This window comes from Anabrus simplex, chromosome 3, assembly GCF_040414725.1.
Source record: "Anabrus simplex isolate iqAnaSimp1 chromosome 3, ASM4041472v1, whole genome shotgun sequence".
Lineage (NCBI taxonomy): Eukaryota > Metazoa > Arthropoda > Insecta > Orthoptera > Tettigoniidae > Anabrus > Anabrus simplex.
Genome location: NC_090267.1, coordinates 346,670,558 through 346,742,646, shown reverse-complemented (window position 1 = coordinate 346,742,646; position 72,089 = coordinate 346,670,558). Strand labels below are relative to the sequence as shown.

Here is a 72,089-nt window from a genome sequence, read left to right as displayed (position 1 = left end):
CATGTGAGGCGAATGGAGGAGGGTAGGTTATGTAGGAGAATAATGGACTCTGCTATGGAGAGTAAGAGAAGTAGAGGGAGACCAAGACGATGATGGTTAGACTCAGTTTCTAACGATTTAAAGATAAGAGGTATAGAACTAAATGAGGCCACAACACTAGTTGCAAATCGAGGATTGTGGCGACGTTTAGTAAATTCTCAGAGGCTTGCAGACTGAATGCTGAAAGGCATGACAGTCTATAATGATAATGTATGTATGTATGTATGTATGTATTTAGAAATACTGCCTTCCAATGAAAGCAGCCAGTAAGACCCTGTATACAATCATAAGTTTGGAAAAGAATAGTGAAGATTACATGAATGTACAATTTATAGCTACGCTACAGTTGACTTAGACTAAAATGATGATCCAAAATTTGGCACGACTTTTTCAGTAGAGATGGTACAATTAAATCTCATACATTAATGGGTAAGCTTTCTAAATTCCTTAAAGAAGTTTAAAATAGTTTCCCACCATCGCTCATCATCATTCCATGTCCGGTCAGCATTTCCAAAATGTAGCAACTCCGATGGCCTTGTTGTTCGCCTCGATCAGATCCTGTGTAGTGCAGGGATGTTCTAGTAGAGGACAGATGAGCAGGTGGTTCAGATCTTGTGTTACACCACACTCGCAGGATGCATCTCCATCAGCTGGAAGTATGGCCCATTTTTGCATGTTGGTCTTGCAAAGAGGTACGCCCACCCTAAGACGATTAAGTGATCTCCAAATAGGGTAGGGCAGGTCATTTTCTGGAGCTAGCTCTTCCTTTGCAGGAGTATCAGATGGCAGCATGCTCTTCCACCTGGTGATGCGGTTAGACTCCGATGTTCCTACCGGTGGTTGAGTCCTAGTGATGAAGCTCTTTCTCGACTTCAGTTGACAGACTACAGCCTGGTGATCATGCAGTGGGTGGTGAGAATCATTAGTTTGCTTCGTCCACTCTGCATCAGCAGCAACAGCCCTTCTGATGGGGGGGGGGGGGAGCTATTCCAACAATCGAGTAGAGTTTGTCAATTGGAGTTGGCTTCAGACATCCCGACAAGATTCGTACGGTCTCGTTGATTGCAATGTCAACTTGCTTGGTGTGAGTGGATGCACTCCACACGGGTGAAGCGGACTCTGCAGCGGACACACACAAAGCAAGAGCAGAGGTTCTCAGGACGTGAGGGCTTGCTCCCCAGGTGGTGGCTGTGAGCTTTCTCAAAATATTGTTCCGTGAACTAACTTTCAGCCTGGGAACTGGACATTACATGGCAAGGCAAACGACTAGAACATTGTCCAACACCTGTGTATCTAGTGTTCTAGTCGTTTGCCTTGCCATGTAATGTCCAGTTCCCACCGAGCTTCTCTATTCCTTAAGTGAAATGCGCACACATGAGTCTTGTTGGGATTTGGCTTTAGATGATTGCCTTCATAGTAAGAACCAAGAGTATCTAGTGCAGAAGTCAACTTTCCCTCCACCTCTTCAAATGTCTTTCCTTGGGCAGCCACCTGCAGTATCATCGGCATGGGCTGATCTGCATTTAGGGCTGTTGCACAGGTGGCAGATTCCCTATAAATTATTAACCAAGATTTTCTTAAATGACTTCAAAGAACTTAAAAATTTATTAAATATTTCCCTTGATAAACTATTCCATTCCCTATTTCTCTTCCAAAAAATGAACATTGCTTTAAATTTTTCCTCTTGCATTCCAACTTTATTTTCATATTATAATCTTTCCTACCTTTATAAGCTCCACTCAAACTTGCTCATCTACTAATGCTATTTCACATCATCTTTTCCTGGACAGTTTGGAATGTACCATTAACAATTTAACAAATTAACAATTAACAAATTTCATTATATTGGTCTGTATTGATGCAACTTAATTAAGAACATTAGTTTACTAATCCACCTAATCAATACCTTATCAGTTGATTAGGTGGACTAGTAAATTAAATTAATGTTCATAATTACATCCCACTTAGTCAAGCAGCATGCCTCCTTACTTCCAAGTCTTTTAGCCTAAATTTTGCAACATTTTTACAACACTACCCTTTTGTCAGAAATCACAAGAACAAACTGTGCTGCTTCTCTTTGGATCTTTTCCAATACTCATATCAAGTAAACCAAGTGTGGGACGCTTCTTATACTCCACTGACTGTGTGTTCTTTTTTGTTTATTTTTCTCTATTGTGTGTAAAATGGTATTACCGTTAATAAAGTATTATTATTACACTGGAACCATACTTTAATTAGGCTCCTACCAGAGTCTTGCATGCCCTCTCCTTTACAACCTTATTAAACCCTAAATACCCTCATAATCATATGAAGAGATCAATAACTTCTATTTATAACCTTGTTTATATGGCTGTCCAGTGAAGATCTTGTCTTACATTAAAACCTAGGTGCAGTACTTACAGTGATTTCTGTGATATACTTTCATCCTATCAGCACAGTAATTAAAACTGAAGGGATTTTTTCTTTTGGTGAAACTTACAGCATCACTTTTTACCCTGTTTACCATTATACCATTGTTTGCTGTCCATCTCACAGCACTGATAAGGTCTTTTTGCAGAACCTCACAAATCTGCAACATTTATTACTCTATATGTAAAACACCATTTGGAAAAAGCCTTATCTGTGATTCCATTTCTTTACTCATTAATTTATAATATGAGAAAACATGAAAGGTCCAATAACACTGTCTTGCAGGATCCCTCTCTTAATCATAACAAGTTTACATAATGTTCTACCTACTCTAATTCTCTGACTTCTATTTTCTAGAAATTTAGCTACCCATTCAACTAATCTTTTGTCTAGTCCAATAGCCTTATTTTTTGTCAGAAGTCTCTCATGATCTACCCCTATCAATAACCTTGGATAGGTCAATAGCAATACAGACCATTTGAACTCCTGAATCTAAAATATCTGCCATATCTTGCAGGAAACCTACAAGATGAGTCTCACTGGAATAACCTTTCCTAAAGCCAAACTGCCATCTATCAAACCAGACAGTAAATTCACAAATGCATCGAAGATGATCAGAAAGAATGCTTTTCCAAAGCTAACAGGACCAGATCAAGTTAACTGGTCTGTAATCATCAGCTCTATGTTTATCATCTTTTCCTCTGTACACATGGGCTACTACAGCAACTCTCCATTCATTTGATGTAGCTCCTTCATGAAAAAAGTAATCAAATTAGTACTTACTATATGCCAACCCATTGCCTTTGAAATATATCTAGAAATCTTATCAGTCCCAACTGATTTTCTAGCTTTCAATATTTGTATCTTTTTGTAAATGTCTTTATTTTCATAAGTAAATTACAGTACGTCCAACCCTTATCGCGTTTCTCTATTTTAAATAGTTTCTTTAATAGATTTCTCTATGCGGTCGGGTATGAACTGAGATGAATCTTCACATCAAGTTTTTATGACAGAATGCCCTTCCTGGCGTCAATCTCATCAGAGGAGTTAACGAGATGAATTATGTGATATGATAGTAGGAAGGGAGAGATTGAAACCCGGTGCTGGCACATGGCTTATTGTCGAATAGCAATCACTACTGATCTTCATTTAGGGCAGTCGCCCAGGTGGCAGATTCCCTATCTGTTATTTTCATAGCTTTTTCTTAAATGATTGCAAAGAAATTGTAAATTTATTGAACATCTCCCTTGGTAAGTATTCCAATCCCTAACTTCCTTTCCTATAAACAAATATTTGGCCCAATTTGTCCTCTTGAATTCCAGCTCTATCTTCATATTGTGATCTTTCCTACCTTTAAAGAAATCACTCAAACATGTTCATTTACTGATGTCATTCCACGCCATCTCTCCACTGACAGCTCGGAACATACCATTTAAAAAGTTACAAGGGACATGTTTTTCCCATTTTAAGGGCATCATCAGTCTCAAACCTGAAAGGTGAATAATCAGGATCCTGATTGTTCTTACAAATCATAAAAAGAGGATATCAATGTAGGTGTTTGTCTAATGTAAAATTATTAGAATGTCCTTGGTTAAAATTGTAGTATCAAGTTGCATATCACAAGTTCACAAGATTACACTCTCTGGAGCGCTGAGTCAATGTGCCCAAAACCTGTTGAGGGTAGAGCAATAAACAGCTCATTCTTTATAATGAAGTAAAAATGTGTTTCCTCCTATTGGAGGATAAGAAAAAGTAAAGCTGATGGACTGTTAAAGATGTTAATTTCATGTCTTCTTTAAGTAGCTGTTCAGCTGTCTATAGTCGTATTTAACTGGCTTGAAGGAGTGAAAGTCAAATGTGTTAAGATAACAGTCTTCTTTAAGTAGTTGTGGGAGCAAGGAAAGGCATTCCGGCCGGCTGTCTATAGTCGTATTTATCCTGCTTGAAGGAGCGAAAGTCAAAGGTATATTGACGTTGATTAGAGCGAAACACATCCCTTGTAACTTTTTATGATAAGATTTAATTCTTAATTTACTAGATCTCTTTGTATTGAATAAGTGGATATAAAAAAATAATACTTGTGACATACTTTGGTTATATGTACATTTCAATACAGACCTAACATGAGAATTACAACATGTAACATACCACTTAGTCGAGCAGCTCATCTCCTTTCTCCCTAGTCTTCCAAGCCCAAACTTTGCAACATTTTTGTATTGCTACTCTTTTGTCGGAAATCACCTAGAACAAATCGAGCTGATTTTCTTTGGATTTTTTCCAGTTCTTGAATCAAGTAATCCTGGTGAAGGTCCCATACACTGGAACCATACTCTAGTTGGGGTCTTACCAGAAACTTATATGCCCTCTCCTTTACATCCTTACTATAACCCCTATATACCCTAATAACCATGTGCAGAGATGTGTACCGTACCCTTTATTAACAATCACATTCATGTGATCATCCCAATGAAGATCTTTCCTTATATTAACACCTAGGTACTTACAACGATCCCCAAAAGGAACTTTCAACCCATCAATGCAGTAATTAAAACTGAGAGGACTTTCCCTATTTGTGAAACTCACAACCTGACTTTCAACCCCGTTTATCATCATACCATTGCTTATTGTCTATCTCACAACATTATCGAGGTCATTTTGCAGTTGCTCACAATCTTGTAACTTACTTATTACTCTGTATAGAATAACATCATCTACAAACAGCCTACTCTAATTCTCTGAGTTCTATTTTCTAGAAATATAGCCACCCATTCAGTCATACTTTCTTCTAGTCCAATTGCACTCATTCCATGATATACCCTATCAAATGCCTTAGATAGGTCAGTCGCAATACAGTCCATTTGACCTCCTGAATCCATGTTGTCTGCTATATCTTGCTGTAATCCTACAAGTTGAGCTTCAGTGGAATAACTTTTCCTAAACCCAAACTGCCTTATGTCAAACCAGTTATTAATTTTGCAAACATGTCTAACATAATCAGGAAGAATTCTTTCACAAAGCTTACATGCAATGAATGTCAAAATGACTGGCCTGTAATTTTCAGCTTTATGTCTATCACCCTTTCCTTTATACACAGGGGCTACTATAGCAACTCTCCATTCATTTGGTATAGCTCCTTCATGCAAACAATAATCATATAAATACTTCAGATATGGTACTATATCCCAATCCATTGCCTTTAGTATATACCAAGAAATCTTATCAATTTCAGCCGCTTTTCTAGTTTTCAACTTTTGTATCTTACTGTAAATGTCATTGTTATCATAGGTAAATTTTAATACTTCTTTAGTGTTAGTCACCTCCTCTATCTGGACATTATCCTTGTAACCCAGGTCTGTTAAAGCCTTTATGTCCCCATCTGAAGGAGAAATCACCATCAACAGCGTCATGTGTATATGTTTGCAGTAGTTTGTTCTTGGTGATTTCCGACGAAAGAGTAGCGTTACAAAAATGTTGCAAAGTTTGGGCTGGGATGATTTGGGAGAAAGGAGACAAGCTGCTCGATTAAATGGTACAGCGTCATGTGTATATGTTTGGAGTAGTTTGTTCTTGGTGATTTCCGACAAAAGAGTAGCGTTACAAAAATGTTGCAAAGTTTGGGCTGGGAAGATTTGGGAGAAAGGAGACAAGCTGCTCGATTAAATGGTATGTTCCGAGCTGTCAGAGGAGAGATGGCATGGGAGGACATCCGTAGACGAATAACTTTGAGCGGTGTCTTTAAAAGCAGGAAAGATCACAATATGAAGATAAAGTTGGAATATAAGAGGATAAATAGTGGCAAATATTCATTTATAGGAAGGGGTGTTAGGGATTGGAATAACTTACCAAGGGAAATGTTCAATAATTTTCCAATTTCTTTGTGATCATTTAAAAAAAGGCTAGGAAGACAACAGATAGGGAATCTGCCACCTGGGTGACTGCCCTAAATGCAGATCAGGGCGGGCGGGCGGGTCGGTCGTTCGGTCGGTCGGTTGGTTGGTTGGTACACTGAACAGTTGCATTGTCTGTCGAATACTATCCAGGACTTCAAATCTGTCATTCATTTCTGCGTCCGGTCAGCATTTCCAAAAAGCTGCAGCTGTGATGGCCTTGTTGTTTCCTCTGAAAACATCTTGTGAAATGAAGTGAAATGCTAAGTGGGCTCCAGAGAGGCCTGGTGCAGGTTTTTTGATTTGACACTCACAGGCGACCTGCGCGTCGTGATGAGAGTGAAGTGATAATGAAGACGGCACATACACCCAGTCCCCATGTCAGGGGAATTAACCAATTATGGTTAATATTCCCGACCCTGCCGGGAATATAACCCAGGACCCCTGTGACCAAAGGCCAGCACGCTAACCACTTAGCCATGGAGCCGGACAAAACATCTTTTGATGTGCATGGATTGTCCAGGAGGTGACAGATAAGTAGGTGGCTTGGGTCTTATTCAGCACCACATTCATACAAGGTGTCTGCGTTAGTTGGAAGGATCCCCCATTTCTTCAAGTTGGTCTTGCATCGAGGGAGGCACATTCTTAAGCGGTTGAGGGACCTCCATACAGGGTAAGGCAGGTCGGTGCCAGGTGCTAGTTCTTCTTTTGGTGACATGTCTGTTATGAAACTGATTTTGATGGTCATCTAGAAGATAAATATATATCTCCAGTTCAATCAAAGTTCAGAGATTCTAAGGACTCAAAATGGTAGAAATATGCCTTTCTAATTTGGTTCTTCCATAAGGTTAGCTTCAATTAAAACCCTCTATGACAGCATACATATTGGTTATTAGATTGTAATTCCCTTACAACTGTAGATTTAATTTGTTTAGGAGTGTTTAAGTATCTACCAAAACTGCCAAGTCCGAAATCCACTTTGGATCATGAATCTGACGAATCACCTTTGCCTTTTCAACCAAGAAATCAGAGATATTCTGCTGCAACTCAGAACATTTTTGTATGGTTTTCCCCTCTGCTTAACCATCATACTTCAGAATAATATGGTGGTTTGCTGTGCTCGCTGTTGATTAAGTCTGCATAGTCTTTAAATTGGCGATGGATTAATCCGTGAGCCCTAATATAATTCAAAGTTTTCATAACAGTGTTCATTACATGGCTCATTTTGAGCAATTTTGCACAAATGGCCTCCTGGTGAATCAAGCAGTAAATGGCCATAAAGGAACAAGTGTAGACTGACTGAATTTTGACTTTAGTCAACCAATGAATCCAGATTTTGCATCCATCATAGCAGAGGCACCATCTATCACCACAGGTACAAGTTTATGCTAACACAGTCACTTTCTTTCAGCAGACTGAAAAACAGCACATATGTTCAGTCCAGTTGTAGTTGTGTTCAGGGGAATTAAGTCTATGAACTCTTTGGTTACCTTTAGTGAATGGTCTACTCCACGAATAAAAATAACCAGCTGCACAACATCCGCAATATCTGTACTTTCATTGATTGCAAAACTGTAAAATTCTTACAGTTCTCAGTGTGTCTTCTCCAAGCTCATTGATGGTAGCAGTTACTGTTTTTCTCGACAAACTTAATGATTTGTATTTGTTTTAGTAGGAGAAAAAAATTCTTCTTTAATGAGTTCACCATCAGTAAACAGGTGATTACCCAGTTCAATTCTATGCGCAAATTCATAGCCAGCCCTCAGGATATTGTCGTCTCTAGTATTCTTGGAATTCTTGCCCTATGAAATAATGAATTCAGATATCAGCTATATGTGAGTAATTTACACATATTTTAACTTGTAATAACTCCATATACTGAATTTTCCCAGAAAAAAAGAACTGTAACAAATATTATAAATATGCTCGCTGACTGATCACCATTTGATAATTTGACTATTAACGCTTCCCTGTCATCTCCTGTGATGGCCTTGTAGCACAAGAATGATACACTTCACAGTGCCTCCGGACATTAAACTTCTTACATATGATATGTTTCTTACATACAAGGCACTGTACTTCTCTATCATGATCATGGCTTAAGAAGAGGAATAACCATTCCTCATTGTATTTGGAAAACATCTTCCGTTCAACATCTATGCTTCCCCTCAACATGTTTTAGCTATTGTTTGTAGACCAAACCAAGTGACAGGTGCCTGTCATTGGCAGGCATGCACACTCCACAGCGCCAAATCAGAAGAGTGGGGAAGTTCAGGGCGACTGAGGGGAAGAGACTTGCGCCCATGTGCACAGGTATTTCTAGCATGAACAATGCACTGAAATGAAATGTCATATGGCTTTTAGTGCCGGGATATACCAGGATGGGTTCGGCTCGCCAGGTGCAGGTCTTTCTACTTGACGCCTGAAGGCGACCTGCGCGTCGTGATCAGGATGAAATGATGATGAAGACAACACATACACCCAGCCCCCGTGCCATTGGAATTAACCAATTAAGGTTAAAATCCCCGACCCGGCCGGGAATCGAACCCGGGACCCTCTGAACCGAAGGCCAGTACGCTGACCATTCAGCCAACGAGTCGGACTAACAATGCACTTATGGGAGGCAAGGTTTGACACTCACGCTTTAAATCCATCCCATAGGCTGTTTACATTTTTCCACCAATCATAATTACTTTTTCCCAACTCCCCCACATTTCTTATCAACCATACGGTACTGTCTAATAGTCCTACTTTTACAACCTTCCTTTCCATTGCATTTATTTTTAACTATGACAAAAACAGCTTCATAACCACTTCTACCATTTATCACTTCAAATTCTCAATAGAGATCATCTGGTTTTATCAGCACCAATTCTAGAATATGTTTCCCTCTAGTTGATTCCAAACCAGGTGAGTTGGCCATGCGGTTAGGGGCGCGCAGCTGTGAGCTTGCATCTGGGAGAGAGTGGGGTTGAACCCCACTGCCGGCAGCACTGAAGATGATTTTCTGTGGTTTCCCATTTTCACACCAAGCAAATGGTGGGGTTGTACCTTAATTAAGGCCACGGCCGCTTCCTTCCCATTCCTAGCCCTTTCCTATCCCATCGTCGCCATAAGACCTATCTGTGTCAGTTCGACATAAAGCAAGTAGTAAAAAAAAAAAAAGTTCATTCCATCACTTTCTGATCGAATGATCCTCCCCAGATTAACATATTTACCATTTGTTGGTTATGCTTTCTATCATTTGTATTACCTTTACAACTATAAGCCTTTATAAACACTTCACAATATATACTGTTTACAATTAATGACTAAACAGTAGAGGAATTAGCTTGTCTTCAGCACCAAGAAAGTAAAAGGGAAGGCGCTAATTCTTGAAAAAACATCACACATAGAAAATGTGGTGCAGGAAATTACCATCATGGAACAAGCTTTATAGGACTAAAAAAGATCTAATAGAGTTCAGTTATCCTGAAGAGAAATCAGAATCTTTTAAAACTGAAAAATGAGCAGTAAAACTGTTGTCACCAGGATCTGGAACTATGAAGCAACAAATATTGTTCATTTGATTTTTTCCTACCCCAGTAATCAACAAGAACCTGTCACTCATTTTAAGTGCTCTTCCTGATTAACAAAATTTTGCTCTACCTTCTCAAGAAAAGTCTACCTAATTTCTTCTGTAATGAGTTGAATTTCACACTCCAACCTGACAAAGAAATATCAGTACAGCATGAATTCTTAAGATTTCTGTATAAGTGTTCTGGAATTCAGTGGCACGTGTTTCAAATTACCTGATTTCTTTGACTCTTGAGTCCTTGATTCATTCTCAGAGCTTTTTTAAGGCTTTTTATAGAACGATACTCCTTTGAATGAGATACCATAAGGCTAAATGCTATTTGAGTCTCATCAGCAGTTGCCTTCTTTTTATAAGCAGCATCGATTCGTTGTCCAATATTTTGACGAACTTTCTGATGAATCAGGGGATAGTCAATCATCAAACGGAAGAAGTCAGTCTTTTTAATGACCTGAAAACAATAAAATTAATGTATGTGTTTGAAGGCATGAAAAAAATAGTAAATGAACATGTGGTCATCATATATTACAATTCAAACAATTTCATCACAAAATACTACATGTGTTCAGCTACTCAGGAGGAACCCCCACCTACTTCAAAGTCTTGAAAGCACAATGTTGTTGATATCATTGAAAGCTCCGCACAATATCTAGCTCACATGCACAATTTGAGCTGCTAATAGAAAACCATGTCCATAGGAGAACAAAGGATTGTACAAAAAGCATTAGGCATCTGTTCACCAGGTTAGGGGTGCCCTCAATGAAACCTGGTTGTTTAGTACAAAATGTCTTTGGGTGTGGTGAGACTACCATAACAATAGCCTATATGAAGTGTTAAAATATATCAGGACAAGGAAAGTGCAAAATGGAGGTAAATGAACCACCGCCCAACCCAAGACCTCCTTGGCTAAGGTTGACGGTAAAAGAAGGTACAAAAATCATCTGCCTTTGAATTTGAAGGTGGGCTGCCTAGAAAAAGCAGTAAAGTCATGCTCGGTTCACTCAGAAGGATGTGGGTGTGATTTCCCATCAGGAAGTCAAATAATTTAATAAACAAGGCTTTCATTTCTGGAGAGGCACACGGCCCAGATGTTCACTCAAACTACATCAGAAATGAGTATCAGGTATTCCTGTGGGTAAAGGTGACCAGACATAAAGATAACCACTCTATCCCATTTCATGCTGAGGTTACAGATAGTGGAATCCTTTCACTCCTCCAAGGGCCTTCATAGCCTGTAATGGAGATTGCCTTGCTTTGTTTCGCTCTGAACAGGAAGGTGATCAATTTCAAATATTGTAAGCAGTCATCGTAGGAGTTCACAAACTGATCAGAACACACTTAACCTGTAGAATGAGCAGCAAATGAAGCAAGAGTCACTGCATTGATCACAAAAGTTCAAACAAACTAAAACTCTCATGGCTCTAGCCCTGATGGACCTTGTCTATCAGGCAACTGCTGCTCAACCTGGAGGCCTGCAGATTACAAGGTGACATGTGGTCAGTGTGATGAATTCTCTTTCCTAGACTGGGGCCACTATCTCACCGCCAGATAGTTTCCCATTTGTTTATACGTAGGCTGAGTGGACCTTGAACCAGCCCTCAGATCCAAACCTAGGACCTCTGGGGAAGAAGAAGGCACTAGTTTGCAGGGCGGCATCACAAATATCTTTCTTCTTCTTCTTCATCTGTTAAGCCTTTTCTCATTTCTAATTGGGTCGGTTCTTCTAGTGTTCTGTTCCTGGTCATCAGTGGATCTGCATTTGTTGTTTCTAGGACTCGATTTACCAAGGACAAGGGCATTCATCAGGTGTTTGATTTCAGGTTTAATGGATTCATTATTTGAGAATATGCTGCCAAGATATTTAAAAGTATCAATAGATTATCCACCAATGCTGGCAAGACCTAGTCTTTACAGTGCACTATGCCTTCTGGTATGGGCTAGAACAAATTTGTTACTTTCATTGACCTGGATCAGTCTCATCCTTGGCTTCGACAAAATTGAAGTGACTAAGGTATGACTGATGTGAGTAATACAGTTCTTCATGCCGTGGTGTATAAATGTCACTCATAAGGTCTTTTAGTGCATGCATTTCACTGGGCTTGGCAGACTGATGTTTAACAACAAATTCTGACACCAATATAGTTGGTCCGTAACTCTGACTCGGTGAGGAAAACAATGGGAAATATCTCTCTCCTCATTTCCCTAGTATGCCTCTTCAGTGACACCTAGGTCGTCTATGACACCTGCTGGTGGAGCTGTTGAAAATCAAACTAGTCCCTGGGCTGAATAATCAACCTACAACAGATTTAGGCACAGTGTTTTGAAGGTTCATCGTGTACTGCTTGTTGCTGAGGGAAAAATCAAAGTCTTTTGCCTGCTGATTCTCAATCTGGCTGTTTCCAAAGCTGAACTCCATTTCTCCACTGGTGGAGGGTCACTAGGTCATGCCTTATGAGAACTATATAATCTGCATATAAGATATTCCATGTAGCAGGTTGCTGTATATCAGCAGTCAGGTAGTTCATTAGATGGTTAAAGAGTAAAAGGCTTAGGGCTGATGCTTGATGAACTCCAACTTTCACTTTGAATTCGTCACTAATACCTGCTGGACATCGCACTTATTTGTGACCTTGTCGTACATATCCACCACAATTTTGATGTAATATTCAAGCACCTTTTTGGACCACAAAATCTGTCTAAATAAGAGACAAATCCTTTTAGTGCAATAATTCATTCAGGAAGATCAGATGTAGGAATGCTTATTGAGTACTAGAAGGTAAATAACCTTTAGATATGCAGATATTTTAGCCAAGACTACTGCTCATAGAACTCAAGAAGAATTTCAGGAAACATGATAGGAGATTGCACTCAAGGACTTCCGGAAGTGTTTCGAGAAACTTTACAAATGCTGGCAAAAGTGTACTGTATAGTCGCCTAAGGGTGTTGCTATACTTTGAACATGGTTGTGCATCCACATTTTAGAGTACTCATGGTAAGGAACTACATGCCAAGTTCCTGAATGTTACCAGCAATTTTCCTCTTTCACATGGTGATAAGATGTTGTGTGTCTGCGGAGAGATCTGGTGCAAGTCTTTCTAGTTAATGCCTATAGGTGACTGTCACATCTAGATGCATGCTGGTGATGATAATGAGCTAGGGAGGGGGTGAAACCTGGTGTTGGTGCATGGCCAGTCCTGTCAAACAACACCAAGTGGTCTGCTCAAGATTTAACATACCCATCCGATGGATGAATCACCATCAACAGTGTCATAGGTACTCACTCCATATGAACACTGTTGAGAGGTTTGGTACTCAATCTGGTGCTTATAATTTTATACCAGCACCTCTCCTACCCTGCTGGCCAATGTTCTGATGGTGAAAATACCTTAATGATCATGGCCACCAGGCAGATGGTAAGAGATATCTTGTCTACCTTTGCTTTAACTATATGTTCGTGGTTTACCAAATGTGTTCAGTCTAGAAACTTTCATGCTCCACTTCCGACTTCCTTAAAACAAAAGGAAAGAATATGAGGAATAACACTGTATGCTTTTGAGGATATGTTAATCATTTGCTGCTCTGTATATAACCAAGCTCAATAGCTGCAGTTACTTAAGTGTGGCTAGTATCCAGTATTCGGGAGATATTGGGTTCGAACCCCACTGTCGGCAGCCCTGAAGATGGTTTTCCGTGGTTTCCCATTTTTACGCCAGGCAAATGCTGGGGCTGTACCTTAATTAAGGCCATGGACACTTCCTTCCCACTCCTAGCCCTTTCCTGTCTGTCGTCGCCTTAAGATCTATCTGTGTCGGGGCGATGTAAAGCAACTTGCTCTGTATATACAGTGTAACAATAAAGTATGGCTAAACTTTCAGGACACAGTCTTCTGCTTCTTAAGACACCGTCTCCGAGCGGAGGTTGGCGATCCACGTAACTAGCTCTGATCTTGACAGCGCAGAATAGAATGCCATTTCTGAAGTACAGCAGTGCCATCTTCGAAGGTCTTTCTGCCATGAATTTCTTCTTCTCCCAACAGATCTCTTCCCCTGTATCTTCCCTTTGATAATAAGCTGTAATAACTGATACCTCTCACCTCTCATGATATGTCCTAGATATTGCATTTTCCTCTGTTTTATGATGAGCAGTAGTTCTTTTTGCTTTTTCATCCGACGAAGGACCTTGGCATTTGAGATTTTCATTACCCAGGATATCCGCAAGAGACGGCGATACAGGAACATTTCGAAAGCATCAATACGTTTTTCTATGATTGGATCCAGAGTCCAGCTTTCACATCCACATAGGAGAACAGAAAATATATAGCAGCGGATCATACGAATTCGTAGTTGGAGACTGAGATCTGACCTCACAAAGAATTTCTTCATGGTAATGAACTGTTTCCTGGCCTGCTCAATTCTAGATATTATCTCCCGTTTGGAGTTACATTGGTCATCCAAGATGGTACCCAGATATTTGAGAGAAGACACTTGCTCAACTATTTTATCTTTTATTGTGAGATTTGTCCGAATTGTCTTCTTAGAGAACACCATCAGTTTCGTCTTTGAGGGGTTAACATATAATCCAAACTCTTCACTGTGCTGAACTAAGGAGTTTATCATGCACTGAAGGGCAAGCATGTCATCAGCTATGACAACAGTATCATCTGCATATCTGATGTTGTTGATGATTTTCCCGTTAATTTTGATCCCACCATAGTCATCCAATGTTTCTTTAAAGATTGCCTCTGAGTAAATGTTAAACAACAGAGGTGACAGTACACAACCCTGGCGGATGCCCTTTCTGATCGAAGCAGTTTCTGAAGTTCCTTGATCAGTTTTGGCATTTACAAACTGATTCTAGTACAGGTTACTGATTATACGTAAGTCACCAGAGTCAATACCTGTTGATCTCAGAATCTCTATCAGCTTATTGTGCCTGACACAATCAAAGGCTTTTTTATAGTCTATAAAACAGGCATAGACATCAACATTCATATCTCTGCACCTCTGTAACAACACATTTAACAAGAAGAGTGCCTCACGTGTACCAACACCATTTCAGAAACCGAACTGATTCTGATCCATGTGGGATTCACATTTTTTGTATATTCTAGTGTGAATGATTCGCAAGAATATTTTGAGCATGTGAGACATCAAACTTATCATACAATAATCATCGCACTGAGACGAGTTAGGCTTCTTCGGTAGTGGTATGAAGGTTGATTTCAGCCAGTCTGATGGTATTACTCCTGATACATATATTTGATTGAATAATGATGTTAAGATATTGAGGCCGGTAGATTCCTGTTATGTTATTACTTTGAGAACTTCAGCATACACACTGTCAGGTCCAGTTGCTTTACCATTCTTTTGAAGTTTTACGGCATGTACAACTTTACTTTTTGTTATTTTGGGGCTATTTTCATTTATTCTCTCGTCAGGTGAAGGAGGATCATTTATGTCATCTTTGAAGAGATCGGTACCTATTAGTACACATAAAAGAAGAAAATATACTATATGGACATGCTAGAACTCACTTTCTACAACTCTATGCACAGACAGAGGTTTAATTCGTGTATCAATGCAAACACTTGTGGGGGGGGGGGGGGGGGGGAGGAGTGTATTTTGAACACTTCATGTAAAAAAGAGTTTCATGTGGTACGCTGGTACGTTCTGTTCTGTTGTGTTTCCCATTATTGATGTACTACACAGAGTTGTAGGAAAGCCGGGCTGAGTAACTCATGCATTAGAACACTGGCCTTCTGAGCCCAACTTGGCAGGTTCGATCCTGTCTCAGTCCGGTGATATTTGAAGGCACTCAAACACATCAGCCTCGTGTCAGTAGATCAGTTCTAATATGGAAATAAAGCATTTCAGGACCCATGTCCATATTACATATGTTCTTCTACATGTGAGGAGCGTGTCCTGAAAGTTCAGCCTACCTTGTTGTTACACCGTGTATAGAGGAAGATTAAATGTAGTTCACTTTACAATATAGATATTCATCATTTGTGTGACATTAACAATCACAGATCAAAAACACATCACTAGAAAAGGTCAGTAAATATATATCTACCTTGACCAGCTTGTAAATATGAAGGCGCATACAAAACTACAAATCTTTTGATGCATCAAGCTGTCAAGTATGTGGGAGGAACAAAGCAATTTTCAGATTAAACATGCCTGTAGATCTGAAGAAAATCTGACTTATAACTGTTAGACGGGACATTAAATGAATTTACAAAAGAGAAACTGAGAACAGGTGCAAAGAAGTATAGAGAGGTCAATGCTGGGTTTTACACAGAAAGAGGAAGATGGCAGAAGCCATCAGATTGGCCAGACAGGTTAGTGATGTCCTGGAAAGAACAGTAGCCTTGAAGTGACAGGGGAGTGACCATGTTGCTCGCATGGAAGACAAGAGATGAACACAACCGGTATTGGAGTGGAGTCCTAGAAACCAACTGAACCCAAGAGGAAGACAACCAGACTGATGGGATATAGTTAAATGAAATATTGGTGGAGTTCCCTGGCAGAGAACTGCCCAAAATCATTCAACTGGAAAGAACTTAAAAGGAACTTCTTGAACTTAAGACTTAAGGGGCAGATCATTTCAATAGAATTAGCTGATGATGATGAACAAGCACTTTGATCATATAATCAAAATATTTATTTAAAAACTAGCTGTAGTACCCCTTGTTGATGGGATAATCACTTAGCATGTGTGTGATGACATTTTGCCTACTTGTGAAATACTTACTTCCTTGTTCTCTGCGGTCCTTTACAGTTTCATTTTTTTTTGTAATATTGCTAATCTTGATTTGATCTCTTCCTTCTGATATAAAAGAAAGCCAAGTGTTGGGTTAATATTAAAAGGAACAAAATACTGACAGGCGTACACAGCCTTTAAAATGTTTCCAGAACGATCTCCATAGCAACTCTCTTTACAATCTATAGGGCTAGTTATTAGCTCTTGGACTTAAACTTTCACATGACTGCCACTGATATTTCTCTTATTTATCACTATATCAGGAAAAGGTATAGAACAACAATTCACCATGAGCTATTTTCGTGTAAAACCAACTGTATGAGAGATTCATTGAGTTTTATGTCTTAGACCCATTCTGAAGCATCGCCTCCTGGTGAAATTTTTTCAACAATCTATAGTGAAGATCCTACTTGACCTATTCTGAAATACCAAGTTTCATTAAAATCCACTCACCTATTTTCCTGTTGTGATGCTGTAACAGACATGGACAAATATTAAAATGAATTGACATAGGTCATTACAATGACGTCAATATTCTTGTCAATCAATTAGCATATTAACAGACTAGAATGTCATGGTTAAAATCAATGGTATCATTTTAAATGCTTGATCAAATTAAAAATGACACAGTTTCCCACTTTTAACGAGCAGTACTACACTACTGTTCTAACAGTGCCAATTTCTGGAGCTGAAATAACCCGGCAGACAGTGGTGAACATCGCTCTGCCATTTTCCTTCAACTGTGCACACTCCTAAATTATATCAGTACCTCAGAGCAAGGATCGAATAGCTGGAATACTACAGGGTATCCATAAAGTATATCTGGAGATTTGAAGTTAAATATTTTAGTGAAATAAAAAATTAAGGATAATGTGTTGTACATGGTTTGAAAGGTAATATTGTCAAGTTTCTTTTACAGTTTAGTGTAGTTCAATATGCCCCCCATTTGTGGCATGACATACATCCAAACGGTAATCAGCCTCTTGCCTCATCCTGGCCAGCATGTTTGGAATGACGGTTAGTTAACTCAGATTAGATCATAACAATAACAATTACAATTGACGATCATAACAATTAAATCTGTATCTCAAAATATTTTATGCACGATGTGAGCGCTGCGGAATTTTAACAGCACCAGTCATGTATCAACTATTTCATTAAAAATGACCAAGCTCGATAGCTGCAGTCGCTTAAGTGCGGCCAGTATCCAGTATTCGGGAGATAGTAGGTTCGAACCCCACTGTCGGCAGCCCTGAAGATGGTTTTCCCGTGGTTTCCCATTTTCACACCAGGCAAATGCTGGGGCTGTACCTTAATTAAGGCCACGGCCGCTTCCTTCCCACTCCTAGCCCTTTCCTATCCCATCGTCGCCATAAGACCTATCTGTGTCAGTGCAACGTAAAACAACTAGCAAAAAAAAAAAAAAAAATAGCATTAAAAATGTATTCCACTGTTGCTTACCCTGTGACAATATAAACATCTAAAAATAATTCAATATCCTGAATATATGTTAAGAAATATAAAAGGATTAAAACTTCAAAAATTCTTGTCAACTCACCTGTAGTTCTGTGTATGTTGCAGCCCGAACTGTTGCTTTTGCTGGACAGGTAAGAACAGTGGAAATCTCTCCCAAACATGTGCCCGATGTAAATGATACCATTGGACTTTCATCATCTTCATCTGATAAAATTTCTATTACTCCCGACACAATAACTATCATAGTATATTTAGCAACATTCTGATAATATATAACATCACCAGGTAAGTAGAACTCATTTTTCATTTGTAATGAAAGTCTACGCAAGAAGGGTTCACCCAAATTTGCCAACAATATAGAGCAATCAAGTAGACCACAATTGATATCATAGCAAATTTCCATTTTTAAAGGAAGTGGAAGAAGATCAAAATTACTTGCTTCTTTAACACCATTCTTCTTCTTCCAAAATACCTCGTAATATGTTAGAATTCTCTTAGACAGGACTGCATCACATTTGGAACTTAACAGATACTTTTTTATATTATGCAGTTGATTTACATACATAGTTTGACGACGTTCCTTGTTAACTACCTGAGAGGTCAGTGACCCAATGAACATTCCAATTGTTAAGTAGAAACCAAGTAACATTGCTATCATGCTAAGAACTCTTTCTTCAGTGTTAGTAGAGTGAATTTCACCAAATCCAGTGTTTGCAATGGTGCATAATGAATAATAACTGGATATAAGGTACCAGTCCCATACTGAATCAGGTTTCCAAGTATACGTTTCCAGCATAACTGTCCAGGTAAGTTTTCCTTGACATTCCTTTTCAGAAGTACAACCTAAGGTGAACCACAAACAGGCCAAAGAATGAAATAAGAGGGAGAGGTACAACAAATATTTGACTGAGAATAACAACCGTTGATTCTTGCCTGCACTATCCGTGATGTTATCAAAGTAAAGATATACTCTGTAAAACCGAAGAATTTTAACACTTTTAAATACAAAAAGAACATTATTATCAGCTTTTTCTTGATAAATAATGTAATAAATCAGTCCCAGTGGAAGTAATGAGATGGCATCCACTATGAGTGCAAATCTGCTTCTGAATTCAACTTTCATTCTACGTCTTAGAGACCTTCTATACTTGTGAAGTAAAGCTAGAGTAAAATCAACGGCATAAATAACATCAGTAATTGTTAGTTCATGAAATGATGTGATCAGTATTTCCTTATAGAATGAGTAAGCAAAAGTAACAAGAAAAAAATTAACAACAATAGAAATGACGACTATTGCACGCCAGTATGCATTGGTTGGAAGGGTGAGGAATTCATGCAAAAAAACTTCCCAGTCGAAAGCTCCAGAAGAAGCATGCAAGTAAGTCTGGTCACGCTTAATGTACGGTATTTCTTCTTCTCCATCTTCCTCTTCAACAATAATAGATGTCCAGCTATTCACTAATCCAGCTGAAGGACGTACAGCTGCTGGAAACTTGGATGCAACTACAGCTCGTCCAGTTTCACTAATGTTCTTCCTGAACTTACGGGCACCTTCAGCTTTATTCTCTTCCTTAGACATTTCTCATTGATAATACCAGTAACTGCAACAAGAAATTTAAAAAATATGCCTCAGATACATTTTTTTCCATTTTCATGACTTTAGGTTGAACACACATCAAAACGGTTTGTATAACCTTATCTGCCTACAAGGCCTTGGTGAAAGAAATTAAAGGAGCAAACACCTCAGCATTTTTTCAGGGGAACATAAATTTGCATTAACCAATACATTTTTAAAAGTAACTCCAAGACATAGTGGTGGGAACGAAGTGAATAGAACTGTTAACTTGGTTCTAATATTTATGGTAACATCACAGCGGAGCACCTAGCCAACTTGAGTACTCAATATGTGAGCTTCAGTTCACCTTCCACTAGCCTACACAGGAGAATTGTGCAACTGTTTTCACTGCAGAATGAGACAACTGACCTATTTGTCTGTTTTATTACAGTTGTTAAAAGTTGGTGTATTACATTTCTGTTGATGTTTAATAAATAAGAAAGAACTTGTAAATGCACCTCAAGCCTTGAAGGTTGATGAATGGCAAATGATGAAGAAAATGTCATTGATCCAGTGGTGTGCGGTGGACACATTCGTTACCCCAGCTGCAAAAATTAAAGAAAAAAGAAAAACCAACTGCACCCCACCAGTCTTTCTAAAGCCAGCATTATTATTTTATTAACTCACTCAATACCTAAGTGGAAATATAACAAGCAAACAGATCAGACAATAAATAAATAAATAAATACAAAAATGTAGGCATTAAAGAACTTTTGAAATTATTACTATTTTGAATTAGAATACTTTCAACCACATACTCACACATATTTCCTAATTGGTATTCATGGCAGTGATGGCACCATCATAACTTAAGCTACAGCAGATCTTAAACAATGTTCACCCGCTGACGCTTCGTTAGTACAGTCATGGATTTCACAGAAATATTCTTTCTTTCTTCTTTCTTAATCTGTTTGCCCTCCAGGGTCGGTTTTTCCCTCGGACTCGACAAGGGATCTCACCTCTACCGCCTCAAGGCCAGTGTTCTGGAGTGCAAGACTTTGGGTCGGGGGATACAACTGGAGATGAGGGCCAGTACCTCGCCCAAGCAACCTCACCTGCTATGCTGAACAGGGGCCTTGTGGAGGGATGGGAAGATTGGAAGGGACAGACAAGGAAAGGGGAAGGAAGCAGCTGTGGTCTGAAGTTAGGTACCATCCCGGCATTTACCTGGAGGAGAAGTGGGAAACCTTGGAAAACCACTTCGAGGATGGCTGAGGTGGGAATCGAACCCACCTCTTCTCAGTTGACCTCCCAAAGCTGAGTAAACCCTGTTCCAGCGCCCCAGGGGCTCTAAACTATGGAGCGTGGGTTGGCGACCACGGGGCCCTCAGCTGAGTCCTGGCATTGCTTCCACTTACTTGTGCCAGGCTCCTCACTTTTATCTATCCTATCCGACCTCCCTTGGTCAACTCTTGTTCTTTTCCGACCCCGACGCTATTAGGTTTGCGAGGGCTAGGGAGTCTTTCATTTTCACGCCCTTCGTGGCCCTTGTCTTCCTTTGGCCGATGCCTTCATTTTTCGAAGTGTCGGACTCCTTCCATTTTTCTGTCTGATTAGTGTTATATAGAGGATGGTTGCCTAGTTGTACTTCCTCTTAAAACAATAATCACCACCACCACCCTGTTCCAGCTCTCATACTACATTTCAAATTTTGTGGCAGAGCCAGGAATCGAACATGGGCCTCCGGGGGTGGCAACTAATCATACTGACCACTACACTGCAGAGGCAGACTCACAGAAATATACTGGGACTAATTTTTTTTTTGTTAAGTTAGAAAGCCTAACCTAAACTAAATGAGCAAAATTTAGCAGGTATTCTACCGTCGCTGAAGTTTTAAATTTCCACTCGCTTACTAAGAGTAGGTACAACAACGACAAATGAGGGAAAATATTCCTTGTGACATATACTACCGTTATATTCACAAAGAATGCTATATAACTTGCGAAAACTTCACCTATAATCCAAGAGGAATGCTACAAAAATTCACAATATACCACCATTACAGGCAAACCCACTCATACACATGAACCAAATACAAAATTCTTTTATTTCACCCTTGACTCTGTGTTCATGCTGGGCAACCTTAATATTTTTCCACGTGCATAAAAAAATACACTCTACACATGCCATCAATGAATCGCACCCAAACACTTCATACATGCCGAAATCCAAAAATAATATAAATACTTTTATTACAGTTGATTTCATAAAATGGCTATTTTTATTAGCAAGACTATGTGCAAGTGGCTATACTGTTTTTTTTTTCTTGTAGCCTCCGATGTGTGGTGCTGAACACTTCAAGTGTTAACTATTACAAATAACATGTACCCAAACTAGCTTCTCCACCACCACAAGATGCTGTGTATCTTGAGTGAGGCCAATGGCTGTCACCCCACCTCACGAAGAGTAGGAGGCTTAAAGCGCATCCATCAACCAAGCGACTTGAATTTCGCTGGGGTAGCTCTCTTTCACGTCGGCAAAGAAACCCACCTCGCTGGAAAGACCTGGACTGCAGTAGAGCGAACGGGTTATCGAGGCAACTGTAACTTAGCTGTTTGCAGTTTTTTCAAGTTGATAAAGAAATGTTGTAAGGAATTATAAGAAAATGTAAATACAAAATTATTTGCCCCAGCAGCGCTGGGGTAGCTGGGGTTCAGTACACACCACTGCGTTGATCCTGAACACTTGAAGAATGTGACCATTATTCTGGCTGCAAATCAGTATATGACTTCCTTCCAAGTCATTCCATTAGTTCTAGTAGTAAAACTTCAGGTCTCTGAGAAGTTGCACACTGAAACAGCACTGATGTTCTTAAGGCACATTTTCAATGTTATTTCCAAGAGGCCGTTCCCTTATGAAATCTGCTCAGTTACTAACGGTGCTATGCTATAAATAGTTTCATTCAAAATTGCTGAAAAGTTTGAAGAAGCATGTCAACAGGTGATGAATGAGGAGGAGCTAAGAAGTATTTAGAAGCAGGGAGTGACAAAATTGTGAGAATTTGGTCTATATGCCAGTACACTGCCTTTACAATCAAAAAGGACTTTAGGGTTCATGGCAGCAAAGGTGGCACAAGCAAACTTATCCTTGGTTATTTAAGTCTACCTACTACATCTTTGCTTGCAGAGTTGTTTCCTTCTGCCAGATAAATTATACTCTCCCCTCCACTACAACCGGTTTTGTTAAGGATGTTCTAGTTCTTCGCTGCAAACAGTCAAGTTCAGAAGTGTGCCTAAAGTAGAGTCATACAAGGGGGTGTCAAAAAATAACCGCAATGATTTTATTACAGCAAAATACTGGCTACCTTTATTCAAATTCACTTACAGACCTTCAAAGTATTCTCCCTCAGACACAATACAATGATTCCAGCATTCAGTTCACTGTTCAAAACACTACCCAAAGCCCTTTCTTGATAGTCTGTTGAGTATACCCGAAATTGCATTGTTTACTTTTTGATCACTTTGAAAATGACGACCCCGAAGTTCCTTTTTCTCTGCAGGAAATAGGTAGAAGTTGCAGGGTGCTAGATCCAGTGAATAAGGTGGATGTGGCATCACCTCAATGCCCAGTTCAGTTATTGTGTCTTGTGTCTTGATTGCCTGATGTGCAGGTGCGTTGTTCTGGTGCAGGATCCATCCCATTTAGCAAAGTTTGTTCTTTTTCCTGCAATTTTTCTTTTCAGTGGCCCCTTTAATACTTTACAATAGTAATCAGCAGTAACATTACATTGTTTTTTAGCTACGTGTTCATACACAATACCCTGCTTATCAAAAAAGACAAAGTGCATGACTTTCCCTGCACTTGCCTGGACTTAGGATTTTTTGGGTCTTGGACTGGAAGGATGTTTCCGTTGGGCTCTTTGCTGTTTTATCTCTGGGTCATAATGATGGAACCAGGACTTGTCACATGTAATAACATAAAATCTAATTGAAGCGCACTGTTACAACTTAAGATCCATGTTGGCTACAGTGAACATGGCCTCCTTCCTCAGCTGCAACTGAGAAGTCTGAGGCGAGTGACGTGCTTCGCACTGTATCACTCAAAAGCCAGACCTTTCCAGTACTACCACCTGCAAACTCCAGCACAGGATTATTGAAACACAAAAAAATAATTCTGGATATTTTCTGACACCCCTTCATACATCAATATGAACATCACAATTAGCATCATTTGAGGCAGAATTTGGCAGGGAACACTTCAGCACAAATGGCAAAACCATCAGACGTATGTCATAGAGATCAAAGGACATTTAGTATAACATGTTAAACAACACTGTAATTCAATGAAACAAAAGAAACACGTTGCATTATTAGAAAGAAATAACGAGGAAAGTGACCAAACATCCTCATCTCACACAGATGTGTCATACGTTAATAAGAGCCAATATGCCTTTAAAAATGTATAGCACCCTTGCTTTACAGCTTTCATGAACAAATATACTAACAGAAAAATGCCTTAGGATACACAATATTGTGTTACTTATTAGGGGGTTTAAAGACAGATTCTATCTTCATTTCATTTTGCAAATTTTTTTTCAGGACATGAGGGCAAAAGGAAATTAGCTACAACAAAATCTTGTGTAATATACTTCACAATTTACAGTGTATAACATTATTTTTAAATATCGGATGTATTCTGAATATGCCTTTGATTTGATTATTTAATAAATAACTATCCTTACTGGCAAAGTTAGAAAACAATAGACTTTGTAAATTATATAAAGCAACGATAACTTTGTCATCAAATATGGAGTTATTTTAAACACTTTTATGGTTTCATATCATAACCCTGAGTCATAATAAAAGGAATATTCTTTTTTTTTAAATAAATTTAATGCACTAATACTATTACATATTTTATGAATATGACATATTGAATTACATATTTTGTGAATGTTACATATTTAATTATATAGTTCTTTTATATTTACTATTTTGCACTTTGATACTGTATTACATAAAAATCTGGATTCTAGTTATGGCAATATTGGAACAAGTCAAATTTGGCCCAGTAAGAGAACAGGTATGAGTAACCTCAGAGATGTCCAGAGCTGTGTTCAATATCTTGTGCTCGTGTACAGAATTTGCTTCTCTGAATCAAAATGCGACCAACTCGAGGCAAGATACCAGGGTTATTCCCAATATCATCTACTGCTTAAAAATACATTCCCAGTGTTCATCCATATTGTTTACTTCTGTTCGGTATGCTTTCTTCTTCCAAGTCTCTCCAGACATGAATATACACTGGATTAAGGTCTCATGGACACTTTATGGGTCCATGTCTTCTGATGTAATGATCATGTGATGCCTGATTCAAATGCTCTCGCACTAAGTGACATGTATGGGATGGCACACCTTCGTGTAAAAACCACATAGTTCTACACATTTGAAGTAATACATCCTTTTGCCACTCCGGTAACATACTTTTGAGAAACTCTCAGCAAGCCACAATATTCAACCAGTCTGATGTACTGACATCCCATGCTATATTACAAATACTGTCACCTAAATCCTCCTCAACTATTGGCAGCATTTCTTCTTTCATATCTAGGATTGCACATGGCTGTTCAGGCCCTCTAATTTCATTACAAGGGGTTTTACAGCTAGTATCAGAAACACATTACGTTACTGCAGCAGACTGCTGAATTTGGCACATGTTGTATTAGGAAACTTTTCCCATAAATTCTCTGAGCACCGAGCATGGCGCGTATTCTTTTAGGTTTCACAATAAACCAAGAGCATGTTAAGGTAGGTACTCGTGATTTGAATATATTGCCATCATCCAAAATATGTCACTATGCAAATTTCACAAGAAATTGACGTGAATCCTCACTCTACAAGTCACTGAACAGCTGTTATCTTAATTGAGAATGTAACAGGCAACTAATAGGCATGACAATGATATTCTGAAATCAGTCGATGATGCTAGTCTGATCACAGAGAAGCAAATGGAAAGTCTGATTCATTGTCTGCATAGCATTTTGGTGTAATATATAATTGATATTCAGAGTTCTTATTGTTATAGTATATGTATTTATATTACCGTATCAAGAGAGTTGGGAAGTATTCATATTACTTGTAACGAATGCTTTCTTAGTCATTTTTTCTTGTAATCATTATGTTTTACAAAATGTAATGTTTACTTGTATTTTACTTCTTGAAATAGGTTGTAACTGTTACATTCTAGTAATTTATAAACATTGCTTGAAAGCAGAAGCAGGAAAACTAAAAGTGATGAAGATAAATTTTTCAGTTCTACTACAGCAGAACCAGAAACTTCACCAATGCTGGATGATGTACTTGCTTACATCTGCAGTACTTCCAAAGATATCAGATGTATTCTACAATAACTGTCACTGCTGGGAATGTTCTTAAAAGTAATACAAGTATTCCTTCAAGTGCCCCTGCAGAGCATCTTTTAAACAAATCTAAACATGTACTTTGGTTCAGCAATGAAAATTTTAAGAACGAGTTATATTGTAAAATAAATGACAAATAATTATTTTAAATGCTAGAAGTCACTAATTAACATAGAAATGATGGGAAAGAGACATTTTAATAGTTCCTAGGTATCATGTTTAGTCTCACCCAGTGCAACTTAATGTTTCTGTGCTAAAAACAAAAAACAAGAAATAAAGTAATAACTTATATTTTTCTTTGCAGACCTTGATTTCATTCCAGCTCCATGCAAGAAAAATTGTCACTGATTTCCTTAACCCTGGACAGGTGGTGCTCGTTGGTGCAATGTGAGAGATGGCATGGGGTACTTTCTGCCCACTATGATTGATCTTGGTCTAATAACAAAGTTACTATTTTTTATGCATGATATTTTATTGAAAATAATTATATATATATCCGATATTAATTAGCTTCACAGCATATAAAAGTAGAAACTTGTCATGCATAGGAATAATCTTTATTAAACACATTATTGTGCATAATTCAGCTGACAGGCGTAGATACTGCTAACTCATCATCATCATTTCCCATTATCCAACTGTAGCTGGATAGGGGCAAATATGGCTCCTCTCCACTTTCTTTGGTCTCTCCACCACTCCTCCTCCAACACTGTGTCCCAGTCCAGGTTTCTTTCTCTAATACTGCATTGGATTGTGTCCTTCCATCTCAATCGTGGTCATCTGCGGCCTCTCCTTCCTTGCATTTGCATTTCCATCACCTTTTTTGGCATTCTTTCATCACTCATTCGCTTTATGTGCCCAAACCATCTTAATCGCCACTTCTCTATTCTATCACTCATTTTTTCCACTCCAATTTCTTCCCAGATTTTCTCATTCCTTATTTTGTCTCTTCTACTCTTCTGTATCATACTCCTCAAGAACTTCATTTCGGCTGCCTGTATTCGACTCTCTTCCTTCTTTATCATTATCGAGGTTTCTGCTCCATAAGTTGTTATGGGTACGTAATACATCTTATACATAATTTCCTTTGCTTCCATTGGCACATCTTTGTCCCATAACATGTTTCTTGCACTGTGACAGAAGTAATCCAGCTTGAATCCTCTTACTAATTTCAACTTCCAGTCAAGCATTCTCCATTAATTCACTCCCCAGGTATTTGAACGTCTCCACTGCGTCCAGGGGCTTGTCTGCAAGTCTAATCTGACCTTTCCCTTCTTTCTTCCCTCTAGTCATAACAAGAGTTTTACTCTTTTCTACACTTATTTTCTGCTAATTATTTAATGCTATTCCTGCAGTATATCCCTGGGTAGTGGAGAGGGGTCCTTCCAAAATAATTACGCTACTGGAAATAAGTTATCCTCTTCATGACAATCCATATTGTGATAAGAAATTCGCCTCCGGGTGTAACTTCCTCTGACTTTCATTTCCCCGGTTTGTACAGTTTACAAAGAGTTGCAACATATTATCTTTCATGAAAAAATTGCTCCAAGATACTTCAGGCAATGAGGCATTCTTGATACGAGTTTCACTCCCGGTAAATGAGTGACAGTGTTCTGGGTTCGAGTACATGAGTTTTTACGAGGAGGAATTTTTATTCAGTTTGTAACACTATCCTTTTCCTGTTGTGGTCCAAAACCATTGAAAAAGAGATAAATAATAATCACAAATATTTACTACTTCTTCATTACCTTCTATTGTGTAACACTGTTAGGCTCTACTACTTCTAATTCATCCTCACACTCACTAAAACTTCTTTCTCTTCTACAGACTGAAAGGAGATAATACCCTTGCCTCATACTCTTCATAACTCATTTCAGCGATAAGGGATTGACTGAATGAATTGCTATCATGATTACTCGAGTAAGTCACTGGGTACACTCATCACTGCTGTTGTACTTTCAACGAACGGGACTGGTGGCGCGGGGTCTAACAAGACATTTTATTGCACCGCTTGACAATAATCCCTGTTTCTAAGAATGAACACCGCTCGCTACAATGCCACTGATCTCAGACTAAAGGAAAGGAATTTGGGGAGAGGTACATGGCAGTCAAGATCTCTAAGTTTAAAAATAAGCGCAGTCGAACAAAATAAATTTGCGCCAGGTCACAAAGACCCTGTGCCAACACTCCCCGGTTAAGACCGGCATTCTGTGAAGTAATAGTACTTTTATGATTACTTGTTGAAAAAGTCATTGTAATTAAGTAAAATATTTTTCAGGTAACTGTACTTTGCCCCAGTTACTTTTTCCTTTTACTTTACCCATCACTGGTAATCAAGTACCGGTATGAAATAACACATTTTTCAGCATTCGTAACAGTTTTCACAAGAGCAATCAGGGGCGTATTCTCCTTGCATGCAAGGCATTCATTGCATGTGTTATGATAGGGCGAAGAACTGTATTTGAGGTTGTTTCAAGTCAAGTTTTGACAATTTTATTTCTCAGAAGTTTAAAATTTTCGTGCTACTGCACTAGTTCCATTGCTTGACTACGTGGGGTGCTGGTGTAGTCTCGCCATCTAATCCACTGCAGATAGAAAGAGAAAGCATATGGCGAAGTTAAGGACGTAACGCATTCAATCTTTAAATTGCATTCGGTGGCAGACATAGTTCTGAAACCCTCCGAATGATGTTGCTGCAATTGAAATTGGTCACAATCCATGTGCTACCCTCTGCCATCTGTTAACATCTTGGAGAAAGTCGGCATGCCCAAGCTTACAGTGAGCGGGAACCACTGGTTACTCCCTAGCAAGAACCCAACGTGACGAAAGTGACCACTGTCACTGGGGTGATTTACTAATTACTTTTTACAGTTTTCGGAGACACCAAGGTGCCGGAATTTAGTCCAATGGGAGTTATTTTACATGCCAGTAAATCCACCGACATAAGGCTGACATATTTGAACACCTTGAGTAGTGACTGATTAGGGAGTTAATTTATTGTGTGTTTTGTTGATTAGTGAACTCATTCATTGTGTGTTGTTTCTGTGCTATTCCTCGTGTTCGATGTTTTATGCATTAACGATGGATGAGTCTGTCGGTAGTGGTGAGGGTGATTAGCTGCCACCCACAGAGGCACGGGTGGTCTGATTCCCAGCTCTGCCACGAAATTTTAAAAGTGGTACAAGAACTGGAACGGGGTCCACTCAGCCTCGGGAGGTCAACTGAGTTTGATTCCCATCTCAGCCATCCTTGAAGTAGTTTTCCATGTTTTCCCACTTCTCCTCCAGGCAAATGCAGGGATGAAACCTAACTTAAGGCTTGTTTTTTCAATAACCAAATAATAATAATGTTATCGGTTTTTACATCCCACTAATTACTTTTTACAGTTTTCGGAGACACCAAGGTGCCGGAATTTAGTCCAATGGGAGTTATTTTACATGCCAGTAAATCCACCGACATAAGGCTGACATATTTGAACACCTTCAAATACTACTGGACAGAGCCAGGATAGATCCTGCCAACTTGGGGTCAGAAGGCTGGCGCCTCAACCTTCTGAGCCACTCAGCCCAGTGATAACCAAATGACTGAAGGTCAATGAAGATGCGTAATTGACCATTTCATACAAACTTTCTTCTCTAACCTTCTGTGCAGCATCTGCAGTGATAAAAATGCATACATCTATGACCGAAATTGTACCATTCCATCCAAGAAGTTAGTAAAATAACCACCTAATCGATACTTTATTATTACCTCAGGCAAAATTAAATATAAAATTAGCACTTACAGGACATGTTTTGACCACTTAGTGGTCCTCTTCAGCTGTATAAAGAAAGAATTGAGAAGAAAAAACATTAGGACAATAAGCACAAATAATAAAATTTCTTTTGAGATTCTTTTGTTAAAAAATGGAGGTCATCAGAACAGGACATCTTGCCTCTCGTTCTTGTTTGGAAAAGATGTTTATTCTGTGCTGTCTAGAGGGTTTGTCTTTGAGCGCGACCTGGTGAAGTAACGATGTGACACAGTCTGACAGTTCATGCAAAGCTCTGGAGAGAAGGGAAGTAGAGTTTTGTTGTCATCTAAAATATCATGTGAGGGAGGAGGCAGACTAGGTTGTGCTTCTGCGATGTCGTGTTTGATTATATCTCTTGTCCGTCTTGTCTGTTTTATGTCTACCCATTCCATCCAATCGGAAATGTGTCATATTTACTTCAACAATGGATCCATAAATTAGTTAGAGAGAAATATGTGAGATACTGCTTCAGTATCATACTCTTGTCTTGAGGTTCGTAGTGATATGGCGTTATTATAAATAGAACTTTACACTTCAAGGAAAGGTCCCAGAGCTTAGCTAAGATAGCTTCAAACTTATAGCAATGTGAAATACAATGAAACATCACTCACCTTGCAATGTAAAATCGGCAGTTTCTTGCAAATTAATAGAAACAGATGTATTATTTTTCAAATTCATAAAGGAGCTGCTTCACACTTCCACAGCCAGTCACACATAAGCAGCAGCAACATTGAAGAATGAAATAAGAGGGTTTTCTAAATTTGATCGAACTATACTTGCAATGAGATTGTACCCCTCTACCCTATACATATTTTTAATATCTAGAAATTATTCTTCCACCTTTTAGATCATGTAATTCACGAACTATTACACCTAGATTACATTTACAGTGGGACTACAAAGCACAGTGCAGCGCAAGCTTCCATAGTCAAAAGACACATATGCCACTATGAATTTGGGGGACATCTACCAACATACTTGATCCATATTAACAAACACAAAGTTTTTCACCGGACTACCTGTTCATTGATCTAGGTTATAGATTTCCCCCTCAGCCAGCTCAATAAGTTTGTAAAACACCTTATCATTTGCTTGTCAGAGAATCAAACTTGTCATAAACATGCCACATCTTGACATTTGCACCAATCAGCTGTCCAATGATACTACATTCGTATTTACTTATTTGTGTCAGAAGTACAAAATATGAAACATGAAAACATAAAAAAAAAAGAAGCATGAAATGGACACAAGTACACAAATATGTGTTCATCAAGTGACTTCAAAAAGTTTCCACCCAAAACTTGGCCACTTGGAGAGCACTTGAATTAGCTTGAGTCACATCACTCATTGCACATCTGGATGGGCACAATGGACAACATAAGAGATGTTGTGTTGTTTGAAATTCACCACAATCACATAGAACTGTCTTTATCAGAAAATTCCACTTATATAAGTTGTCCCTTGTTCCTGCAACTTCAGCTCACAGTCAGTTCAGGGATTTCCAGACTGGCCAGTTTTCTGTGTGGCCAGGAGGTAGAGATTCCTTCGGTTCCATCCATTCAGACAAATTACTAGTTCTCTCATTCCACATGGCAATTCATGCTTTTGCGACTGTTCTTCGTAACAGTTGAGTAGTTGTTAGGAAGCTCTTTCTTGATTTTAATCTCCTTTCAGCAGGTTGATATCCGTAAAATGGGTGTGAGGTCATAGTAGGTGATTTTCTCCTTTCATTGTTGGCAGCCACTTCTCTTCTGATATCAGATTGAGCAGCCCCAGCCAGATAGTTCACTTTATTGCTGGGAGCTGGCCTCAAACAACCTGAAATAATCCTGTAACTCTTGTTTAAGGCAACATCGGCTAAATGGTTAGCATGCTGGCCTTTTGTCACAGGGATCCCGGGTTTGATTCCCGGCAGGGTCGGGAGTTTCAACCATCATTGGTTAATTTCGCTGGCACGGGGGCCATCATCATTTCATCCTCATCACGATGCACAGGTCGCCTACGGGCGTCAAGTTGAAAGACCTGCACCTGGCAAGTCGAACATGTCCTCGGACACTCCCGGCACTAAAAGCCATACGCCATTTCATTTTCAAGGAAACATCAACCTGTTTTGCATGGGCTTTCTTAAACCACACAGACAGGCATATTCTCCTTGTGAATAGCATAAGGCCAGTGCTGTTGTTCCTAATGTTTAGGGATGGGTGCCCTAGTTAGTCCCTGCCAGTTTATGGAGGAGGCAGAAATAACTCAGAAAGTAATGAATGGATGGAAAATGTTTTACTACTCAGACTTATAATCGACAACAAAAGCTCAAGATTTTAAAGTGTTTTCTCACCATATTTTTATATGTATTGTGCTTCAGTGTTATATTTTACCAATTATGGTTTTAATGTAATGGCTGAGGATGGTCTCACAACCAAGGTCGAAACTCGTCCCAATGAATGGTCTATGAAAAAAAAACCCACAGTGACATAATTTCTATATGTATTGAATAGGTGGACCTACTCCTACCCTACTAATTGTGAACAAGCTGTCAATATGGATCAGCATGAAATTTATTACATATGATAAACTCATTTGAATCTGACCACGAAGCAATATGATTGGCTAACTTCAGCAACTAATAAAATAATGACGGTGTGAGATATCAAATTATTTATCACCATGACCAACGCTTTAGCGCTCATGTACCCGGTTCACATTGTTTCTAACCTCTCTGTATGCGTAATTTATGCCAAATTGGGAGGAGTTTATTGTAATTAGCTATAACCCATTATTAGATGCCAGGATGGTCTGGCATCCAGGAGTTGTCGTGCCCTGACTATGTTGAGACTACAGCGCTGGTTACTAGGTCAAAAGTGTTTCATATAATCCTTTCAAAATCCTTTCTGGCCGAGCCATCAAAAGCTGAATTTCAGTCCTTGTAATGTAAACAACTATTACAGTTTCTGAAGACCCCTATGTGCCTGAATTTTGTTCTGTGAAAGTTCTGTTAAGTATCGGTAACGATGCTATGCAGTAGTATGAGGCTGAGGTATTTCAGCACTTTCAAATACCACTGGACTGAGCCAGGATCGAACCCTACAACTGGACTCAGAGAAATAGTGCCTTACTATCTGAGCCACTTTATGTGACTGTTCCTATCATAACCACAACAGGATCATTCATTTTTATGTAGAATGTGATCTACTGGGACGTGGCTTTTCACTTTAGAAGTCCCACAGATATCGGTGGCGATTCAAGGTTGCCAAGGTGAGAAATTACTGACAATGCCACTAGACCAGGGATACTTAACCTGGGGTCCGTGGAGCCTTTGGGGGTTCATGGATTGGCTTTAGGGTATCCAACAAGTAAAAACTTTGACATTTAGTTTCACTATAAATTTAATATGCTTTTGCTGGTGAGACCTAGTGTTTACAGTGTCTTTTGGTATGGGAAAGAACAAATTTGTTACTTTCATTGACTTGTCCCAGTCTTAGCCTTGGCTTTGATAAAATGAAAATGACTGGGATACGAGTGAATCTCCTTATGTAGCCAGACCCTGTTATAAATGGTATGAGAATGTCACTCATAGGGTCTGTTGATGCATTCCTTTTAGTGTGCTAGGCAGACTGATATGTAATGGCAACTTCTTGTTTGGTGAGGAAAGCAATGGAAAATTACCTCACTCCTCATTTCCCTAGTACTCCTCTTCAGTGGCACCTAGGCCACCTATGGCAGCTGAGGACAGAGCTGTTGAGGATCAAACCAGCCTCCGGGCTGAATACTCATACAACAATATACATAATTTTAACGTGAACACTAGAATGTTATTTGAGAAATTTTAGTAATGCATAGTAATATTATAAATCAGCACAATTAATGGTAAACATTTCCCTGTTTTTATTGTAAATAGTTTTAAATTAATACTAAATTATAATTTGTAATAAGCTCACCGCCCTTTATAAATGCTAGAAATATGAATCTGACACTGCGTGAGTTGACCGCGCAGTTAGGGAAGCATAGCTGTGAGCTTACATTCGGGAGATGGTGGGTTTGAATCCCACCGTCGGCAGCCCTAAAGATGGATTTCCATGGTTTCCCATTTTCCAGGCAAATGTTGAGTCTGTATCTTAATTAAGGCCACAGCCACTTCCTTCCAAATCCTAGGCAGAGTGCAATTTGGATTTTAGAAACATACCACAAATGACAAATGTTTGGTGTCACAGTCCTTCTGTCGAGCTTATGAGTATGTAGACGTCATTGGCAAGATTGTCTGCAAAAAAGCAAGGATTCTATTTATAGTGTATTTTACACAAATTTCGATATGTTGTCTGTAGAAGTCTTTGAATCAATTAGCATTTCCTTGCTCTAAATTTTAACCCATTCATTATCAGTTAACTCAATCTATTATTATTATTATTATTATTATTATTATTATTATTATTATTATTATTATTATTATTATTATTAATCACACATAGTTTGTGATATACCCACACTTTCCTTTTTCATTTTATATTTCGACCAAATCCACTAATAATATGGCCTCAGCTATCGCGTGCGGGCATTTTGAACTGGCGCCATCTAGGCTACCAGCTAGTCAATTTCGTCGTTCCGTTTTACTCTACCAGAGGGCAGAATCAAACAAATCTGTCATGGGCGACCTGTGGCTGACTGAATAATTAATTTTGTCGTCAGGAATATTTTACATGCCCACATCGTACGACAGGGAGTGTCTACCTCTGCCGCGTTTTAGCCCGCGATCTTGGGATTGGGAGGCCAACACTCTACCAAATACAGCTCTACTCTACAAAAGCCCACACATTCTGAAATAAAATTCTGTCTGCCCCATGTGAGTCTTTCTTCTCTTTGTGGTTTCTACAATGTTTGTACCTGTCCTTTGTGCTCCAGGCTTTAGCAGGCTCCAACCCAGCTGCATAAAATACTTTATCTGCACGGTGCACGCCAAGATCGGCACAGATAGTTAGCCAGAGGCCTACAATGCAGAAAAACCGTGGGAGTTAAGAGGCCCGCAGATTTCTCAAGAAAAAGGTAAATGAATGAATAAATAACTTTACCCGAATGCGACTCTGCACGGGAAAGTTGACACCGTGGTGTATTTGTAGAATGGGCCGGAAAAAATAAAAAAATAAAATAAAATAAAATAACAGTGCGTATGTAGGCTAAATGTCGGTTGGTAGAATCTGCTTGCAAATTACTGCCATGTGTTGAGTCCAAGAGAGCATACGAGCTCGAAAGTTGCTTCTCGTATAGCCTAACACAAAAGGCGCGCTCTCTCACAAATATCTGCGCAAAGTTATTATTAAGGAAACAGTGAAAATTGTTATCAAAATATCAATAGACCTAATTATTCTCGTTGCTATTTCTTCCGCAAACCGATCATTTTCGAAATTGAAACTTATAAAAACCTACCTATGAAATGCGACGATCCAATACGGACCCTGTAGCAACCTCATTTTCGTACCGTATTTGTCATCCATGAATATAATTGAAATCGTCAATACCTTTGCATCGCAGGAAGTACGCTGCATGGTTCAGTTTCTTTTTTAACTTTAATGCAAGTATACTTGAGTTTTTAAAATGTAAAGACAAAAGATAGGAACACAGATTCACGATGTATTTCAACCCCTAATAAATATTTAACTTTCAAAACAAAATCCATTACCGTACTATAATAAATGAATTAATTGCATGCTCTTATGTAAGTTCTTTGTATACATTAAATGGATATAGACTGCACCTGCTGTACTTAATGTATTGATATGTTTTGATACAATTTATTTGAGGGGGTTCAATTTTGTTTCCTTCTTTCGTTACGCCTCTGTAGATAGCAGAAAAAACATGAAGTGCAACACTTTCTAGTGAGTGATAATGAAAACATTCTAAAATTCATGAGAAACATATAATATAAATAGCCAAAGTAAGATATTTCGCGGCATGTCACAACATTCAAAAACAATCATTATTTTGTACTCTTCATGATTTCTGCTCCGGCTGACCTATGTGAAACCACACGCCGTGAAGAGTATAAAATACCGAAACGGCGACGGGTCACAGCACATGTTACTCTCAGTACAGATAGAGAGCAGCACAAACATGAAGTGCGACGCTATCTACTGGGTGGTATTAAACAATCTCGAAAATACATATTCAGAAGAAACATGTCTATATTCAAATTGGGAAATTTTCTGGCATACAACAATATCTAGTATCAATTTGTTTGAAGTCATATATTATTTTGTAAACGTCAATGTGATTATTTAAATCATAAACTTTAAAAGATAATTGTTAACGGGAAGAAACACTATTATACTCGCAGATATACGGCAATTAAGAACATTGAAATACCTAGACGAAAAAATTATTGACACTCTGGTCTCCCTTCAAATCGTATAAATCTTTCGAGTGGAGCTTGATTATTGAACTTCATTCCAACACACACCAGCAGGAAAAATGCTTCCTTTGCCATTTTTCTCATTATGTGGCCTAACACGCACCACCACCTTCATGTTGAAATTCATGCCAGTGGGAGCACGGGTCCTCGCTGATGCAACAGAGGGAGCGGCACGATTCCTCATCATGAAACTCATGCCAGTGGGAGCACGGGTTCTCGCTGATGCAACAGAGGGAGCGGCACGATTCCTCATCATGAAACTCATGCGCCCTCTGCTGGGTGTGCATACCCCCTTGGAAACCCGTCTCCGGGCTGCGATCACCATTGTGCTCTGCTGGAGTGTCTTATCGCACTCTAAGGCTGAAATAATGACTTATGGCATTGAAATTATCTGGACACATTTAACAACGAGGAACTTATCAACCTTGGAAAAGGTGAAAGCGAACTATATAAAGAAGGTGATAGGTGTATCAAAAACGACACGATCTAGACTTGTATATCTCCTCGCAAGGGAATCATTTCTCATAGAAGATCTCAGGACAAGTATGCCACTACCGAACACCGGTGCATCAAAGAAACTGCTAGCAAATCTGACTGAGAAGAGAGAAGAAGTCCAACCTGACTTCTATGGCACAGGGGCAATGATAGATCGCTCGTGGACAAAAGCTAATTTTGAATTAAGACATGTCATTACAAGATTAGCAGTTCACGGTTTTCATCACCTACTCTGCAAATCAAAACACTTCCATGACCCAAGTATAGACTGTGAGTGTAAACTATGTGGAAAAACGTGTGAACAGTACCACATTGAATTCTGTACAAGAAGAACAATGTCTATAAGTGATTATGCAAATATGTAACCCATCAATGTAATACTATATTCTCTGTTATGGCTATTTGGCTGCATTAAATATATTAATTAATAAATCTTTCGCCTTTTACTAAAGATTTCCGTGGAGGGGGACATTTGATGAGTCTAAAACTAATTTTTGTGACGGCTTTACCATAGTGTAAAGCCAACAGATGATTACAAACAAAATCTATTTCTGACATTGTCTTTTAGTCAAAAAAAAAAAAAATTATGTGCTTGAGCCCTGCTCGAACAGACGGGGGCAAAGTTCGAGCTTTGTGCGCGTACCGCCTCGTCTGTATTTGCTGTGCACTTCTGTATATTTTGAGCGTATAAACTGTATCTGTAATTTGGAGACTGCCAAAATCTGAGTATGTGCGATGATTCGTTGCAAATGCCTCCCCAGAATATACAAACTGCCTACAGAACTTCATGTGAATGCACGGTATAAAGACGACAGCAATATATAAGAAAATCAGTGAAAATAAGGCAACAAAATCTTACAAATCACTCGTGTTCAAAAAAAAAAAAAATGTCTACCATAGTCCCAGACAGTCTATTCCTTTGTTTGTTTAGTATCAGTCCTGCCTTAGAAAATATATGCGATCAATTTGTACCGTTGCAGGAACTTATTTTTGTTACTGTCCTGACACTATTACATACTGATCAAAAGTCAGAGGCGTATCAGAGATTGTGAGCGGGGAATCTATATTATTATTGTGTACTATTATTAGTACTTACTAGATTATTATTCACAATTTGCTTTTACCTCGCTCCGACACAGATAGGTCTTATGGCGACATTGGGATAGGAGAGCGCTAGACGCGGGAAGAAAGCAGCCGTGGCTTCAATTAAGGTACAGCCCCAGCATTTGCCTGGTGTGAAGATGGGAAACTACGGGAAACCATCTTCAGGGCTGCCAACAGTGGGGTTCGAACCCACGATCTCCCGAATACTCGATTCTGGCCGCAGTTAAGCAACTGGAGCTACTGGGCTCGGTGTTATTATTGTTGTTATTGTCTAAACAATTCTATTTTGTTATTTCATATGATATCTGCTTATCTATATGATCGCACAGCTAGGTGGGTGATAGACCTGATATAGAACACCTTAGCTCTAAGAACTGCCAAAAGAGCGTTAAAGATCTCAATCCTACGCACAGTTCGAGTGTGAGGCTGAGCTTCCAGGATGAAATAAAGAAGTAGAGAAGCAGCTACGGTAACAGCAAGATTAAATATAATATATAAGAAAATAAGGCAACAACATCTTACAAATCAATCGTGTTCAGAAAAAAAAATATCTACCATGGTCCCAGACAATTCCTTTGTTTGTTTAGTATCAGTCCTGCATTAGAAAATATTATTTCTGCATTGAACTGTAGGTAATACTGGAACGCTGACTGTATGGGAGCGAAGTGCGGCTTCAGGGGCGACTAGCTGTACGGCATGGAGGCATGACTGACGTATACATACATGTGACGAGACACAGGTATCTTAGCGAATTTTAAACATTTAGGCGGAATGCCTCTTACAAATTTCACCTCATTTACGGTGGATTTACAGAGGATTAATAGCAATTTGAAACTGAAAATTGGATCAGCATGAAATTTATTACATATGATAAACTCATTTGAATCTGACCACGAAGCAATATGATTGGCTAACTTCAGCAACTAATAAAATAATGACGGTGTGAGATATCAAATTATTTATCACCATGACCAACGCTTTAGCGCTCATGTACCCGGTTCACATTGTTTCTAACCTCTCTGTATGCGTAATTTATGCCAAATTGGGAGGAGTTTATTGTAATTAGCTATAACCCATTAATTTTAGATGCCAGGATGGTCTGGCATCCAGGAGTTGTCGTGCCCTGACTATGTCGAGACTACAGCGCTGGTTACTAGGTCAAAAGTGTTTCATATAATCCTTTCAAAATCCTTTCTGGCCGAGCCATCAAAAGCTGAATTTCAGTCCTTGTAATGTAAACAACTATTACAGTTTCTGAAGACCCCTATGTGCCTGAATTTTGTTCTGTGAAAGTTCTGTTAAGTATCGGTAACGATGCTATGCAGTAGTATGAGGCTGAGGTATTTCAGCACTTTCAAATACCACTGGACTGAGCCAGGATCGAACCCTACAACTGGACTCAGAGAAATAGTGCCTTACTATCTGAGCCACTTTATGTGACTGTTCCTATCATAACCACAACAGGATCATTCATTTTTATGTAGAATGTGATCTACTGGGACGTGGCTTTTCACTTTAGAAGTCCCACAGATATCGGTGGCGATTCAAGGTTGCCAAGGTGAGAAATTACTGACAATGCCACTAGACCAGGGATACTTAACCTGGGGTCCGTGGAGCCTTTGGGGGTTCATGGATTGGCTTTAGGGTATCCAACAAGTAAAAACTTTGACATTTAGTTTCACTATAAATTTAATATGCTTTTGCTGGTGAGACCTAGTGTTTACAGTGTCTTTTGGTATGGGAAAGAACAAATTTGTTACTTTCATTGACTTGTCCCAGTCTTAGCCTTGGCTTTGATAAAATGAAAATGACTGGGATACGAGTGAATCTCCTTATGTAGCCAGATCCTGTTATAAATGGTATGAGAATGTCACTCATAGGGTCTGTTGATGCATTCCTTTTAGTGTGCTAGGCAGACTGATATGTAATGGCAACTTCTTGTTTGGTGAGGAAAGCAATGGAAAATTACCTCACTCCTCATTTCCCTAGTACTCCTCTTCAGTGGCACCTAGGCCACCTATGGCAGCTGAGGACAGAGCTGTTGAGGATCAAACCAGCCTCCGGGCTGAATACTCATACAACAATATACATAATTTTAACGTGAACACTAGAATGTTATTTGAGAAATTTTAGTAATGCATAGTAATATTATAAATCAGCACAATTAATGGTAAACATTTCCCTGTTTTTATTGTAAATAGTTTTAAATTAATACTAAATTATAATTTGTAATAAGCTCACCGCCCTTTATAAATGCTAGAAATATGAATCTGACACTGCGTGAGTTGACCGCGCAGTTAGGGAAGCATAGCTGTGAGCTTACATTCGGGAGATGGTGGGTTTGAATCCCACCGTCGGCAGCCCTAAAGATGGATTTCCATGGTTTCCCATTTTCCAGGCAAATGTTGAGTCTGTATCTTAATTAAGGCCACAGCCACTTCCTTCCAAATCCTAGGCAGAGTGCAATTTGGATTTTAGAAACATACCACAAATGACAAATGTTTGGTGTCACAGTCCTTCTGTCGAGCTTATGAGTATGTAGACGTCATTGGCAAGATTGTCTGCAAAAAAGCAAGGATTCTATTTATAGTGTATTTTACACAAATTTCGATATGTTGTCTGTAGAAGTCTTTGAATCAATTAGCATTTCCTTGCTCTAAATTTTAACCCATTCATTATCAGTTAACTCAATCTATTATTATTATTATTATTATTATTATTATTATTATTAATCACACATAGTTTGTGATATACCCACACTTTCCTTTTTCATTTTATATTTCGACCAAATCCACTAATAATATGGCCTCAGCTATCGCGTGCGGGCATTTTGAACTGGCGCCATCTAGGCTACCAGCTAGTCAATTTCGTCGTTCCGTTTTACTCTACCAGAGGGCAGAATCAAACAAATCTGTCATGGGCGACCTGTGGCTGACTGAATAATTAATTTTGTCGTCAGGAATATTTTACATGCCCACATCGTACGACAGGGAGTGTCTACCTCTGCCGCGTTTTAGCCCGCGATCTTGGGATTGGGAGGCCAACACTCTACCAAATACAGCTCTACTCTACAAAAGCCCACACATTCTGAAATAAAATTCTGTCTGCCCCATGTGAGTCTTTCTTCTCTTTGTGGTTTCTACAATGTTTGTACCTGTCCTTTGTGCTCCAGGCTTTAGCAGGCTCCAACCCAGCTGCATAAAATACTTTATCTGCACGGTGCACGCCAAGATCGGCACAGATAGTTAGCCAGAGGCCTACAATGCAGAAAAACCGTGGGAGTTAAGAGGCCCGCAGATTTCTCAAGAAAAAGGTAAATGAATGAATAAATAACTTTACCCGAATGCGACTCTGCACGGGAAAGTTGACACCGTGGTGTATTTGTAGAATGGGCCGGAAAAAATAAAAAAATAAAATAAAATAAAATTACAGTGCGTATGTAGGCTAAATGTCGGTTGGTAGAATCTGCTTGCAAATTACTGCCATGTGTTGAGTCCAAGAGAGCATACGAGCTCGAAAGTTGCTTCTCGTATAGCCTAACACAAAAGGCGCGCTCTCTCACAAATATCTGCGCAAAGTTATTATTAAGGAAACAGTGAAAATTGTTATCAAAATATCAATAGACCTAATTATTCTCGTTGCTATTTCTTCCGCAAACCGATCATTTTCGAAATTGAAACTTATAAAAACCTACCTATGAAATGCGACGATCCAATACGGACCCTGTAGCAACCTCATTTTCGTACCGTATTTGTCATCCATGAATATAATTGAAATCGTCAATACCTTTGCATCGCAGGAAGTACGCTGCATGGTTCAGTTTCTTTTTTAACTTTAATGCAAGTATACTTGAGTTTTTAAAATGTAAAGACAAAAGATAGGAACACAGATTCACGATGTATTTCAACCCCTAATAAATATTTAACTTTCAAAACAAAATCCATTACCGTACTATAATAAATGAATTAATTGCATGCTCTTATGTAAGTTCTTTGTATACATTAAATGGATATAGACTGCACCTGCTGTACTTAATGTATTGATATGTTTTGATACAATTTATTTGAGGGGGTTCAATTTTGTTTCCTTCTTTCGTTACGCCTCTGTAGATAGCAGAAAAAACATGAAGTGCAACACTTTCTAGTGAGTGATAATGAAAACATTCTAAAATTCATGAGAAACATATAATATAAATAGCCAAAGTAAGATATTTCGCGGCATGTCACAACATTCAAAAACAATCATTATTTTGTACTCTTCATGATTTCTGCTCCGGCTGACCTATGTGAAACCACACGCCGTGAAGAGTATAAAATACCGAAACGGCGACGGGTCACAGCACATGTTACTCTCAGTACAGATAGAGAGCAGCACAAACATGAAGTGCGACGCTATCTACTGGGTGGTATTAAACAATCTCGAAAATACATATTCAGAAGAAACATGTCTATATTCAAATTGGGAAATTTTCTGGCATACAACAATATCTAGTATCAATTTGTTTGAAGTCATATATTATTTTGTAAACGTCAATGTGATTATTTAAATCATAAACTCTAAAAGATAATTGTTAACGGGAAGAAACACTATTATACTCGCAGATATACGGCAATTAAGAACATTGAAATACCTAGACGAAAAAATTATTGACACTCTGGTCTCCCTTCAAATCGTATAAATCTTTCGAGTGGAGCTTGATTATTGAACTTCATTCCAACACACACCAGCAGGAAAAATGCTTCCTTTGCCATTTTTCTCATTATGTGGCCTAACACGCACCACCACCTTCATGTTGAAATTCATGCCAGTGGGAGCACGGGTCCTCGCTGATGCAACAGAGGGAGCGGCACGATTCCTCATCATGAAACTCATGCCAGTGGGAGCACGGGTTCTCGCTGATGCAACAGAGGGAGCGGCACGATTCCTCATCATGAAACTCATGCGCCCTCTGCTGGGTGTGCATACCCCCTTGGAAACCCGTCTCCGGGCTGCGATCACCATTGTGCTCTGCTGGAGTGTCTTATCGCACTCTAAGGCTGAAATAATGACTTATGGCATTGAAATTATCTGGACACATTTAACAACGAGGAACTTATCAACCTTGGAAAAGGTGAAAGCGAACTATATAAAGAAGGTGATAGGTGTATCAAAAACGACACGATCTAGACTTGTATATCTCCTCGCAAGGGAATCATTTCTCATAGAAGATCTCAGGACAAGTATGCCACTACCGAACACCGGTGCATCAAAGAAACTGCTAGCAAATCTGACTGAGAAGAGAGAAGAAGTCCAACCTGACTTCTATGGCACAGGGGCAATGATAGATCGCTCGTGGACAAAAGCTAATTTTGAATTAAGACATGTCATTACAAGATTAGCAGTTCACGGTTTTCATCACCTACTCTGCAAATCAAAACACTTCCATGACCCAAGTATAGACTGTGAGTGTAAACTATGTGGAAAAACGTGTGAACAGTACCACATTGAATTCTGTACAAGAAGAACAATGTCTATAAGTGATTATGCAAATATGTAACCCATCAATGTAATACTATATTCTCTGTTATGGCTATTTGGCTGCATTAAATATATTAATTAATAAATCTTTCGCCTTTTACTAAAGATTTCCGTGGAGGGGGACATTTGATGAGTCTAAAACTAATTTTTGTGACGGCTTTACCATAGTGTAAAGCCAACAGATGATTACAAACAAAATCTATTTCTGACATTGTCTTTTAGTCAAAAAAAAAAAAAATTATGTGCTTGAGCCCTGCTCGAACAGACGGGGGCAAAGTTCGAGCTTTGTGCGCGTACCGCCTCGTCTGTATTTGCTGTGCACTTCTGTATATTTTGAGCGTATAAACTGTATCTGTAATTTGGAGACTGCCAAAATCTGAGTATGTGCGATGATTCGTTGCAAATGCCTCCCCAGAATATACAAACTGCCTACAGAACTTCATGTGAATGCACGGTATAAAGACGACAGCAATATATAAGAAAATCAGTGAAAATAAGGCAACAAAATCTTACAAATCACTCGTGTTCAAAAAAAAAAAAATGTCTACCATAGTCCCAGACAGTCTATTCCTTTGTTTGTTTAGTATCAGTCCTGCCTTAGAAAATATATGCGATCAATTTGTACCGTTGCAGGAACTTATTTTTGTTACTGTCCTGACACTATTACATACTGATCAAAAGTCAGAGGCGTATCAGAGATTGTGAGCGGGGAATCTATATTATTATTGTGTACTATTATTAGTACTTACTAGATTATTATTCACAATTTGCTTTTACCTCGCTCCGACACAGATAGGTCTTATGGCGACATTGGGATAGGAGAGCGCTAGACGCGGGAAGAAAGCAGCCGTGGCTTCAATTAAGGTACAGCCCCAGCATTTGCCTGGTGTGAAGATGGGAAACTACGGGAAACCATCTTCAGGGCTGCCAACAGTGGGGTTCGAACCCACGATCTCCCGAATACTCGATTCTGGCCGCAGTTAAGCAACTGGAGCTACTGGGCTCGGTGTTATTATTGTTATTATTGCTATTATTGTTGTTATTGTCTAAACAATTCTATTTTTTTATTTCATATGATATCTGCTTATCTATATGATCGCACAGCTAGGTGGGTGATAGACCTGATATAGAACACCTTAGCTCTAAGAACTGCCAAAAGAGCGTTAAAGATCTCAATCCTACGCACAGTTCGAGTGTGAGGCTGAGCTTCCAGGATGAAATAAAGAAGTAGAGAAGCAGCTACGGTAACAGCAAGATTAAATATAATATATAAGAAAATAAGGCAACAACATCTTACAAATCAATCGTGTTCAGAAAAAAAAATATCTACCATGGTCCCAGACAATTCCTTTGTTTGTTTAGTATCAGTCCTGCATTAGAAAATATTATTTCTGCATTGAACTGTAGGTAATACTGGAACGCTGACTGTATGGGAGCGAAGTGCGGCTTCAGGGGCGACTAGCTGTACGGCATGGAGGCATGACTGACGTATACATACATGTGACGAGACACAGGTATCTTAGCGAATTTTAAACATTTAGGCGGAATGCCTCTTACAAATTTCACCTCATTTACGGTGGATTTACAGAGGATTAATAGCAATTTGAAACTGAAAATTGGATCAGCATGAAATTTATTACATATGATAAACTCATTTGAATCTGACCACGAAGCAATATGATTGGCTAACTTCAGCAACTAATAAAATAATGACGGTGTGAGATATCAAATTATTTATCACCATGACCAACGCTTTAGCGCTCATGTACCCGGTTCACATTGTTTCTAACCTCTCTGTATGCGTAATTTATGCCAAATTGGGAGGAGTTTATTGTAATTAGCTATAACCCATTAATTTTAGATGCCAGGATGGTCTGGCATCCAGGAGTTGTCGTGCCCTGACTATGTTGAGACTACAGCGCTGGTTACTAGGTCAAAAGTGTTTCATATAATCCTTTCAAAATCCTTTCTGGCCGAGCCATCAAAAGCTGAATTTCAGTCCTTGTAATGTAAACAACTATTACAGTTTCTGAAGACCCCTATGTGCCTGAATTTTGTTCTGTGAAAGTTCTGTTAAGTATCGGTAACGATGCTATGCAGTAGTATGAGGCTGAGGTATTTCAGCACTTTCAAATACCACTGGACTGAGCCAGGATCGAACCCTACAACTGGACTCAGAGAAATAGTGCCTTACTATCTGAGCCACTTTATGTGACTGTTCCTATCATAACCACAACAGGATCATTCATTTTTATGTAGAATGTGATCTACTGGGACGTGGCTTTTCACTTTAGAAGTCCCACAGATATCGGTGGCGATTCAAGGTTGCCAAGGTGAGAAATTACTGACAATGCCACTAGACCAGGGATACTTAACCTGGGGTCCGTGGAGCCTTTGGGGGTTCATGGATTGGCTTTAGGGTATCCAACAAGTAAAAACTTTGACATTTAGTTTCACTATAAATTTAATATGCTTTTGCTGGTGAGACCTAGTGTTTACAGTGTCTTTTGGTATGGGAAAGAACAAATTTGTTACTTTCATTGACTTGTCCCAGTCTTAGCCTTGGCTTTGATAAAATGAAAATGACTGGGATACGAGTGAATCTCCTTATGTAGCCAGACCCTGTTATAAATGGTATGAGAATGTCACTCATAGGGTCTGTTGATGCATTCCTTTTAGTGTGCTAGGCAGACTGATATGTAATGGCAACTTCTTGTTTGGTGAGGAAAGCAATGGAAAATTACCTCACTCCTCATTTCCCTAGTACTCCTCTTCAGTGGCACCTAGGCCACCTATGGCAGCTGAGGACAGAGCTGTTGAGGATCAAACCAGCCTCCGGGCTGAATACTCATACAACAATATACATAATTTTAACGTGAACACTAGAATGTTATTTGAGAAATTTTAGTAATGCATAGTAATATTATAAATCAGCACAATTAATGGTAAACATTTCCCTGTTTTTATTGTAAATAGTTTTAAATTAATACTAAATTATAATTTGTAATAAGCTCACCGCCCTTTATAAATGCTAGAAATATGAATCTGACACTGCGTGAGTTGACCGCGCAGTTAGGGAAGCATAGCTGTGAGCTTACATTCGGGAGATGGTGGGTTTGAATCCCACCGTCGGCAGCCCTAAAGATGGATTTCCATGGTTTCCCATTTTCCAGGCAAATGTTGAGTCTGTATCTTAATTAAGGCCACAGCCACTTCCTTCCAAATCCTAGGCAGAGTGCAATTTGGATTTTAGAAACATACCACAAATGACAAATGTTTGGTGTCACAGTCCTTCTGTCGAGCTTATGAGTATGTAGACGTCATTGGCAAGATTGTCTGCAAAAAAGCAAGGATTCTATTTATAGTGTATTTTACACAAATTTCGATATGTTATCTGTAGAAGTCTTTGAATCAATTAGCATTTCCTTGCTCTAAATTTTAACCCATTCATTATCAGTTAACTCAATCTATTATTATTATTATTATTATTATTATTATTATTATTATTATTATTAATCACACATAGTTTGTGATATACCCACACTTTCCTTTTTCATTTTATATTTCGACCAAATCCACTAATAATATGGCCTCAGCTATCGCGTGCGGGCATTTTGAACTGGCGCCATCTAGGCTACCAGCTAGTCAATTTCGTCGTTCCGTTTTACTCTACCAGAGGGCAGAATCAAACAAATCTGTCATGGGCGACCTGTGGCTGACTGAATAATTAATTTTGTCGTCAGGAATATTTTACATGCCCACATCGTACGACAGGGAGTGTCTACCTCTGCCGCGTTTTAGCCCGCGATCTTGGGATTGGGAGGCCAACACTCTACCAAATACAGCTCTACTCTACAAAAGCCCACACATTCTGAAATAAAATTCTGTCTGCCCCATGTGAGTCTTTCTTCTCTTTGTGGTTTCTACAATGTTTGTACCTGTCCTTTGTGCTCCAGGCTTTAGCAGGCTCCAACCCAGCTGCATAAAATACTTTATCTGCACGGTGCACGCCAAGATCGGCACAGATAGTTAGCCAGAGGCCTACAATGCAGAAAAACCGTGGGAGTTAAGAGGCCCGCAGATTTCTCAAGAAAAAGGTAAATGAATGAATAAATAACTTTACCCGAATGCGACTCTGCACGGGAAAGTTGACACCGTGGTGTATTTGTAGAATGGGCCGGAAAAAATAAAAAAATAAAATAAAATAAAATAACAGTGCGTATGTAGGCTAAATGTCGGTTGGTAGAATCTGCTTGCAAATTACTGCCATGTGTTGAGTCCAAGAGAGCATACGAGCTCGAAAGTTGCTTCTCGTATAGCCTAACACAAAAGGCGCGCTCTCTCACAAATATCTGCGCAAAGTTATTATTAAGGAAACAGTGAAAATTGTTATCAAAATATCAATAGACCTAATTATTCTCGTTGCTATTTCTTCCGCAAACCGATCATTTTCGAAATTGAAACTTATAAAAACCTACCTATGAAATGCGACGATCCAATACGGACCCTGTAGCAACCTCATTTTCGTACCGTATTTGTCATCCATGAATATAATTGAAATCGTCAATACCTTTGCATCGCAGGAAGTACGCTGCATGGTTCAGTTTCTTTTTTAACTTTAATGCAAGTATACTTGAGTTTTTAAAATGTAAAGACAAAAGATAGGAACACAGATTCACGATGTATTTCAACCCCTAATAAATATTTAACTTTCAAAACAAAATCCATTACCGTACTATAATAAATGAATTAATTGCATGCTCTTATGTAAGTTCTTTGTATACATTAAATGGATATAGACTGCACCTGCTGTACTTAATGTATTGATATGTTTTGATACAATTTATTTGAGGGGGTTCAATTTTGTTTCCTTCTTTCGTTACGCCTCTGTAGATAGCAGAAAAAACATGAAGTGCAACACTTTCTAGTGAGTGATAATGAAAACATTCTAAAATTCATGAGAAACATATAATATAAATAGCCAAAGTAAGATATTTCGCGGCATGTCACAACATTCAAAAACAATCATTATTTTGTACTCTTCATGATTTCTGCTCCGGCTGACCTATGTGAAACCACACGCCGTGAAGAGTATAAAATACCGAAACGGCGACGGGTCACAGCACATGTTACTCTCAGTACAGATAGAGAGCAGCACAAACATGAAGTGCGACGCTATCTACTGGGTGGTATTAAACAATCTCGAAAATACATATTCAGAAGAAACATGTCTATATTCAAATTGGGAAATTTTCTGGCATACAACAATATCTAGTATCAATTTGTTTGAAGTCATATATTATTTTGTAAACGTCAATGTGATTATTTAAATCATAAACTTTAAAAGATAATTGTTAACGGGAAGAAACACTATTATACTCGCAGATATACGGCAATTAAGAACATTGAAATACCTAGACGAAAAAATTATTGACACTCTGGTCTCCCTTCAAATCGTATAAATCTTTCGAGTGGAGCTTGATTATTGAACTTCATTCCAACACACACCAGCAGGAAAAATGCTTCCTTTGCCATTTTTCTCATTATGTGGCCTAACACGCACCACCACCTTCATGTTGAAATTCATGCCAGTGGGAGCACGGGTCCTCGCTGATGCAACAGAGGGAGCGGCACGATTCCTCATCATGAAACTCATGCCAGTGGGAGCACGGGTTCTCGCTGATGCAACAGAGGGAGCGGCACGATTCCTCATCATGAAACTCATGCGCCCTCTGCTGGGTGTGCATACCCCCTTGGAAACCCGTCTCCGGGCTGCGATCACCATTGTGCTCTGCTGGAGTGTCTTATCGCACTCTAAGGCTGAAATAATGACTTATGGCATTGAAATTATCTGGACACATTTAACAACGAGGAACTTATCAACCTTGGAAAAGGTGAAAGCGAACTATATAAAGAAGGTGATAGGTGTATCAAAAACGACACGATCTAGACTTGTATATCTCCTCGCAAGGGAATCATTTCTCATAGAAGATCTCAGGACAAGTATGCCACTACCGAACACCGGTGCATCAAAGAAACTGCTAGCAAATCTGACTGAGAAGAGAGAAGAAGTCCAACCTGACTTCTATGGCACAGGGGCAATGATAGATCGCTCGTGGACAAAAGCTAATTTTGAATTAAGACATGTCATTACAAGATTAGCAGTTCACGGTTTTCATCACCTACTCTGCAAATCAAAACACTTCCATGACCCAAGTATAGACTGTGAGTGTAAACTATGTGGAAAAACGTGTGAACAGTACCACATTGAATTCTGTACAAGAAGAACAATGTCTATAAGTGATTATGCAAATATGTAACCCATCAATGTAATACTATATTCTCTGTTATGGCTATTTGGCTGCATTAAATATATTAATTAATAAATCTTTCGCCTTTTACTAAAGATTTCCGTGGAGGGGGACATTTGATGAGTCTAAAACTAATTTTTGTGACGGCTTTACCATAGTGTAAAGCCAACAGATGATTACAAACAAAATCTATTTCTGACATTGTCTTTTAGTCAAAAAAAAAAAAAAAAAAAAAAATTATGTGCTTGAGCCCTGCTCGAACAGACGGGGGCAAAGTTCGAGCTTTGTGCGCGTACCGCCTCGTCTGTATTTGCTGTGCACTTCTGTATATTTTGAGCGTATAAACTGTATCTGTAATTTGGAGACTGCCAAAATCTGAGTATGTGCGATGATTCGTTGCAAATGCCTCCCCAGAATATACAAACTGCCTACAGAACTTCATGTGAATGCACGGTATAAAGACGACAGCAATATATAAGAAAATCAGTGAAAATAAGGCAACAAAATCTTACAAATCACTCGTGTTCAAAAAAAAAAAAATGTCTACCATAGTCCCAGACAGTCTATTCCTTTGTTTGTTTAGTATCAGTCCTGCCTTAGAAAATATATGCGATCAATTTGTACCGTTGCAGGAACTTATTTTTGTTACTGTCCTGACACTATTACATACTGATCAAAAGTCAGAGGCGTATCAGAGATTGTGAGCGGGGAATCTATATTATTATTGTGTACTATTATTAGTACTTACTAGATTATTATTCACAATTTGCTTTTACCTCGCTCCGACACAGATAGGTCTTATGGCGACATTGGGATAGGAGAGCGCTAGACGCGGGAAGAAAGCAGCCGTGGCTTCAATTAAGGTACAGCCCCAGCATTTGCCTGGTGTGAAGATGGGAAACTACGGGAAACCATCTTCAGGGCTGCCAACAGTGGGGTTCGAACCCACGATCTCCCGAATACTCGATTCTGGCCGCAGTTAAGCAACTGGAGCTACTGGGCTCGGTGTTATTATTGTTATTATTGCTATTATTGTTGTTATTGTCTAAACAATTCTATTTTTTTATTTCATATGATATCTGCTTATCTATATGATCGCACAGCTAGGTGGGTGATAGACCTGATATAGAACACCTTAGCTCTAAGAACTGCCAAAAGAGCGTTAAAGATCTCAATCCTACGCACAGTTCGAGTGTGAGGCTGAGCTTCCAGGATGAAATAAAGAAGTAGAGAAGCAGCTACGGTAACAGCAAGATTAAATATAATATATAAGAAAATAAGGCAACAACATCTTACAAATCAATCGTGTTCAGAAAAAAAAATATCTACCATGGTCCCAGACAATTCCTTTGTTTGTTTAGTATCAGTCCTGCATTAGAAAATATTATTTCTGCATTGAACTGTAGGTAATACTGGAACGCTGACTGTATGGGAGCGAAGTGCGGCTTCAGGGGCGACTAGCTGTACGGCATGGAGGCATGACTGACGTATACATACATGTGACGAGACACAGGTATCTTAGCGAATTTTAAACATTTAGGCGGAATGCCTCTTACAAATTTCACCTCATTTACGGTGGATTTACAGAGGATTAATAGCAATTTGAAACTGAAAATTGGATCAGCATGAAATTTATTACATATGATAAACTCATTTGAATCTGACCACGAAGCAATATGATTGGCTAACTTCAGCAACTAATAAAATAATGACGGTGTGAGATATCAAATTATTTATCACCATGACCAACGCTTTAGCGCTCATGTACCCGGTTCACATTGTTTCTAACCTCTCTGTATGCGTAATTTATGCCAAATTGGGAGGAGTTTATTGTAATTAGCTATAACCCATTAATTTTAGATGCCAGGATGGTCTGGCATCCAGGAGTTGTCGTGCCCTGACTATGTTGAGACTACAGCGCTGGTTACTAGGTCAAAAGTGTTTCATATAATCCTTTCAAAATCCTTTCTGGCCGAGCCATCAAAAGCTGAATTTCAGTCCTTGTAATGTAAACAACTATTACAGTTTCTGAAGACCCCTATGTGCCTGAATTTTGTTCTGTGAAAGTTCTGTTAAGTATCGGTAACGATGCTATGCAGTAGTATGAGGCTGAGGTATTTCAGCACTTTCAAATACCACTGGACTGAGCCAGGATCGAACCCTACAACTGGACTCAGAGAAATAGTGCCTTACTATCTGAGCCACTTTATGTGACTGTTCCTATCATAACCACAACAGGATCATTCATTTTTATGTAGAATGTGATCTACTGGGACGTGGCTTTTCACTTTAGAAGTCCCACAGATATCGGTGGCGATTCAAGGTTGCCAAGGTGAGAAATTACTGACAATGCCACTAGACCAGGGATACTTAACCTGGGGTCCGTGGAGCCTTTGGGGGTTCATGGATTGGCTTTAGGGTATCCAACAAGTAAAAACTTTGACATTTAGTTTCACTATAAATTTAATATGCTTTTGCTGGTGAGACCTAGTGTTTACAGTGTCTTTTGGTATGGGAAAGAACAAATTTGTTACTTTCATTGACTTGTCCCAGTCTTAGCCTTGGCTTTGATAAAATGAAAATGACTGGGATACGAGTGAATCTCCTTATGTAGCCAGACCCTGTTATAAATGGTATGAGAATGTCACTCATAGGGTCTGTTGATGCATTCCTTTTAGTGTGCTAGGCAGACTGATATGTAATGGCAACTTCTTGTTTGGTGAGGAAAGCAATGGAAAATTACCTCACTCCTCATTTCCCTAGTACTCCTCTTCAGTGGCACCTAGGCCACCTATGGCAGCTGAGGACAGAGCTGTTGAGGATCAAACCAGCCTCCGGGCTGAATACTCATACAACAATATACATAATTTTAACGTGAACACTAGAATGTTATTTGAGAAATTTTAGTAATGCATAGTAATATTATAAATCAGCACAATTACTGGTAAACATTTCCCTGTTTTTATTGTAAATAGTTTTAAATTAATACTAAATTATAATTTGTAATAAGCTCACCGCCCTTTATAAATGCTAGAAATATGAATCTGACACTGCGTGAGTTGACCGCGCAGTTAGGGAAGCATAGCTGTGAGCTTACATTCGGGAGATGGTGGGTTTGAATCCCACCGTCGGCAGCCCTAAAGATGGATTTCCATGGTTTCCCATTTTCCAGGCAAATGTTGAGTCTGTATCTTAATTAAGGCCACAGCCACTTCCTTCCAAATCCTAGGCAGAGTGCAATTTGGATTTTAGAAACATACCACAAATGACAAATGTTTGGTGTCACAGTCCTTCTGTCGAGCTTATGAGTATGTAGACGTCATTGGCAAGATTGTCTGCAAAAAAGCAAGGATTCTATTTATAGTGTATTTTACACAAATTTCGATATGTTGTCTGTAGAAGTCTTTGAATCAATTAGCATTTCCTTGCTCTAAATTTTAACCCATTCATTATCAGTTAACTCAATCTATTATTATTATTATTATTATTATTATTATTATTATTATTATTATTATTATTATTATTATTATTAATCACACATAGTTTGTGATATACCCACACTTTCCTTTTTCATTTTATATTTCGACCAAATCCACTAATAATATGGCCTCAGCTATCGCGTGCGGGCATTTTGAACTGGCGCCATCTAGGCTACCAGCTAGTCAATTTCGTCGTTCCGTTTTACTCTACCAGAGGGCAGAATCAAACAAATCTGTCATGGGCGACCTGTGGCTGACTGAATAATTAATTTTGTCGTCAGGAATATTTTACATGCCCACATCGTACGACAGGGAGTGTCTACCTCTGCCGCGTTTTAGCCCGCGATCTTGGGATTGGGAGGCCAACACTCTACCAAATACAGCTCTACTCTACAAAAGCCCACACATTCTGAAATAAAATTCTGTCTGCCCCATGTGAGTCTTTCTTCTCTTTGTGGTTTCTACAATGTTTGTACCTGTCCTTTGTGCTCCAGGCTTTAGCAGGCTCCAACCCAGCTGCATAAAATACTTTATCTGCACGGTGCACGCCAAGATCGGCACAGATAGTTAGCCAGAGGCCTACAATGCAGAAAAACCGTGGGAGTTAAGAGGCCCGCAGATTTCTCAAGAAAAAGGTAAATGAATGAATAAATAACTTTACCCGAATGCGACTCTGCACGGGAAAGTTGACACCGTGGTGTATTTGTAGAATGGGCCGGAAAAAATAAAAAAATAAAATAAAATAAAATTACAGTGCGTATGTAGGCTAAATGTCGGTTGGTAGAATCTGCTTGCAAATTACTGCCATGTGTTGAGTCCAAGAGAGCATACGAGCTCGAAAGTTGCTTCTCGTATAGCCTAACACAAAAGGCGCGCTCTCTCACAAATATCTGCGCAAAGTTATTATTAAGGAAACAGTGAAAATTGTTATCAAAATATCAATAGACCTAATTATTCTCGTTGCTATTTCTTCCGCAAACCGATCATTTTCGAAATTGAAACTTATAAAAACCTACCTATGAAATGCGACGATCCAATACGGACCCTGTAGCAACCTCATTTTCGTACCGTATTTGTCATCCATGAATATAATTGAAATCGTCAATACCTTTGCATCGCAGGAAGTACGCTGCATGGTTCAGTTTCTTTTTTAACTTTAATGCAAGTATACTTGAGTTTTTAAAATGTAAAGACAAAAGATAGGAACACAGATTCACGATGTATTTCAACCCCTAATAAATATTTAACTTTCAAAACAAAATCCATTACCGTACTATAATAAATGAATTAATTGCATGCTCTTATGTAAGTTCTTTGTATACATTAAATGGATATAGACTGCACCTGCTGTACTTAATGTATTGATATGTTTTGATACAATTTATTTGAGGGGGTTCAATTTTGTTTCCTTCTTTCGTTACGCCTCTGTAGATAGCAGAAAAAACATGAAGTGCAACACTTTCTAGTGAGTGATAATGAAAACATTCTAAAATTCATGAGAAACATATAATATAAATAGCCAAAGTAAGATATTTCGCGGCATGTCACAACATTCAAAAACAATCATTATTTTGTACTCTTCATGATTTCTGCTCCGGCTGACCTATGTGAAACCACACGCCGTGAAGAGTATAAAATACCGAAACGGCGACGGGTCACAGCACATGTTACTCTCAGTACAGATAGAGAGCAGCACAAACATGAAGTGCGACGCTATCTACTGGGTGGTATTAAACAATCTCGAAAATACATATTCAGAAGAAACATGTCTATATTCAAATTGGGAAATTTTCTGGCATACAACAATATCTAGTATCAATTTGTTTGAAGTCATATATTATTTTGTAAACGTCAATGTGATTATTTAAATCATAAACTTTAAAAGATAATTGTTAACGGGAAGAAACACTATTATACTCGCAGATATACGGCAATTAAGAACATTGAAATACCTAGACGAAAAAATTATTGACACTCTGGTCTCCCTTCAAATCGTATAAATCTTTCGAGTGGAGCTTGATTATTGAACTTCATTCCAACACACACCAGCAGGAAAAATGCTTCCTTTGCCATTTTTCTCATTATGTGGCCTAACACGCACCACCACCTTCATGTTGAAATTCATGCCAGTGGGAGCACGGGTCCTCGCTGATGCAACAGAGGGAGCGGCACGATTCCTCATCATGAAACTCATGCCAGTGGGAGCACGGGTTCTCGCTGATGCAACAGAGGGAGCGGCACGATTCCTCATCATGAAACTCATGCGCCCTCTGCTGGGTGTGCATACCCCCTTGGAAACCCGTCTCCGGGCTGCGATCACCATTGTGCTCTGCTGGAGTGTCTTATCGCACTCTAAGGCTGAAATAATGACTTATGGCATTGAAATTATCTGGACACATTTAACAACGAGGAACTTATCAACCTTGGAAAAGGTGAAAGCGAACTATATAAAGAAGGTGATAGGTGTATCAAAAACGACACGATCTAGACTTGTATATCTCCTCGCAAGGGAATCATTTCTCATAGAAGATCTCAGGACAAGTATGCCACTACCGAACACCGGTGCATCAAAGAAACTGCTAGCAAATCTGACTGAGAAGAGAGAAGAAGTCCAACCTGACTTCTATGGCACAGGGGCAATGATAGATCGCTCGTGGACAAAAGCTAATTTTGAATTAAGACATGTCATTACAAGATTAGCAGTTCACGGTTTTCATCACCTACTCTGCAAATCAAAACACTTCCATGACCCAAGTATAGACTGTGAGTGTAAACTATGTGGAAAAACGTGTGAACAGTACCACATTGAATTCTGTACAAGAAGAACAATGTCTATAAGTGATTATGCAAATATGTAACCCATCAATGTAATACTATATTCTCTGTTATGGCTATTTGGCTGCATTAAATATATTAATTAATAAATCTTTCGCCTTTTACTAAAGATTTCCGTGGAGGGGGACATTTGATGAGTCTAAAACTAATTTTTGTGACGGCTTTACCATAGTGTAAAGCCAACAGATGATTACAAACAAAATCTATTTCTGACATTGTCTTTTAGTCAAAAAAAAAAAAAAAAAAAAAATTATGTGCTTGAGCCCTGCTCGAACAGACGGGGGCAAAGTTCGAGCTTTGTGCGCGTACCGCCTCGTCTGTATTTGCTGTGCACTTCTGTATATTTTGAGCGTATAAACTGTATCTGTAATTTGGAGACTGCCAAAATCTGAGTATGTGCGATGATTCGTTGCAAATGCCTCCCCAGAATATACAAACTGCCTACAGAACTTCATGTGAATGCACGGTATAAAGACGACAGCAATATATAAGAAAATCAGTGAAAATAAGGCAACAAAATCTTACAAATCACTCGTGTTCAAAAAAAAAAAATGTCTACCATAGTCCCAGACAGTCTATTCCTTTGTTTGTTTAGTATCAGTCCTGCCTTAGAAAATATATGCGATCAATTTGTACCGTTGCAGGAACTTATTTTTGTTACTGTCCTGACACTATTACATACTGATCAAAAGTCAGAGGCGTATCAGAGATTGTGAGCGGGGAATCTATATTATTATTGTGTACTATTATTAGTACTTACTAGATTATTATTCACAATTTGCTTTTACCTCGCTCCGACACAGATAGGTCTTATGGCGACATTGGGATAGGAGAGCGCTAGACGCGGGAAGAAAGCAGCCGTGGCTTCAATTAAGGTACAGCCCCAGCATTTGCCTGGTGTGAAGATGGGAAACTACGGGAAACCATCTTCAGGGCTGCCAACAGTGGGGTTCGAACCCACGATCTCCCGAATACTCGATTCTGGCCGCAGTTAAGCAACTGGAGCTACTGGGCTCGGTGTTATTATTGTTATTATTGCTATTATTGTTGTTATTGTCTAAACAATTCTATTTTTTTATTTCATATGATATCTGCTTATCTATATGATCGCACAGCTAGGTGGGTGATAGACCTGATATAGAACACCTTAGCTCTAAGAACTGCCAAAAGAGCGTTAAAGATCTCAATCCTACGCACAGTTCGAGTGTGAGGCTGAGCTTCCAGGATGAAATAAAGAAGTAGAGAAGCAGCTACGGTAACAGCAAGATTAAATATAATATATAAGAAAATAAGGCAACAACATCTTACAAATCAATCGTGTTCAGAAAAAAAAATATCTACCATGGTCCCAGACAATTCCTTTGTTTGTTTAGTATCAGTCCTGCATTAGAAAATATTATTTCTGCATTGAACTGTAGGTAATACTGGAACGCTGACTGTATGGGAGCGAAGTGCGGCTTCAGGGGCGACTAGCTGTACGGCATGGAGGCATGACTGACGTATACATACATGTGACGAGACACAGGTATCTTAGCGAATTTTAAACATTTAGGCGGAATGCCTCTTACAAATTTCACCTCATTTACGGTGGATTTACAGAGGATTAATAGCAATTTGAAACTGAAAATTGGATCAGCATGAAATTTATTACATATGATAAACTCATTTGAATCTGACCACGAAGCAATATGATTGGCTAACTTCAGCAACTAATAAAATAATGACGGTGTGAGATATCAAATTATTTATCACCATGACCAACGCTTTAGCGCTCATGTACCCGGTTCACATTGTTTCTAACCTCTCTGTATGCGTAATTTATGCCAAATTGGGAGGAGTTTATTGTAATTAGCTATAACCCATTAATTTTAGATGCCAGGATGGTCTGGCATCCAGGAGTTGTCGTGCCCTGACTATGTTGAGACTACAGCGCTGGTTACTAGGTCAAAAGTGTTTCATATAATCCTTTCAAAATCCTTTCTGGCCGAGCCATCAAAAGCTGAATTTCAGTCCTTGTAATGTAAACAACTATTACAGTTTCTGAAGACCCCTATGTGCCTGAATTTTGTTCTGTGAAAGTTCTGTTAAGTATCGGTAACGATGCTATGCAGTAGTATGAGGCTGAGGTATTTCAGCACTTTCAAATACCACTGGACTGAGCCAGGATCGAACCCTACAACTGGACTCAGAGAAATAGTGCCTTACTATCTGAGCCACTTTATGTGACTGTTCCTATCATAACCACAACAGGATCATTCATTTTTATGTAGAATGTGATCTACTGGGACGTGGCTTTTCACTTTAGAAGTCCCACAGATATCGGTGGCGATTCAAGGTTGCCAAGGTGAGAAATTACTGACAATGCCACTAGACCAGGGATACTTAACCTGGGGTCCGTGGAGCCTTTGGGGGTTCATGGATTGGCTTTAGGGTATCCAACAAGTAAAAACTTTGACATTTAGTTTCACTATAAATTTAATATGCTTTTGCTGGTGAGACCTAGTGTTTACAGTGTCTTTTGGTATGGGAAAGAACAAATTTGTTACTTTCATTGACTTGTCCCAGTCTTAGCCTTGGCTTTGATAAAATGAAAATGACTGGGATACGAGTGAATCTCCTTATGTAGCCAGACCCTGTTATAAATGGTATGAGAATGTCACTCATAGGGTCTGTTGATGCATTCCTTTTAGTGTGCTAGGCAGACTGATATGTAATGGCAACTTCTTGTTTGGTGAGGAAAGCAATGGAAAATTACCTCACTCCTCATTTCCCTAGTACTCCTCTTCAGTGGCACCTAGGCCACCTATGGCAGCTGAGGACAGAGCTGTTGAGGATCAAACCAGCCTCCGGGCTGAATACTCATACAACAATATACATAATTTTAACGTGAACACTAGAATGTTATTTGAGAAATTTTAGTAATGCATAGTAATATTATAAATCAGCACAATTACTGGTAAACATTTCCCTGTTTTTATTGTAAATAGTTTTAAATTAATACTAAATTATAATTTGTAATAAGCTCACCGCCCTTTATAAATGCTAGAAATATGAATCTGACACTGCGTGAGTTGACCGCGCAGTTAGGGAAGCATAGCTGTGAGCTTACATTCGGGAGATGGTGGGTTTGAATCCCACCGTCGGCAGCCCTAAAGATGGATTTCCATGGTTTCCCATTTTCCAGGCAAATGTTGAGTCTGTATCTTAATTAAGGCCACAGCCACTTCCTTCCAAATCCTAGGCAGAGTGCAATTTGGATTTTAGAAACATACCACAAATGACAAATGTTTGGTGTCACAGTCCTTCTGTCGAGCTTATGAGTATGTAGACGTCATTGGCAAGATTGTCTGCAAAAAAGCAAGGATTCTATTTATAGTGTATTTTACACAAATTTCGATATGTTGTCTGTAGAAGTCTTTGAATCAATTAGCATTTCCTTGCTCTAAATTTTAACCCATTCATTATCAGTTAACTCAATCTATTATTATTATTATTATTATTATTATTATTATTATTAATCACACATAGTTTGTGATATACCCACACTTTCCTTTTTCATTTTATATTTCGACCAAATCCACTAATAATATGGCCTCAGCTATCGCGTGCGGGCATTTTGAACTGGCGCCATCTAGGCTACCAGCTAGTCAATTTCGTCGTTCCGTTTTACTCTACCAGAGGGCAGAATCAAACAAATCTGTCATGGGCGACCTGTGGCTGACTGAATAATTAATTTTGTCGTCAGGAATATTTTACATGCCCACATCGTACGACAGGGAGTGTCTACCTCTGCCGCGTTTTAGCCCGCGATCTTGGGATTGGGAGGCCAACACTCTACCAAATACAGCTCTACTCTACAAAAGCCCACACATTCTGAAATAAAATTCTGTCTGCCCCATGTGAGTCTTTCTTCTCTTTGTGGTTTCTACAATGTTTGTACCTGTCCTTTGTGCTCCAGGCTTTAGCAGGCTCCAACCCAGCTGCATAAAATACTTTATCTGCACGGTGCACGCCAAGATCGGCACAGATAGTTAGCCAGAGGCCTACAATGCAGAAAAACCGTGGGAGTTAAGAGGCCCGCAGATTTCTCAAGAAAAAGGTAAATGAATGAATAAATAACTTTACCCGAATGCGACTCTGCACGGGAAAGTTGACACCGTGGTGTATTTGTAGAATGGGCCGGAAAAAATAAAAAAATAAAATAAAATAAAATAACAGTGCGTATGTAGGCTAAATGTCGGTTGGTAGAATCTGCTTGCAAATTACTGCCATGTGTTGAGTCCAAGAGAGCATACGAGCTCGAAAGTTGCTTCTCGTATAGCCTAACACAAAAGGCGCGCTCTCTCACAAATATCTGCGCAAAGTTATTATTAAGGAAACAGTGAAAATTGTTATCAAAATATCAATAGACCTAATTATTCTCGTTGCTATTTCTTCCGCAAACCGATCATTTTCGAAATTGAAACTTATAAAAACCTACCTATGAAATGCGACGATCCAATACGGACCCTGTAGCAACCTCATTTTCGTACCGTATTTGTCATCCATGAATATAATTGAAATCGTCAATACCTTTGCATCGCAGGAAGTACGCTGCATGGTTCAGTTTCTTTTTTAACTTTAATGCAAGTATACTTGAGTTTTTAAAATGTAAAGACAAAAGATAGGAACACAGATTCACGATGTATTTCAACCCCTAATAAATATTTAACTTTCAAAACAAAATCCATTACCGTACTATAATAAATGAATTAATTGCATGCTCTTATGTAAGTTCTTTGTATACATTAAATGGATATAGACTGCACCTGCTGTACTTAATGTATTGATATGTTTTGATACAATTTATTTGAGGGGGTTCAATTTTGTTTCCTTCTTTCGTTACGCCTCTGTAGATAGCAGAAAAAACATGAAGTGCAACACTTTCTAGTGAGTGATAATGAAAACATTCTAAAATTCATGAGAAACATATAATATAAATAGCCAAAGTAAGATATTTCGCGGCATGTCACAACATTCAAAAACAATCATTATTTTGTACTCTTCATGATTTCTGCTCCGGCTGACCTATGTGAAACCACACGCCGTGAAGAGTATAAAATACCGAAACGGCGACGGGTCACAGCACATGTTACTCTCAGTACAGATAGAGAGCAGCACAAACATGAAGTGCGACGCTATCTACTGGGTGGTATTAAACAATCTCGAAAATACATATTCAGAAGAAACATGTCTATATTCAAATTGGGAAATTTTCTGGCATACAACAATATCTAGTATCAATTTGTTTGAAGTCATATATTATTTTGTAAACGTCAATGTGATTATTTAAATCATAAACTTTAAAAGATAATTGTTAACGGGAAGAAACACTATTATACTCGCAGATATACGGCAATTAAGAACATTGAAATACCTAGACGAAAAAATTATTGACACTCTGGTCTCCCTTCAAATCGTATAAATCTTTCGAGTGGAGCTTGATTATTGAACTTCATTCCAACACACACCAGCAGGAAAAATGCTTCCTTTGCCATTTTTCTCATTATGTGGCCTAACACGCACCACCACCTTCATGTTGAAATTCATGCCAGTGGGAGCACGGGTCCTCGCTGATGCAACAGAGGGAGCGGCACGATTCCTCATCATGAAACTCATGCCAGTGGGAGCACGGGTTCTCGCTGATGCAACAGAGGGAGCGGCACGATTCCTCATCATGAAACTCATGCGCCCTCTGCTGGGTGTGCATACCCCCTTGGAAACCCGTCTCCGGGCTGCGATCACCATTGTGCTCTGCTGGAGTGTCTTATCGCACTCTAAGGCTGAAATAATGACTTATGGCATTGAAATTATCTGGACACATTTAACAACGAGGAACTTATCAACCTTGGAAAAGGTGAAAGCGAACTATATAAAGAAGGTGATAGGTGTATCAAAAACGACACGATCTAGACTTGTATATCTCCTCGCAAGGGAATCATTTCTCATAGAAGATCTCAGGACAAGTATGCCACTACCGAACACCGGTGCATCAAAGAAACTGCTAGCAAATCTGACTGAGAAGAGAGAAGAAGTCCAACCTGACTTCTATGGCACAGGGGCAATGATAGATCGCTCGTGGACAAAAGCTAATTTTGAATTAAGACATGTCATTACAAGATTAGCAGTTCACGGTTTTCATCACCTACTCTGCAAATCAAAACACTTCCATGACCCAAGTATAGACTGTGAGTGTAAACTATGTGGAAAAACGTGTGAACAGTACCACATTGAATTCTGTACAAGAAGAACAATGTCTATAAGTGATTATGCAAATATGTAACCCATCAATGTAATACTATATTCTCTGTTATGGCTATTTGGCTGCATTAAATATATTAATTAATAAATCTTTCGCCTTTTACTAAAGATTTCCGTGGAGGGGGACATTTGATGAGTCTAAAACTAATTTTTGTGACGGCTTTACCATAGTGTAAAGCCAACAGATGATTACAAACAAAATCTATTTCTGACATTGTCTTTTAGTCAAAAAAAAAAAAAATTATGTGCTTGAGCCCTGCTCGAACAGACGGGGGCAAAGTTCGAGCTTTGTGCGCGTACCGCCTCGTCTGTATTTGCTGTGCACTTCTGTATATTTTGAGCGTATAAACTGTATCTGTAATTTGGAGACTGCCAAAATCTGAGTATGTGCGATGATTCGTTGCAAATGCCTCCCCAGAATATACAAACTGCCTACAGAACTTCATGTGAATGCACGGTATAAAGACGACAGCAATATATAAGAAAATCAGTGAAAATAAGGCAACAAAATCTTACAAATCACTCGTGTTCAAAAAAAAAAAAAATGTCTACCATAGTCCCAGACAGTCTATTCCTTTGTTTGTTTAGTATCAGTCCTGCCTTAGAAAATATATGCGATCAATTTGTACCGTTGCAGGAACTTATTTTTGTTACTGTCCTGACACTATTACATACTGATCAAAAGTCAGAGGCGTATCAGAGATTGTGAGCGGGGAATCTATATTATTATTGTGTACTATTATTAGTACTTACTAGATTATTATTCACAATTTGCTTTTACCTCGCTCCGACACAGATAGGTCTTATGGCGACATTGGGATAGGAGAGCGCTAGACGCGGGAAGAAAGCAGCCGTGGCTTCAATTAAGGTACAGCCCCAGCATTTGCCTGGTGTGAAGATGGGAAACTACGGGAAACCATCTTCAGGGCTGCCAACAGTGGGGTTCGAACCCACGATCTCCCGAATACTCGATTCTGGCCGCAGTTAAGCAACTGGAGCTACTGGGCTCGGTGTTATTATTGTTATTATTGCTATTATTGTTGTTATTGTCTAAACAATTCTATTTTTTTATTTCATATGATATCTGCTTATCTATATGATCGCACAGCTAGGTGGGTGATAGACCTGATATAGAACACCTTAGCTCTAAGAACTGCCAAAAGAGCGTTAAAGATCTCAATCCTACGCACAGTTCGAGTGTGAGGCTGAGCTTCCAGGATGAAATAAAGAAGTAGAGAAGCAGCTACGGTAACAGCAAGATTAAATATAATATATAAGAAAATAAGGCAACAACATCTTACAAATCAATCGTGTTCAGAAAAAAAAATATCTACCATGGTCCCAGACAATTCCTTTGTTTGTTTAGTATCAGTCCTGCATTAGAAAATATTATTTCTGCATTGAACTGTAGGTAATACTGGAACGCTGACTGTATGGGAGCGAAGTGCGGCTTCAGGGGCGACTAGCTGTACGGCATGGAGGCATGACTGACGTATACATACATGTGACGAGACACAGGTATCTTAGCGAATTTTAAACATTTAGGCGGAATGCCTCTTACAAATTTCACCTCATTTACGGTGGATTTACAGAGGATTAATAGCAATTTGAAACTGAAAATTGGATCAGCATGAAATTTATTACATATGATAAACTCATTTGAATCTGACCACGAAGCAATATGATTGGCTAACTTCAGCAACTAATAAAATAATGACGGTGTGAGATATCAAATTATTTATCACCATGACCAACGCTTTAGCGCTCATGTACCCGGTTCACATTGTTTCTAACCTCTCTGTATGCGTAATTTATGCCAAATTGGGAGGAGTTTATTGTAATTAGCTATAACCCATTAATTTTAGATGCCAGGATGGTCTGGCATCCAGGAGTTGTCGTGCCCTGACTATGTCGAGACTACAGCGCTGGTTACTAGGTCAAAAGTGTTTCATATAATCCTTTCAAAATCCTTTCTGGCCGAGCCATCAAAAGCTGAATTTCAGTCCTTGTAATGTAAACAACTATTACAGTTTCTGAAGACCCCTATGTGCCTGAATTTTGTTCTGTGAAAGTTCTGTTAAGTATCGGTAACGATGCTATGCAGTAGTATGAGGCTGAGGTATTTCAGCACTTTCAAATACCACTGGACTGAGCCAGGATCGAACCCTACAACTGGACTCAGAGAAATAGTGCCTTACTATCTGAGCCACTTTATGTGACTGTTCCTATCATAACCACAACAGGATCATTCATTTTTATGTAGAATGTGATCTACTGGGACGTGGCTTTTCACTTTAGAAGTCCCACAGATATCGGTGGCGATTCAAGGTTGCCAAGGTGAGAAATTACTGACAATGCCACTAGACCAGGGATACTTAACCTGGGGTCCGTGGAGCCTTTGGGGGTTCATGGATTGGCTTTAGGGTATCCAACAAGTAAAAACTTTGACATTTAGTTTCACTATAAATTTAATATGCTTTTGCTGGTGAGACCTAGTGTTTACAGTGTCTTTTGGTATGGGAAAGAACAAATTTGTTACTTTCATTGACTTGTCCCAGTCTTAGCCTTGGCTTTGATAAAATGAAAATGACTGGGATACGAGTGAATCTCCTTATGTAGCCAGATCCTGTTATAAATGGTATGAGAATGTCACTCATAGGGTCTGTTGATGCATTCCTTTTAGTGTGCTAGGCAGACTGATATGTAATGGCAACTTCTTGTTTGGTGAGGAAAGCAATGGAAAATTACCTCACTCCTCATTTCCCTAGTACTCCTCTTCAGTGGCACCTAGGCCACCTATGGCAGCTGAGGACAGAGCTGTTGAGGATCAAACCAGCCTCCGGGCTGAATACTCATACAACAATATACATAATTTTAACGTGAACACTAGAATGTTATTTGAGAAATTTTAGTAATGCATAGTAATATTATAAATCAGCACAATTAATGGTAAACATTTCCCTGTTTTTATTGTAAATAGTTTTAAATTAATACTAAATTATAATTTGTAATAAGCTCACCGCCCTTTATAAATGCTAGAAATATGAATCTGACACTGCGTGAGTTGACCGCGCAGTTAGGGAAGCATAGCTGTGAGCTTACATTCGGGAGATGGTGGGTTTGAATCCCACCGTCGGCAGCCCTAAAGATGGATTTCCATGGTTTCCCATTTTCCAGGCAAATGTTGAGTCTGTATCTTAATTAAGGCCACAGCCACTTCCTTCCAAATCCTAGGCAGAGTGCAATTTGGATTTTAGAAACATACCACAAATGACAAATGTTTGGTGTCACAGTCCTTCTGTCGAGCTTATGAGTATGTAGACGTCATTGGCAAGATTGTCTGCAAAAAAGCAAGGATTCTATTTATAGTGTATTTTACACAAATTTCGATATGTTGTCTGTAGAAGTCTTTGAATCAATTAGCATTTCCTTGCTCTAAATTTTAACCCATTCATTATCAGTTAACTCAATCTATTATTATTATTATTATTATTATTATTATTATTATTATTATTATTATTATTAATCACACATAGTTTGTGATATACCCACACTTTCCTTTTTCATTTTATATTTCGACCAAATCCACTAATAATATGGCCTCAGCTATCGCGTGCGGGCATTTTGAACTGGCGCCATCTAGGCTACCAGCTAGTCAATTTCGTCGTTCCGTTTTACTCTACCAGAGGGCAGAATCAAACAAATCTGTCATGGGCGACCTGTGGCTGACTGAATAATTAATTTTGTCGTCAGGAATATTTTACATGCCCACATCGTACGACAGGGAGTGTCTACCTCTGCCGCGTTTTAGCCCGCGATCTTGGGATTGGGAGGCCAACACTCTACCAAATACAGCTCTACTCTACAAAAGCCCACACATTCTGAAATAAAATTCTGTCTGCCCCATGTGAGTCTTTCTTCTCTTTGTGGTTTCTACAATGTTTGTACCTGTCCTTTGTGCTCCAGGCTTTAGCAGGCTCCAACCCAGCTGCATAAAATACTTTATCTGCACGGTGCACGCCAAGATCGGCACAGATAGTTAGCCAGAGGCCTACAATGCAGAAAAACCGTGGGAGTTAAGAGGCCCGCAGATTTCTCAAGAAAAAGGTAAATGAATGAATAAATAACTTTACCCGAATGCGACTCTGCACGGGAAAGTTGACACCGTGGTGTATTTGTAGAATGGGCCGGAAAAAATAAAAAAATAAAATAAAATAAAATTACAGTGCGTATGTAGGCTAAATGTCGGTTGGTAGAATCTGCTTGCAAATTACTGCCATGTGTTGAGTCCAAGAGAGCATACGAGCTCGAAAGTTGCTTCTCGTATAGCCTAACACAAAAGGCGCGCTCTCTCACAAATATCTGCGCAAAGTTATTATTAAGGAAACAGTGAAAATTGTTATCAAAATATCAATAGACCTAATTATTCTCGTTGCTATTTCTTCCGCAAACCGATCATTTTCGAAATTGAAACTTATAAAAACCTACCTATGAAATGCGACGATCCAATACGGACCCTGTAGCAACCTCATTTTCGTACCGTATTTGTCATCCATGAATATAATTGAAATCGTCAATACCTTTGCATCGCAGGAAGTACGCTGCATGGTTCAGTTTCTTTTTTAACTTTAATGCAAGTATACTTGAGTTTTTAAAATGTAAAGACAAAAGATAGGAACACAGATTCACGATGTATTTCAACCCCTAATAAATATTTAACTTTCAAAACAAAATCCATTACCGTACTATAATAAATGAATTAATTGCATGCTCTTATGTAAGTTCTTTGTATACATTAAATGGATATAGACTGCACCTGCTGTACTTAATGTATTGATATGTTTTGATACAATTTATTTGAGGGGGTTCAATTTTGTTTCCTTCTTTCGTTACGCCTCTGTAGATAGCAGAAAAAACATGAAGTGCAACACTTTCTAGTGAGTGATAATGAAAACATTCTAAAATTCATGAGAAACATATAATATAAATAGCCAAAGTAAGATATTTCGCGGCATGTCACAACATTCAAAAACAATCATTATTTTGTACTCTTCATGATTTCTGCTCCGGCTGACCTATGTGAAACCACACGCCGTGAAGAGTATAAAATACCGAAACGGCGACGGGTCACAGCACATGTTACTCTCAGTACAGATAGAGAGCAGCACAAACATGAAGTGCGACGCTATCTACTGGGTGGTATTAAACAATCTCGAAAATACATATTCAGAAGAAACATGTCTATATTCAAATTGGGAAATTTTCTGGCATACAACAATATCTAGTATCAATTTGTTTGAAGTCATATATTATTTTGTAAACGTCAATGTGATTATTTAAATCATAAACTTTAAAAGATAATTGTTAACGGGAAGAAACACTATTATACTCGCAGATATACGGCAATTAAGAACATTGAAATACCTAGACGAAAAAATTATTGACACTCTGGTCTCCCTTCAAATCGTATAAATCTTTCGAGTGGAGCTTGATTATTGAACTTCATTCCAACACACACCAGCAGGAAAAATGCTTCCTTTGCCATTTTTCTCATTATGTGGCCTAACACGCACCACCACCTTCATGTTGAAATTCATGCCAGTGGGAGCACGGGTCCTCGCTGATGCAACAGAGGGAGCGGCACGATTCCTCATCATGAAACTCATGCCAGTGGGAGCACGGGTTCTCGCTGATGCAACAGAGGGAGCGGCACGATTCCTCATCATGAAACTCATGCGCCCTCTGCTGGGTGTGCATACCCCCTTGGAAACCCGTCTCCGGGCTGCGATCACCATTGTGCTCTGCTGGAGTGTCTTATCGCACTCTAAGGCTGAAATAATGACTTATGGCATTGAAATTATCTGGACACATTTAACAACGAGGAACTTATCAACCTTGGAAAAGGTGAAAGCGAACTATATAAAGAAGGTGATAGGTGTATCAAAAACGACACGATCTAGACTTGTATATCTCCTCGCAAGGGAATCATTTCTCATAGAAGATCTCAGGACAAGTATGCCACTACCGAACACCGGTGCATCAAAGAAACTGCTAGCAAATCTGACTGAGAAGAGAGAAGAAGTCCAACCTGACTTCTATGGCACAGGGGCAATGATAGATCGCTCGTGGACAAAAGCTAATTTTGAATTAAGACATGTCATTACAAGATTAGCAGTTCACGGTTTTCATCACCTACTCTGCAAATCAAAACACTTCCATGACCCAAGTATAGACTGTGAGTGTAAACTATGTGGAAAAACGTGTGAACAGTACCACATTGAATTCTGTACAAGAAGAACAATGTCTATAAGTGATTATGCAAATATGTAACCCATCAATGTAATACTATATTCTCTGTTATGGCTATTTGGCTGCATTAAATATATTAATTAATAAATCTTTCGCCTTTTACTAAAGATTTCCGTGGAGGGGGACATTTGATGAGTCTAAAACTAATTTTTGTGACGGCTTTACCATAGTGTAAAGCCAACAGATGATTACAAACAAAATCTATTTCTGACATTGTCTTTTAGTCAAAAAAAAAAAAAAAAAATTATGTGCTTGAGCCCTGCTCGAACAGACGGGGGCAAAGTTCGAGCTTTGTGCGCGTACCGCCTCGTCTGTATTTGCTGTGCACTTCTGTATATTTTGAGCGTATAAACTGTATCTGTAATTTGGAGACTGCCAAAATCTGAGTATGTGCGATGATTCGTTGCAAATGCCTCCCCAGAATATACAAACTGCCTACAGAACTTCATGTGAATGCACGGTATAAAGACGACAGCAATATATAAGAAAATCAGTGAAAATAAGGCAACAAAATCTTACAAATCACTCGTGTTCAAAAAAAAAAAAATGTCTACCATAGTCCCAGACAGTCTATTCCTTTGTTTGTTTAGTATCAGTCCTGCCTTAGAAAATATATGCGATCAATTTGTACCGTTGCAGGAACTTATTTTTGTTACTGTCCTGACACTATTACATACTGATCAAAAGTCAGAGGCGTATCAGAGATTGTGAGCGGGGAATCTATATTATTATTGTGTACTATTATTAGTACTTACTAGATTATTATTCACAATTTGCTTTTACCTCGCTCCGACACAGATAGGTCTTATGGCGACATTGGGATAGGAGAGCGCTAGACGCGGGAAGAAAGCAGCCGTGGCTTCAATTAAGGTACAGCCCCAGCATTTGCCTGGTGTGAAGATGGGAAACTACGGGAAACCATCTTCAGGGCTGCCAACAGTGGGGTTCGAACCCACGATCTCCCGAATACTCGATTCTGGCCGCAGTTAAGCAACTGGAGCTACTGGGCTCGGTGTTATTATTGTTATTATTGCTATTATTGTTGTTATTGTCTAAACAATTCTATTTTTTTATTTCATATGATATCTGCTTATCTATATGATCGCACAGCTAGGTGGGTGATAGACCTGATATAGAACACCTTAGCTCTAAGAACTGCCAAAAGAGCGTTAAAGATCTCAATCCTACGCACAGTTCGAGTGTGAGGCTGAGCTTCCAGGATGAAATAAAGAAGTAGAGAAGCAGCTACGGTAACAGCAAGATTAAATATAATATATAAGAAAATAAGGCAACAACATCTTACAAATCAATCGTGTTCAGAAAAAAAAATATCTACCATGGTCCCAGACAATTCCTTTGTTTGTTTAGTATCAGTCCTGCATTAGAAAATATTATTTCTGCATTGAACTGTAGGTAATACTGGAACGCTGACTGTATGGGAGCGAAGTGCGGCTTCAGGGCTTGCTTGCTTGCTCGGACGCTTTCATTCCCCACCCTGAGGGGGTGGGGCGGGCCACCTAGAGGGTGTCGCCCTCTCCCTGGCCAGGGGATTGGACGGGGTTGTGTGGGATTGGAGGAAAAGAGAGATGGGGGGAAAAAAGGATTAATGCGTTGGAGGAGATGTTGAAGTGCAAGAGTGACTGGAGGTGGGCGTAGGATTACTCTTTATTATATATGACGGGCATAGGGGGGGAGGCGGGACATTCTGTGAGCGTTTTTTTTTTTTTTTTCAATACAGACATGATGCAAAAATGGATACAACAGACTTCGTGGGTAACATAAATTGACAGAGAAAAGAAAAAACACATAAGGTGATGAATATCATAAGTACATGTTACAAAGTTTGGGAAAAATAAAAATAACAAGCATACTTAGGGACATAGCCTTCCTTAGCAGAGCCTAATGCAAAATATCGGACTTGTACACTCCAGTTAATATATGTAAATTATACAGGAGGAGGCAGAAGCGAAGTATGTATATATGGTCTATCTTGGAGATAGATAAAGTAAGGAATAGGTGATTAATTATCAGTACATTAAGTATGAATTGTATAAAGAGATTAAAGAAAATAGGTACTAAGTGAAAAAGTAGAGGACTTGGTAGCAATGTAAATGAAAAAAGTTGCCCCTAGACAGTCTCCACACGCTGTCCGAGTGGAGGGGTCTGGTGGAGAGATTTGAAGATATGGAGTGGGGTGGGGATAAAGAGAGGGGTTTTGAGAGGGGAGTGCAGGAGAAGGGAGAGTATAGGATTGTTGCGGTCAAGGGAACGTTGGAAATAGCGGGCAGCAAGAATGGAGACGAAGGTATCTAGTTTGGGAATTGGGAAGATGTTGTACAAGTCAGAGGTGTGAAAGAGTGGATGAAGGCGGAGGGCGATGCGAACTAGGCGGCGTTCCATGGATAGGAAAGGTTTAAGGAGGGTAGGGTGAGAGTCTGCAACAGCCAGCCAGGCGGTGAAACCATAGACGATGGCAGAACGAATGAAGGCGGTGTAGGTGAGTAGGAGAAGGTGGGAGTTAAGGCCCCAGGTAGTCCCGGCAAGCCGGCGAACCAACCGGGCTCGACGGGAAGATTTGGTTTGAAGGGTCCGGAAATGCGGGCGAAAAGTGAGGAATTCGTCTATGGTTACACCAAGGTACTTGAGGGAGGGTTGAATGGTAAGTGGGGTGTCGCGGATGGTGAGTCGGAGGAGGCCAGGGTCACGGGTCACTGAAAAGCGACGGCGGCTACGACGGATTAAGATTGATTGGGTTTTGGAGGGGTTTATACGGAGATGCCACTTGTCACACCAGGAGAGAAAGGAGTCAAGATAAGGCTGTACAAGGTTATTCATGCTAGAGACGGAGGGAAGGGGTGCTAGAAGTGCAGTATCGTCCGCGAACTGAAGTAACTGAATGGGGGCGGGTGGTTGAGGAATATCTGCTACGAACAAGATGAAGAGTATTGGGGATAGCGGGGAGCCTTGAGGAACACCATAGGACATAGAAAATGAAGAGGAGAGTTCACGATTAATGGATATCCTAGCAGATCGGTGGGAGAGATAAGAGGCGATGAGGCGAATGTAGGTAGTAGGTAGGGCAAAAAAGTGAAGTTTAAAGATGAGGGCTGCGTGCCAAACAGAGTCGAAGGCCTGGTTGAAATCGAAAGTTATGAGAAGGGAAGGTTTTCCATGGTTGAGGTGATTGGAGGCTATTTGGATGAGCTTAAGGAGTTGGTCGTGTGAGGATAAGCCGGGACGGAAACCTCCTTGGGAAAGCGGGAGAAGGTGATGGGACGACAGGTGGGAGTGGAGGCGGCGGACCAGGATTTTATCTAGAAGTTTAGCTAGGACAGAAATGAGACATATTGGTCGGTATGAGTCTAAGTCGGACAAGGGTTTTCCGGATTTGGGGAACAGAAGCATGATGGATTTCTTCCAGGCGGTTGG

The 72,089-nt window shown here is 39.2% G+C and overlaps 6 non-coding genes across 6 annotated transcripts; all 6 read left to right on the top strand.

Annotated features, from left to right (window-relative positions):
* Positions 1-37,203: 37,203 nt before the first annotated feature.
* On the top strand, positions 37,204-37,327 carry LOC137499066 (U5 spliceosomal RNA). The gene has a single exon (XR_011018006.1). It is a non-coding gene; the product is annotated as a U5 spliceosomal RNA (small nuclear RNA).
* A 6,151-nt stretch (positions 37,328-43,478) lies between these two features.
* Positions 43,479-43,602, top strand: LOC137499065 (U5 spliceosomal RNA). Its single transcript, XR_011018005.1, has one exon. It is a non-coding gene; the product is annotated as a U5 spliceosomal RNA (small nuclear RNA).
* A 6,177-nt stretch (positions 43,603-49,779) lies between these two features.
* LOC137499064 (U5 spliceosomal RNA) lies at positions 49,780-49,903 on the top strand. Its single transcript, XR_011018004.1, has one exon. It is a non-coding gene; the product is annotated as a U5 spliceosomal RNA (small nuclear RNA).
* Positions 49,904-56,107: 6,204 nt separating this feature from the next.
* Positions 56,108-56,231, top strand: LOC137499063 (U5 spliceosomal RNA). The gene has a single exon (XR_011018003.1). It is a non-coding gene; the product is annotated as a U5 spliceosomal RNA (small nuclear RNA).
* A 6,175-nt stretch (positions 56,232-62,406) lies between these two features.
* Positions 62,407-62,530, top strand: LOC137499062 (U5 spliceosomal RNA). Its single transcript, XR_011018002.1, has one exon. It is a non-coding gene; the product is annotated as a U5 spliceosomal RNA (small nuclear RNA).
* Positions 62,531-68,714: 6,184 nt separating this feature from the next.
* On the top strand, positions 68,715-68,838 carry LOC136867537 (U5 spliceosomal RNA). Its single transcript, XR_010859728.2, has one exon. It is a non-coding gene; the product is annotated as a U5 spliceosomal RNA (small nuclear RNA).
* The last annotated feature ends 3,251 nt before the right edge of the window (positions 68,839-72,089 follow it).